Raw genomic sequence first — 72,089 nt, forward strand, 5'->3', positions numbered from 1 at the left:
ACCTAGCATAACGACTTGCCCTCCAGATTATAACATTTTCCTTATATTAATCTAATATATATTATTATAAATGGGAAAGTTTGGATGTTAAGATGTTTAGATGTTTGGATGTTTGGATGTTTGGATGTTTGGATGTTTGGATGTTTGTCCAGACGTTTGTCTTTGTGACTCAATAACGCAAGAACGGCTGGACCGATTTGGATGAAATTTTGTACACATATAGCCAATAGTCTAGAAGGATCTACTAGCTATATATTTTTCAAAAGGGGCGTGGTCCCCGCCTCCTAGGAACAGTTATAATTTAATTATTATATTTTTTCGTCTTTGCGACTGAATCACGCCAGAATGGCTACACGGATTTTGATGAAATTTGGGACACAGACAGTAGTCTACTAGCGAAATTTTTTTCAAACATGGAAAGAGGGGTGGGGGTCCCACGACCCTTCGAGAAATTATTTTTCATAATTTTTACACATTACAACTTTACGTATACTGGCCTTCACCAATATCACAGACTCAAGGGGCAAATAAGTCGAGGGCTTACAAAGTAAGCAGTGACACCCTCCGCCCGCCCTCCCCTTTATCTCCCCCTCTGGTGTAAAATCCATAAATTGTTATAACTCAATCTAAATTTTCTCCTAAATCAATAGTTTTTGGTATCTGGTACATACAGAACGAGATCTAGACAATTTTGGAGGAACGATCAGTGGTCCTCTCCTCTACTCCCGCCATCCGCCCTCCATCAATTGTTTTTATTAGCACGCTTTTATTAGCTTTACCTGTATGTTTCTATCTAACTTTTTATTCGCTCCAATGCGCCTGCTGCCTTATTAACATGGTTTTATAATTAGCTTCACCTTATTTGTAATCCCGTAAGGGTCATATCGAGACCCTTCCGGGATCATTTCTGGATGGTTTTCGGGATCGGTCCGGGATTACGCCGGGGTAATTTCGGGACTTTTTCGGGACTATTTCGGGATCATTTTGGGACCCTTCCGGGATCATTTCTGTATAGTTTACGGGATCCGTCCGGGATCCCGTCGGGGTTATTTTGGAACATTTTCGGGACTATTCCGGAATCATTTCGGGACTATTTCGCGATCATTTGGCGACCCTTCCGGCATCATTTCTGGATGGTTTTCGGGATCCGTGCGGGATCTCGTCGGGGTCATATGGGGACTTTTTCGGGATCATTTGAGGGCTCTTCCGGCATCATTTCTGGATGGTTTTCGGAATCCGTCCGGGATATCGTCGGGGTCATTTGGGGACTTTTTCGGGATCATTTGGGGGCTCTTCCGGCATCATTTCTGGATGGTTTTCGGGATCCGTCCGGGATCTCGTCGGGGTCATTTGGGGCTTTTTCGGGATCATTTTGGGGCTGATCCGGCATCATTTCTGGATGGTTTTCGGGATCCGTCCGGGATCCCGTCGGGGTCATTTCGGGACTTTTTCGCGACTAATACGGGATCATTTGGGAACCCTTTCGGCATCATTTCTGGATGGTTTTCGGGATCCGTCCGGGATCCCGTCAGGGTCATTTCGGGACTTTTTCGCGACTAATACGGGATCATTTGGGAACCCTTTCGGCATCATTTCTGGATGGTTTTCGGGATCCGTCCGGGATCCCATTAGGGTAATTTCGGGACTATTAGGGGATCATTTGGGAACCTTTCCGGCATCATTTCTGGATAATTTTCGGGATCCGTCCGGGATGCCGACGAGGTCATTTTGGGACTATTTCGGGATCATTTGGGATACCTACCGGCATCATTTCTGGATGGTTTTTGGGATTCGTCCGGGATCCCGTCGTGGTCCTTTCGGGACTTTTTTTCGACTAATACGGGATCATTTGCGGACCCTTTCGGCATCATTTCTGGATAGTTGTCGGGATCCTGTCACGGTCATTTCGGGACTATTAGGGGATCATTTGAGGACCTTTCCGGCATCATTTCTGTACTGTTTTCGGAATCCTTTCGGGATCCCGTCAGGGTCATTTTGGGACTTTTTTGGGGCTAATACGGGATCATTTGGGGATCCTCTAGGGGTCGTTTCGTGACTTTTTCTGTTTTATTTCGGGATCATTTGGGGACCCTTCCGGCATAATTTCTTGATGGTTTGCCGGATCCATCAGGGTCATTTCGGGACCATTTTGGGATCATTTGGGGACCCTTCCGAGATCATTTCTGGATCCGTCCGGGATGCCGTAGGAGCCATTTCGGGATTTTTTGTTACTTTTCCGGGATAGTTTTTGGACCCTTCCGGGATCATTTCTGGATCTGTGCGGGATCCCATCTGGGTCATTTCCGGACTATTTCGGGATCATTTTGGGATCCTTCCGGAATCATTTCTGTATGGTTTTCGCGATCCGTCGTTTATTCCCTCGGAGCCATTTCGGAACCTTTTCTGGAGTATGTCGGGGTCATTTGGGGACTTTTTCGGGATCATTTGGGGCTCTTCCGGCATCATTTCTGGATGGTTTTCGGGATCCGTGAGGGATCTCGTCGGGGTCATTTGGGGACTTTTTCAGGATCATTTGGGGGCTCTTCCGGCATCATTTCTGGATGGTTTTCGGGATCCGTCCGGGATATCGTCGGGGTCATTTGGGGACTTTTTCGGGATCATTTGGGGGCTCTTCCGGCATCATTTCTGGATGGTTTTCGGGATCCGTCCGGGATCCCATCAGGGTAATTTCGGGACTATTAGGGGATCATTTGTGGACCTTTCCGGCATCATTTCTGGATAATTTTCGGTATCCGTCCGGGATGCCGACGAGGGCATTTCGGGATTATTTCGGGATCATTTGGGATATCTACCGGCATCACTTCTGGATGGTTTTTGGGATTCGTCCGGGATCCCGTCGGGGTCATTTCGGGACTTTTTCTCGACTAATACGGGATCATTTGCGGACCCTTTCGGCATCATTTCTGGATAGTTGTCGGGATCCGTTCGGGATCCCGTCACGGTCATTTCGGAACTATTAGGGGATCATTTGAGGACCTTTCCGGCATCATTTCTGGATAGTTTTTGGAATCCTTTCGGGATCACGTCAGGGTCATTTCGTGGCTTTTTCGGGATCATTTAAGGATGGCTTTCAGGATTTGTCCGGGAACCCGTCAGGGTAATTTCTGGACTTTTCCGAGACTATTTCGGGAACATTTTGGGACCTTCCCAAGATCATTTCTGGATGGATTTTGGGATTTGTCCGGGATGCCCTCAGGGTCATTTTGGGACTATTAGGTGAGCATTTGAGGACCGTTCCGGCATCACTTCTGGATGGTTTTCGGTATCCGTTCAGATTCCCGTCGGAATAATTGCGGGACTTTTTCGGTATCATTGGGGTCCCTTCCAAAATCATTTCTGGATGGTTTTTGGGATTCGTCCGGCATCCCGTCGGGGTCATTTCGGGACTTTTTCTCGACTAATACGGGATCATTTGCGGGCCCTTTCGGTATCATTTCTGGATAGTTGTCGGGATCCGTTCGGGATCCCGTCAGGGTCTTTTCGGAACTATTGGGAGATCATTTGAGGACCTTTCCGGCATCATTTCTGGTTAGTTTTCGGGATCCTTTCCGGGTCCCATCAGGGTCATTTCGGGACTTTTTCGGCATCATTTAAGATTGGTTTTCAGGATTCGTCCGGTATCCGTCAGGGTAATTTCTGGACTTTTCCCAGACTATTTCGGGATAATTTTGGGACCCTCCCAAGATCATTTCTGGATGGATTTCGGGATCTGTCCGGGATGCCGTCAGGGTCATTTTGGGACTATTAGGTGATCATTTGAGGACCTTTTCGGCATCACTTCTGGATGGTTTTCGGTATCCGCTCAGGATCCCGTCGGAATTATTGCGGGACTTTTTCGGGATCATTTGGTGTCCCTTCCGGCATCATTTCTGGCTGGTTTTTGGGATTCGTCCGGCATCCCGTCGGGTTCATTTCGGGACTTTTTCTCGACTAATACGGGATCATTTGCGGGCCCTTTCGGCATCATTTCTAGATAGTTGTCGGGATCCGTTCGGGATCCCGTCAGGGTCTTTTCGGAACTATTAGGTGATCATTTGAGGACATTTCCGGCATCATTTCTGGATAGTTTTCGGGATCCTTTCGGGGTCCAGTCAGGGTCATTTCGGGACTTTTTCGGGATCATTTAGAGATGGCTTTCAGGATTCGTCCGGGAACCCGTCAGGGTAATTTCTGAACTTTTCCGAGACTATTTCGGGATAATTTTGGGACCTTCCCAAGATCATTTCTGGATGGATTTTGGGATCAGTCCGGGATGCCGTCAGGGTCATTTTGGTATTAGGTGATCATTTGAGGACCTTTCCGGCATCACTTCTGGATGGTTATCGGTATCCGATCAGGATCCCCTCGGAATCATTGCGGGACTTTTTCGGGATCATTTGGGGTCCCTCCCAAGATCATTTCTGGATGGATTTCGGGATCTGTCCGGGATCCCGTCAGGGTCATTTAGGGGTGCGCTCGAGATCCCGTCAGGGTCATTTCGGGACTTCTTCGGGAATATATCGGGATCATTTCTGGATGGTTTATGGGATCCGTCCATGACCCCTTAAGGGTCATTTCGGGACTATTAGGTGATTATTTGAGGACCTTTCCGGCGTCACTTCTGGATGATTTTCGGTATCCGTTCGGGATCCCGTCGGAATCAATGCGGGACTTTTACGGAATCATTTGGGATTCCTTCCGGCATCATTTCTGGATGGTTTTCGGGATTTGTCCGGGATCCCGTCGGGGTTATTTCGGGACCTTTTCGGGGCTAATACGGGATCATTTGGGGATCCTCTAGGGGTCGTTTCGTGACTTTTTCTGTTTTATTTCGGGATCATTTTGGGACCCTTTCGGCATAATATCTTGATGGTTTGCCGGATCCATCAGGGTCATTTCGGGACCATTTTGGGATCATTTGGGGACCCTTCCGAGATCATTTCTGGATCCTTCCGGGATGCCGTAGGAGCCATTTCGGGATTTTTTGTTACTTTTCCGGGATAGTTTTTGCACCCTTCCGGGATCATTTCTGGATCTGTGCGGGATCCCATCTGGGTCAATTCCGGACTATTTCGGGATCATTTTGGAATCCTTCCGGAATCATTTCTGTATGGTTTTCGCGATCCATCGTGGATCCCCTCGGAGCCATTTCGGAACTTTTTCTGGAGTTAGTCGGGATAATTTAGGGACCCTTCCTGGATATTTTCTGGATGGTTTCTGAGATCCGTCCGGGAGCCCGTCAGGGTAATTTGTGGACTTTTCCGAAAGTATTTCGGAATCATTTTGGGCCAAAATTATTCCTGGATGGATTTAGGGATCTGTCCGGGATCCCGGCAGGGTAGTTAGGGGGCCGTTTGAGATCCCGTCAGGGACATTTCGGGACTTCTTCGGGACTATTTCGGGATCACTTCTGGATGGTTTTCGGGATCCGCCCGGAATTCCGTCGGGGTTATTTCACGACTTTTTCGGAATCATTTTGGGTACCTTCCTTCATCATTTCTAGATAGTTTTGGGGATCCGTCCGGGATCCCGTCGGGGTCATTTAGGGACTTTTTCGGCGACAATACAGGATCATTTTTGGACCCTTCCGGCATCACTTCTGGATGGATTTCGGGATCTGTACGGGAACCCATCAGGGTAATTTCGGGACTTTTTCGGGACTATTTCGGGATCATTTGGGACCATTTAGGGGTCATTCCATGACTTTGTCTGTATTATTTCGGGATCATTTGAGGACCCTTCCGGCATCAATTCTTGATCGTTTGCCGGATCCATCAGGGTCATTTCGGGACCATGTTGGGATCATTTCTGGATCCGTCCAGGATACCGCAAGATTCATTTTGAGATTTTTTTGTTACTTTTTCGGGATAGTTTTGAAACCCTTCCGGGATCACATTTGGATCCGTGCGGGATTCCATCGGGGTTATTTTCGGCCTATTTCGGAATCATTTTGGGACCCTTCCGGAATCATTTCTTTATGGTTTTCGCTATCCGTTGTGGATCCCTCGGGGTCATTTCGGAACTTTTTCGGAGCTTTTTCTGGACTATGTCGGGATAATTTAGGAACCCTTCCTGGATGGTTTTGAGATCCGTCCGGGAGCCCGTCAGGGTAATTTCGGAACTTTTTCGGGACTATTTCGGGATCAATTTGGTACCCTTCAGGGATCATTTCTGTGTGGTTCTCTGGATAAGTCTAGAATCGTGTCGTTGTCATTTCGGGTTTTTGGGACTACTTCGGGAACTTTTGGAAACACTTCCGGGGCGTTTCTGGATGGTTTTCGGGATCCGTCCGCGATAGCGTCGGGGTCATTTCGTGGCTTTTTCTGGATAATTTCGTTATCATTTTGGGATCCTATCAGATTATCAGCTCATAAAGTTCTTTTTTTTACTCAATTACAAAAATAAAATGCATTAGACAGAAAAAAATTTTAAACAGATAACTTTATAAGTAGGCTAACGTGAATAGCCCACATATTTCATTTTCTCCTTGCGGACGGGGCCGCGGGTAAAGGCTAGTATATATTATAAATGGCAAAGTTTGGATGTGAAGATGTTTGGATGTTTGGATGTTTAGATGTTTGGATGTTTGGATGTTTGGATGTTTGTCCAGACGTTTGTCTTTGTGACTCAATCACGCAAGAACGGCTGGACCGATTTGGATGAAATTTTGCACACATATAGCCAATAGTCTAGAAGGATCTACTAGCTATATATTTTTCAAAAGGGGCGTGGCCTCCGCCCCCTAGGAAAAGTTATAATTTAATTATTATATTTTTTCGTCTTTGCGACTAAATCACGCCAGAATGGCTACACAGATTTTGATGAAATTTGGGACACAGACAGTAGTCTACTAGCGAAATTTTGTTCGAACATGGAAAGAGGGGTGGGTCCCACGACCCCTTCGAGAAATTATTTTTCAAAAATTTTTACACATTATAACTTTACGTATACTGGCCTTCACCAATATCACAGACTCAAGGGGTCAAATAAGTCGAGGGCTTACAAAGTAAGCAGTGACACCCTCCGCCCGCCCCCTTTATCTCCCCCTCTGGTGTAAAATCTATAAATTGTTATAACTCAATATAAATTTTCTCCTAAATCAATAGTTTTTGATATCTGGTACATACAGAACGAAATCTAGACAATTTTGGAGGAACGATCAGTGGTCCTCTCCTCTACTCCCGCCATCCGCCATCCATCAATTGTTTTTATTAGAACGCTTTTATTAGCTTTACCTGTATGTTTCTATGTAACTTTTTATTCGCTCCAATGCGCCTGCTGCCTTATTAACATGGTTTTATAATTTGCTTCACCTTATTTGTAATCTCGTAAGGGTCATATCGAGACCCTTCCGGGATGATTTCTGTATGGTTTTCGGGATCGGTCCGGGATTACGCCGGGGTCATTTGGGGACTTTTTCGGGATCATTTGGGGGCTCTTCCGGCATCATTTCTGGATGGTTTTCGGGATCCGTCCAGGATCTCGTCGGGTCATTTGGGAACTTTTTCGGGATCATTTGGGGGCTCTTCCGGCATCATTTCTGGATGGTTTTCGGGATCCGTCCGGGATCTCGCCGGGGTCATTTGGGGACTTTTTCGGGATCATTTGGGGGCTCTTCCGGCACCATTTCTGGATGGTTTTCGGGATCCGTCCGGGATCTCGTCGGGGTCATTTGGGGACTTTTTCGGGATCATTTGGGGGCTCTTCCGGCATCATTTCTGGATGGTTTTCGGGATCCGTCCAGGATCTCGTCGGGTCATTTGGGGACTTTTTCGGGATCATTTGGGGCTCTTCCGACATCATTTCTGGATGGTTTTCGGGATCCGTCCGGGATCTCGCCGGGGTCATTTGGGGACTTTTTCGGGATCATTTTGGGGCTCTTCCGGCATCATTTCTGTATTGTTTTCGGGATCCTTCCGGGATCCCGTCGTGGTAATTTCGGGACTTTTTCTCGACTAATACGGGATCATTTGGGGACCCTTTCGACATCATTTCTGGATAGTTTTCGGTATCCGTCCGGGATCCGGACGGGGTCATTTCGGGACTATTTCGGGATCATTTGGGGTACCTACCGGCATAATTTCTGGATGGTTTTCGGTCTCCGTCCGGGATCTCGTCGGGGTTATTTGGGGACCTTTTCGGGACATTTGGGGCTCTTCCGGCATCATTTCTGGATGGCTTTCGGGATCCGTCCAGGATGCCGTCGGGGTCATTTCGGGACTTTTTCGCGACTAATACGGGATCATTTGGGAACCCTTTCGGCATCATTTCTGGATGGTTTTCGGGATCCGTCCGGGATCCCATCAGGGAAATTTCGGGACTATTAGGGGATCATTTGTGGACCTTTCCGGCATCATTTCTGGATAATTTTCATTATCCGTCCGGGATTCCCACGAGGTCATTTCGGGATTATTTTGGGATCATTTGGGATACCTACCGGCATCATTTCTGGATGGTTATTGAGATTCGTCCGGGATCCCGTCGGGGTTATTTCGGGACTTTTTCTCGACTAATACGAGATCATTTGCGGACCCTTTCGGCATCATTTCTGGATAGTTGTCGGGATCCCGTCATGGTCATTTCGGGACTATTAGGGGATCATTTGAGGACCTTTCCGGCATCATTTCTGGATAGTTTTCGGAATCCTTTCGGGATCCCGTCAGGGTCATTTCGGGGCTTTTTCGGGATCATTTAAGGATGGATTTCGGGATTTGTCCGAGATGCCGTCAGGGTCATTTTCGGACTATTAGGTGAGCATTTGAAGACCTTTCAGGCATCAATTCCTAATGGTTTTCGGTATCCGTTCAGGATCCCGTCGGAATAATTGCGGGACTTTTTCGGGATCATTGTGGTCCCTTCCGACATCATTTCTGAATGGTTTTTGGGATTCGTCCGGCATCCCGTCGGGGTCATTTCGTGACTTTTTCTCAACTAATACGGGATCATTTACGGGCCCTTTCGGTATCATTTCTGGATAGTTGTCGGGATCCGTTCGGGATCCCGCCAGGGTCTTTTCGGAACTATTGGGAGATCATTTGAGGACCTTTCCGGCATCATTTCTGGTTAGTTTTCGGGATCCTTTCCGGATCCCATCAGGGTCATTTCGGGACTTTTTCGGCATCATTTAAGACTGGTTTTCAGGATTCGTCTGGGATCCCGTCAGGGTAATTTCTGAACTTTTCCGAGGCTATTTCGGGATAATTTTGGGACCCTGCCAAGATCATTTCTAGATGGATTTCGGGATCTGTCCGGGATGCCGTCAGGGTAATTTTGGGGCTATTAGGTGATCATTTGAGGACCTTTCTGGCATCACTTCTGGATGGTTTTCGGTATCCGTTCAGGATCCCGTCGGAATAATTGCGGGACTTTTTCGGGATCATTTGGTATCCCTTCCCGCATCATTTCTGGATGGTTTTTGGGATTCGTCCGGCATCCCGTCGGGGTCATTTCGGGACTTTTTCTCGACTAATACGGGATCATTTGCGGGCTCTTTCGGCATCATTTCTAGATAGTTGTCGGGATCCGTTCGGGATCCCATCAGGGTCTTTTCGGAACTATTAGGAGATCATTTGAGGACCTTTCCGGCATCATTTCTGGATAGTTTTCGGGATCTTTTCGGGGTCCAGTCAGGGTCATTTCGGGACTTTTTCGGGATCATTTAGAGATGGCTTTCAGGATTCGTCCGGGAACCCGTCAGGGTAATTTCTGAACTTTTCCGAAACTATTTCGGGATAATTTTGGGACCTTTCCAAGATCATTTCTGGATGGATTTCGGGATTTGTCCGGGATCCCGTCGGGGTTATTTCGGGAGCTTTTCGGGGCTAATACGGCATCATTTGGGGATCCTTCCGGAATCATTTCTGTATGGTTTTCGCGATCCGTCGTGGATCCCCTCGGAGCCATTTCGGAACTTTTTCTGGAGTATGTCGGGATAATTTAGGGACCCTTCCTGGATATTTTCTGGATGGTTTTTGAGATCCACCCGTGAGCCCGTCAGGGTCATTTCGGAACCTTTTCGGGATCATTTTGGAACACCTTCAGGGATCATTTCTGTGTGGTTCTCTGTATACGTCTAGAATCGTGTCGCTGTCATTTTGAGTTTTTTTGGGACTATTCGGGGAACTTTTGGAGACCCTTTCGGGGCATTTCTGGATGGTTTTCGGGATCCGTCCGCGATAGCGTGGGGGTCATTTCGTTGCTTTTTCTGGATAATTTCGGGATCATTTGGGATCCTATCAGGTTATCAGCTCATTTAGTTCTTTTGTTTTACTCAATTACAAAAATAAAATGCATTAGACAGAAAACAAAATTTTAAACAGATAATAAGCAGGCTAACGCGAATAGCCCATATATTTAAATTTCTCCTTGCGGACGGGGCCGCGGGTAAAGGCTAGTATAATCATAAATAGATGATATATTATCTACAGTATATAAGTTTAATATAAGTATAATATAAGTTTCTGTAATAAATTCAGGTGGTTACATACACCGCTTTAACGCAATAAATATGTCTAATAGAATCAAATGGTAAACTTGTAGCTGTGATGCAGAGCATAAACTAACCCTTGTACCAAAAACAATAAAATATCTCAATAGCATTATTCAAAGTTTCAAACTTTTAACTCCACTTTCTATATTGACGTCTTGTAAATTTTGATCTGGCTCTTTCAGCATTTTTAACAATTTACCTGCGATATTCTTATGTTTATTGGCTATAGCAACTTGTAATAATGTATTCCCTTGATTATTACGAGCATTTGTTATAGCTAAGAACTCATCAGGTTTTACTGTTCCTAGCTTGCTGATAGATTCAACATTACTATTTTTTATATCTCTAAACAATTCTTCAATTAATGTCAGTAGGTTAGTAACTGTTTGGTCCTTAGATAAATCAATAGGTATTTTACCTTCTTTGTTCTCAATGTTATAAATTGCACCATGTTTTAATAAAGTTTTTACAACTTCCAACGAGCCACCTTTAGCTGCAACATGAAGTGATGTAGTGCCAATAGAAGTAGTTTTGGCATTAACAAAGTCATTTAATTTATCACGACTGGGTAATTTCGGGATCATTTGGTAACCCTTTAAGGGTCATTTCATGACTTTTTCTGTATTATTTCGGGATCATTTGGAGACTTTCCGAGGCCATTTCTGGATCCTTCCGGGATGCCGTAGGAGTCATTTCGAAATTTTTTTGTTACTTTTTCGGGATAGTTATGGGACCCTTCCAGGATCATTTCTGGATCCGTGCGGGATCCCATCGGGGTCATTTCCGGACTGTTTCGGGCTCATTTTGGGACCCTTCCGGAATCATTTCTGTATGGTTTTCGCGATCCGTCGTGGATCCCCTCGGGGTCATTTCGGAACTTTTTCTTGACTATGTCGGGATAATTTGGGAACCCTTCCTGGATATTTTCTGGATGGTTTTCGAGATCCGTCCGGGAGTCCGTCAGAGTCATTTCGGAAATTTTTCGGGACTATTTCGGGATCATTTTGGAACCCCTTCAGGGATCATTTATGTGTGGTTCTCTGGATACGTCTAGAATCGTGTCGTTGTCATTTCGGGGTTTTTTGGGACTATTCCGTGAAATTTTGGAGACCCTTCCGGGGCATTTCTGGATGGTTTTCGGGATCCGTCCGCGATAGCGTATTTAGTTCTTTTTTTACTCAATTACAAAAATAAAATGCATTAGACAGAAAACAAAATTTTAAACAGATAACTTGATATGTGAATAGCCCATATATTTAAATTTATCCTTGCGGACGGGGCCGCGGGTAAAGGCTAGTCTAATCTAATATATATTATAAATGGCAAAGTTTGGATGTTTGGATGTTTGGATGTTTAGATGTTTAGATGTTTGGATGTTTGGATGTTTGGATGTTTGGATGTTTGGATGTTTGTCCAGACGTTTGTCTTTGTGACTCAATCACGCAAGAACGGCTGGACCGATTTGGATGAAATTTTGCACACATATAGCCAATAGTCTAGAAGGATCTACTAGCTATATATTTTTCAAAAGGGGTGTGGTCTTCGCCCCCTAGGAACAGTTATAATTTAATTATGATATTTTTTCGTCTTTGCGACTGAATCACGCCAGAATGGCTACACGGATTTTGATGAAATTTGGGACACAGACAGTAGTCTACTAGCGAAATTTTTTTCGAACATGGAAAGAGGGGCGGAGGTCCCACGACCCCTTCGAGAAATTATTTTTCAATAATTTTTACACATTATAACTTTACGTATTCTGGCCTTCACCAACATCACAGACTCAAGGGGTCAAATAAGTCGAGGGCTTACAAAGTAAGTAGTGACACCCTCCGCCCGCCCCCTTTATCTACCCCTCTGGTGTAAAATCTATAAATTGTTATAACTTAATATAAATTTTTTCCTAAATCAATAGTTTTTGGTATCTGGTACATACAGAACGAGATCTAGACAATTTTGGAGGAACGATCAGTGGTCCTCTCCTCTACTCCCGCCATCCGCCCTCCATCAACTGTTTTTATTAGCACGCTTTTATTAGCTTTACCTGTATGTTTCTATGTAACTTTTTATTCGCTTCAATGCGTCTGCTGCCTTATTAACATGGTTTTATAATTAGCTTCACCTTATTTGTAATCCCGTAAGGGTCATATCGAGACCCTTCCGCGATCATTTCTGGATGGTTTTCGGGATCAGTCCGGGATTACGCCGGGGTAATTTCGGGACTTTTTCGGTACTATTTCGGGATCATTTTGGGACCCTTCCGGGATCATTTCTGTATAGTTTTCGGGATCCGTCCGGGATCCCGTCGGGGTTATTTAGGGACATTTTCGGGACTATTCCGGAATCATTGCGGGACTATTTCGCAGTCATTTGGGGACCCTTCCGGCATAATTTCTGGATGGTTTTCGGGATCCGTCCGGGATCCCGTCGGGGTACTTTCGTGATCATTTGCGTACCTTCGAGAGATAAATTCTTGATGGTTTCGGGGATCATTACGGGCCTTTTTCGGGGTTATTTTGGGTCCCTTTAGGCATCATTTCTGGATGTTCCTCGGGATTCGTCCGGCATCCCGTCGGGGTCATTTCGGGACTTTTTCGCGACTAATACGGGATCATTCGGCATCATTTCTGGGTGGTTTTCGGGATCAGTTCGGGATCTAGTCGGGGTCATTTGGGGACTTTTTCGGGATCATTTCTGGATGGTTTTCGGGATCCGTCCGGGATCTCGTCGGGGTCATTTGGGGACTTTTTCGGGATCATTTGGGGGCTCTTCCGGCATCATTTCTGGATGGTTTTCGGGATCCGTCCGGGATCTCGTCGGGGTCATTTGGGGACTTTTTCGGGATCATTTTGGGGCTCTTCCGGCATCATTTCTGGATGGTTTTCGGGATCCGTCCGGAATGCCGACGAGGTCATTTCGGGACTATTTCGGGATCATTTGGGATACCTACCGGCATCATTTCTGGATGGTTTTTGGGATTCGTCTGGGATCCCGTCTTGGTCCTTTCGGGACTTTTTTTTCGACTAATACGGGATCATTTGCGGACCCTTTCGGCATCATTTCTGGGTGGTTGTCGGGATCCCGTCACGGTCATTTCGGGACTATTAGGGGATCATTTGGGAACCTTTCCGTTATCATTTCTGGTTAATTTTCGGGATCCGTCCGGAATGCAGACGAGGTCATTTCGGGACTATTTCGGGATCATTTGGGATACCTACCGGCATCATTTCTGGATGGTTTTTGGGATTCGTCCGGGATCCCGTCTTGGTCCTTTCGGGACTTTTTTTTCGACTAATACGGGATCATTTGCGGACCCTTTCGGCATCATTTCTGGGTGGTTGTCGGGATCCCGTCACGGTCATTTCGGGACTATTAGGGGATCATTTGAGGACCTTTGCGGCATAATTTCTGGATTGTTTTCGGAATCCTTTCGGGATCCCGTGAGGGTCATTTTGGGACTTTTTCGGGGCTAATACGGGATCATTTGGGGATCCTCTAGGGGTCGTTTCTTGACTTTTTCTGTTTTATTTCGGGATCATTTGGTGACCCTTCCGGCATAATTTCTTGATGGTTTGCCGGATCCATCAGGGTCATTTCGGGACCATTTTGGGATCATTTGGGGACCCTTCCGAGATCATTTCTGGATCCTTCCGGGATGCCGTAGGAGCCATTTCGGGATTTTTTGTTACTTTTCCGGGATAGTTTTTGGACCCTTCCGGGATCATTTCTGGATCTGTGCGGGATCCCATCTGGGTCATTTCCGAACTATTTCGGGATCATTTTGGGATCCTTCCGGAATCATTTCTGTATGGTTTTCGCGATCCGTCGTTGATTCCCTCGGAGCCATTTCCGATCTTTTTCTGGAGTATGTCGGGGTCAGTTGGGGACATTTTCGGGATCATTTGGGGGCTCTTCCGGCATCATTTCTGTATGGTTTTCGGGATCCGTCCGGGATCCCGTCGGGGTCATTTCGGGACTTTTTCTCGACTAATACGGGATCATTTGGGGACCCTTTCGACATCATTTCTGAATAGTTTTCGGGATCCGTCCGGTATCCGGACGGGTCATTTCGGGACTATTTCGGAATCATTTGGGGTACCTACCGGCATCATTTCTGGATGGTTTTCGGTATCCGTGCGGGATCTCGTCGGGGTCATTTGGGGACCTTTTCGGGATCATTTGGGACTCTTCCGGCATCATTTCTGGATGGTTTTCGGGATCCGTCCGGGGACATTTCGGGACTTTTTCGCGACTAATACGGGATCATTTGGGAACCCTTTCGGCATCATTTCTGGATGGTTTTCGGGATCCGTCCGGGATCCCGTCAGGGTAATTTCGGGACTATTAGGGAATCATTTGTGGACTTTTCCGGCATCATTTCTGGATAATTTTCGGTATCCGTCCGGGATGCCGACGAGGTCATTTCGGGATTATTTCGGGATAATTTGGGATACCTACCGGCATCATTTCTGGATGGTTTTTGGGATTCGTCCGGGATCCCGTCGGGGTTATTTCGGGACTTTTCTCTACTAATACGGGATCATTTGCGGGCCCTTTCGGCATCATTTCTGGATAGTTGTCGGGATCCGTTCGGGATCCCCTCACCGTCATTTCGGGACTATTAGGGGATAATTTGAGGACCTTTCCGGCATCATTTCTGGATAGTTTTCGGAATCCTTTCGGGATCCCGTCAGGGTCATTTCGGGGCTTTTTCGGGATCATTTAAGGATGGCTTTCGGGATTCGTCCGGGAACCCGTCAGGGTAATTTCGGGACTTTTCCGAGACTATTTCGGGATCATTTTGGACCTTCCCAAGATCATTTCTGGATGGATTTCGGGATTTGTCCGGGATGCCGTCAGGGTCATTTTAGGACTATTAGGTGAGCATTTGAGGACCTTTCCGGCATCACTTCTGGATGGTTTTCGGTATCCGTTCAGGATCCCGTCGGAATAATTGCGGGACCTTTTCGGGATCATTTGGGGTCCCTCCCAAGATCATTTCTTGATGAATTTAGGGATCCGACATCATTTCTGGATGGTTTTTGGGATTCGTCCGGCATCCCGTCGGGGTCATTTCGGGACTTTTTCTCGACTAATACGGGATCATTTGCGGGCCCTTTCGGTATCATTTCTGGAGTTGTCGGGATCCGTTCGGGATCCCGTCAGGATCTTTTCGGAACTATTGGGAGATCATTTGAGCACCTTTCCGGCATCATTTCTGGTTAGTTTTCGGGATCCTTTCCGGGTCCCATCAGGGTCATTTCGGGACTTTTTCGGCATCATTTAAGATTGGTTTTCAGGATTCGTCCGGGATCCCGTCAGGGTAATTTCTGGACTTTTCCGAGACTATTTCGGGATAATTTTGGGACCCTCCCAAGATCATTTCTGGATGGATTTCAGGATCTGTCCGGGATGCCGTCAGGGTCATTTTGGGACTATTAGGTGATCATTTGAGGACCTTTCCGGCATCACTTCTGGATGGTTTTCGGTATCCGTTCAGGATCCCGTCGGAATCATTGCGGGACTTTTTCGGGATCATTTGGGGTCCCTCCCAAGATCATTTCTTGATGGATTTAGGGATCTGTCCCTGATCCCGTCAGGGTCATTTAGGGTTGCGTTCGAGATCCCGTCAGGGTCATTTCGGGACTTCTTCGGGTCTATATCGGGATCATTTCTGGATGGTTTATGGGATCCGTCCATGACCCCTTAAGGGTAATTTCGGGACTATTAGGTGATCATTTGAGGACCTTTCCGGCATCACTTCTGGATGATTTTCGGTATCCGTTCGGGATCCCGTCGGAATCAATGCGGGACTTTTTCGGAATCATTTGGGATTCCTTCCGGCATCATTTCTGGATGGTTTTCGGGATTTGTCCGGGAGCCCGTCGGGGTTATTTCGGGACCTTTTCGGGGATAATGCGAGATCATTTGGGGATCCTCTAGGGGTCGTTTCGTGACTTTTTCTGTATTATTTCGGGATCATTTTGGGACCCTTTCGGCATAATTTCTTGATGGTTTGCCGGATCCATCAGGGTCATTTCGGGACTATTTTGGGATCATTTGGGGACCCTTCCGAGATTATTCCTGGATCCGTCCGGGATGCCGTAGGAGCCATTTCGGGATTTTATGTTACTTTTCCGGGATAGTTTTGCACCCTTCCGGGATCATTTCTGGATCTGTGCGGATCCCATCTTGGTCATTTCCGGACTATTTCGGGATCATTTTGGGATCCTTCCGGAATCATTTCTGTATGGTTTTCGCGATCTGTCGTGGATCCCCTCGGAGCCATTTCGGAACTTTTTCTGGAGTATGTCGGGATAATTTAGGGACCCTTCCCGGATATTTTCTGGATGGTTTTTGAGATCCACCCGGGAGCCCGTCAGGGTAATTTCGGAACGTTTTCGGGATCATTTTGGAACACCTTTAGGGATCATTTCTGTGTGGGTCTCTGGATACGTCTAGAATCGTGTCGCTGTCATTTCGGGTTTTTGGGTCTATTCGGGGAACTTTTGGAGACGCTTTTGGGGCATTTCTGGATGGTTTTCGGGATCCGTCCGCGATAGCGTGGGGGTCATTTCGTAGCTTTTTCTGGATAATTTCGGGATCATTTGGGATCCTATCGGGTTATCAGCTCATTTAGTTCTTTTTTTTACTCAATTACAAAAATAAAATGCATTAGACAGAAAACAAAATTTTAAACAGATAATAAGCAGGCTAACGCGAATAGCCCATATATTTAAATTTCTCCTTGCGGACGGGGCCGCGGGTAAAGGCTAGTATATATTATAAATGGCAAGGTTTGGATGTTTAGATGTTTGTCCAGACGTTTGTCTTTGTGACTCAATCACGCAAGAACGGCTGGACCGATTTGGATGAAATTTGCACACATATAGCCAATAGTCTAGAAGGATCTACTAGCTATATATTTTTCATAAGGGGCGTGGTCTCCGCCCCCTAGGAACAGTTATCATTTAATTATTATATTTTTTCGTCTTTGCGACTGAATCACGCCAGAATGGCTACACGGATTTTGATGAAATTTGGGACACAGACAGTAGTCTACTAGCGAAATTTTTTTCGAACATGGAAAGATGGGTGGGGGTCCCACGACCCCTTCGAGCAAATATTTTTTAATAATTTTTACACATTATAACTTTACGTATACTGGCCTTCACCAATATCACAGACTCAAGGGGGCAAATAAGTCGAGGGCTTACAAAGTAAGCAGTTATACCCTCCGCCCGCTCCCTTTATCTCCCCCTCTGGTGTAAAATCTATAAATTGTTATAACTCAATATAAATTTTCTCCTAAATCAATAGTTTTTGGTATCTGACAGATCGAGATCTAGGCAATTTTGAAGGAACGATCGGTGGTCCTCTCATCTACTCCCGCCATCCGCCCTCCATCAGTTGTTTTTATTAGCACGCTTTTATTAGCTTTACCTGTATGTTTCTATGTAACTTTTTATTCGCTCCAATGCGCCTGCTGCCTTATTAACATGGTTTTATAATTAGCTTCACCTTATTTGTAATCCCGTAAGGGTCATATCGAGACCCTTCCGGGATCATATCTGGATGGTGTTCGGGATCTGTCCGGGATTACGCCGGGGTAATTTCGGGACTATTACGGGATCATTTTGGGATCCTTCCGGGATCATTTCTGTATAGTTTTCGGGATCCGCCCGGGATCCCGTCGAGGTTATTTTGGGACATTTTCGGGACTATTCCGGAATCATTTCGGGACTATTTCGCGATCATTTCGGGACCCTTCCGGCATTGGTTTTCGGGATCCGTAAGGGATCCCGTCGGTGTACTTTCGGGATCATTTGCGTACCTTCGAGAGATAAATTCTTGATGGTTTCCGGGATCATTACGGGACTTTTTCGGGGTTTTTTTGGGTCCCTTTAAGCATCATTTCTGGATGGTCCTCGGGATTCGTCCGGCATCCCGTCGGGATCATTTCGGGACTTTTTCGCGACTAATACGGGATCATTCGGCATCATTTCTGTATGATTTTCGGGATCCGTCGGGGATCTCGTCGGGGTCATTTGGGGACTTTTTCGGGATCATTTTGGGGCTCTTCCATCATCATTCATGGATGGTTTTCGGGATCCGTCCGGGATCTCGTCGGGGTCATTTGGGGACTTTTTCGGGATCATTTGGGGGCTCTTCCGGCATCATTTCTGAATGGTTTTCGGGATCCGTCCGGGATCTCGTCGGGGTCATTTGGGGACTTTTTCGGGATCATTTGGGGGCTCTTCCGGCATCATTTCTGGATGTTTTTCGGGATCCGTCCGGGATCTCGTCGGGGTCATTTGGAGACTTTTTCGGTATCATTTTGGGGCTCTTCCGGCATCATTTCTGGATGATTTCCGGTATCCGTCCGGGATCCCGTCGGGGTCATTTCGGGACTTTTTTGCGACTAATACGGGATCATTTGGGAACCCTTTCGGCATCATTTCTGGATGGTTTTCGGGATCCGTCCGGGATCCCATCAGGGTAGTTTCGGGGCTATTAGGCGATCATTTGGGGACCTTTCCGGCATCATTTCTATTAATTTTCGGGATCCGTCCGGGATGCCGACGAGGTCATTTCGGGACTATTTCGGGATCATTTGGGAACCCTTTCGGCATCATTTCTGGATGGTTTTCGGGATCCGTCCGGGATCCCATCAGGGTAATTTCGGGACTATTAGGGGATCATTTGGGGACCTTTCCGGCATCATTTCTATTAATTTTCGGGATCCGTCCGGGATGCCGACGAGGTCATTTCAGGATCATTTGGGATACCTACCGGCATCATTTCTGGATGGTTTTTGGGATTCGTCCGGAATCCCGTCGGGGTCATTTCGGGACTTTTTCTGGACTAATACGGGATCATTTGCGGACCCTTTCTGCATCATTTCTGGATAGTTGTCGGGATCCCGTCACGGTCATTTCGGGACTATTAGGGGATCATTTGAGGACCTTTCCGGCATCATTTCTGGATTGTTTTCGGAATCCTTTCGGGATCCCGTCAGGGTCATTTTGGGACCTTTCCGGGATCATTTAAGTATGGCTTTTAGGATTCGTCCGGGAAACCGTCAGGGTAATTTCTAGACTTTTCCGAGACTATTTCGGGATCATTTTGGGACCTTCCCAAGATCATTTCGGGATGGATTTCGGGATAGGTCCGGGATGCCGTCAGGGGCATTTTGGGACTATTAGGTGATCATTTGAGGACTTTTCCGGCATCACTTCTGGATGGTTTTCGGTATCCGTTCAGGATCCCGTCGGAATAATTGCGGAACTTTTGGCATTATTTCTGGATGGTTTTCGGGATTTGTCCGGCATCCCGTCAGGGTCATTTAGGGATTCGTTCGAAATCCCGTTAGGGTCATTTCGGGACTATATCGCGATCATTTCTAGATGATTTACGAGGTCCGTCCCGGATCCCTTAAGGATCATTTCGGGACTATTAGGTGATCATTTGAGGACCTTTCAGGCATCACTTCTGGATGATTTTCGGTATCCGTTCGGGATCCCGTCGGAATCATTGCGGGACTTTTTCGGAATCATTTGGGATCCCTTCCGGCATTATTTCTGGATGGTTTTCGGGATTTGTCCGCGATCCCGTCGGGGTTATTTCGGGACCTTTTAGGGGCTATTACGGGATCATTTGGGGATCCTCTAGGGGTCGTTACGTGACTTTTTCTGTTTTATTTCGGGATCATTTGGGGATCCTTCCGGCATAATTTCTTGATGGTTTGCCGGAAACATGAGGGCCATTTCGGGACCATTTTGGGATCATTTGGGGACCCTTCCAAGATCATTTCTGGATCCGTCCGGGATGCCGTAGGAGCCATTTCGGGATTTTTTGTTACTTTTCCGGGATAGTTTTTGGACCCTTCCGGGATCATTTCTGGATCTGTGCGAGATCCCATCTGGGTCATTTCCAGACTATTTCGGGATCCTTCCGGAATCATTTCTGTATGGTTTTCGCGATCCGTCGTTGATTCCCTCGGAGCCATTTCGGAACTTTTTCTGGAGTATGTCGGGGTCATTTGGGCTTTCGGGACTATTAGGGGATCATTTGGGGACCTTTCCGGCATCATTTCTATTAATTTTCGGGATCCGTCCGGGATGCCGACGAGGTCATTTCAGGATCATTTGGGATACCTACCGGCATCATTTCTGGATGGTTTTTGGGATTCGTCCGGAATCCCGTCGGGGTCATTTCGGGACTTTTTCTGGACTAATACGGGATCATTTGCGGACCCTTTCTGCATCATTTCTGGATAGTTGTCGGGATCCCGTCACGGTCATTTCGGGACTATTAGGGGATCATTTGAGGGCTCTTCCGGCATCATTTCTGGATGTTTTCGGGATCCGTGTGGGATACCGTCGGGTTCATTTCGGGACCTTTTCGGGATCATTTGGGGCTCTTCCGGCATCATTTCTGGATGGTTTTCGGGATCCGTCCGGGATCTCGTCGGGGTCATTTGGGGACCTTTTCGGGATCATTTGGGGCTCTTCCGGCATCATTTCTGGATGGTTTTTGGGATTCGTCCGGGATCCCGTCGAGGTCATTTCGGAACTTTTTCGCGACTAATACGGGATCATTTGGGAACCCTTTCGGCATCATTTCTGGATGGTTTTCGGGATCCTTCCGGGATCCCATCAGGGTAATTTCGGGACTATTAGGGGATCATTTGTGGACCTTTCCGGCATCATTTCTGGATAATTTTCGGTATCCGTCCGGGATGCCGACGAGGTCATTTCGGGATTATTTCGGGATCATTTGGGATACCTACCGGCATCATTTCTGGATGATTTTTGGGATTCGTCCGGGATCCCGTCGGGGTCATTTCGGGACTTTTTCTCGACTAATACGGGATCATTTGCGGACCCTTTCGGCATCATTTCTGGATAGTTGTCGGGATCCGTTCGGGATCCCGTCACGGTCATTTCGGGACTATTAGGGGATCATTTGAGGACCTCTCCGGCATCATTTCTGGATAGTTTTCGGAATCCTTTCGGGATCCTGTCAGGGTCATTTCGGGGCTTTCTCGGGATCATGGATGGCTTTCAGGATTCGTCCGGGAACCCGTCAGGGTAATTTCTGGACTTTTCCGAGACTATTTCGGGATCATTTTGGGACCTTCCCAAGATCATTTCTGGATGGATTTCGGGATTTGTCCGGGATGCCGTCAGGGTCATTTTGGGACTATTAGGTGATCATTTGAGGACCTTTCCGGCATCATTTCTGGATAGTTTTCGGGATCCTTTCGGGGTCCCGTCAGGGTCATTTCGGGACTTTTTCGGGATCGTTTAGAGATGGCTTTCAGGATTCGTCCGGGAACCCGTCAGGGTAATTTCTGGACTTTTCCGAGACTATTTCGGGATCATTTTGGGACCTTCCCAAGATCATTTCTGTATGGATTTCGGGATCAGTCCGGGATGCCGTCAGGGTCATTTTGGTATTAGGTGATCATTTGAGGACCTTTCCGGCATCACTTGTGGATGGTTTTCGGTATCCGATCAGGATCCCGTCGGAATCATTGCTCGACTTTCATTTGAGGACCTTTCCGGCATCATTTCTGAATAGTTTTCGGGATCCTTTCCGGGTCCCATCAGGTCATTTCGGGACTTTTTCGGCATCATTTAAGATTGGTTTTCAGGATTCGTCCGGGATCCCGTCAAGGTAATTTCTGGACTTTTCCGAGACTATTTCGGGATAATTTTGGGACCCTCCCAAGAGTATTTCTGGATGGATTTCGGTATCTGTCCGGGATGCCGTCAGGATCATTTTGGGACTATTAGGTGATCATTTGAGGACCTTTCCGGCATCGCTTCTGGATGGTTTTCGGTATCCGTTCAGGATCCCGTCGGAATAATTGCGGGACTTTTTCGGGATCATTTGGTGTCCCTTCTGGCATCATTTCTAGATGGTTTTTGGGATTCGTCCGGCATCCCGTCGGGGTCATTTCGGGACTTTTTCTCGACTAATACGGGATCATTTGCGGGCCCTTTCGGCATCATTTCTAGATAGTTGTCGGGATCCGTTCGGGATAATTCTGGACTTTCTGGAATTTCTGGACTTTTCCGATACTATTTCGGGATCATTTTGGAACCTACCCAAGATCATTTCTGGATGGATTTCGGGATCAGTCCGGGATGCCGTCAGGGTCATTTTGGTTTTAGGTGATCATTTGCGGAACTTTCCGGCATCACTTTTGGATGGTTTTCGGTATCCGATCAGGATTCCGTCGGAATCATTGCGCGACTTTTTCGGGATCATATGGGGTCCCTCCCAAGATCATTTCTGGATGGATTTCGGAATCTGTCCGCGATCCCGTTAGGGTCATTTAGGGATGCGTTCGAGATCCCGTCAGGGTCATTTCGGGACTTCTTTGGGACTATATCGGGATAATTTCTGGATGGTTTTGGGATCCGTCCATGACCCCTTAAGGGTCATTTCGGGACTATTAGGTGATCATTTGAGGACCTTTCCGGCATCACTTCTGGATGATTTTCGGTATCCGTTCGGGATCCCGTCGGAATCAATGCGGGACTTTTTCGGAATCATTTGGGATCCCTTCCGGCATCATTTCTGGATGGTTTTCGGGATTTGTCCGGGATCCCGTGGGGGTTATTTCGGGACCTTTTCGGGGCTAATACGGGATCATTTGGGGATCCTCTAGGGGTCGTTTCGTGACTTTTTCTGTATTATTTCGGGATAATTTTGGGACCCTTTCAGCATAATTTCTTGATGGTTTGCTGGATCCATCAGGGTCATTTCGGGATCATTTGGGGACCCTTCCGAGATCATTTCTGGATCCGTCCGGGATGCCGTAGGAGCCATTTCGGGATTTTTTGTTACTCTTCCGGGTTAGTTATTGCACCCTTCCGGGATCATTTCTGGATCTGTGCGGGATCCCATCTGGGTCATTTCCGGACTATTTCGGGATCATTTTGGGATCCTTCCGGAATCATTTCTGTATGGTTTTCGCGATCCGTCGTGGATCCCCTCGAAGCCATTTCGGAACTTTTTCTGGAGTATGTCGGGATAATTTAGGGACCCTTCCTGGATATTTTCTAAATGGTTTTTGAGATCCGCCCGGGAGCCCGTCAGGGTCATTTCGGAACCTTTTCGGGATCATTTTGGAACACCTTCAGGGATCATTTCTGTGTGGTTCTCTGGATACGTCTAGAATCGTGTCCTGTCATTTCGGGTTTTTTTGAGGCTATTCGGGGAGCTTTTGGAGACCCTTTCGGGGCATTTCTGGATGTTTTTCGGGATCCGTCCGCGACAGCGTGGGGGTCTTTTCGTAGCTTTTTCTGGATAATTTCGGGATCATTTGGGATCCTATCAGGTTATCAGCTCATTTAGTTCTTTTTTTTACTCAATTACAAAAATAAAATGCATTAGACAGAAAACAAAATTTTAAACAGATAATAAGCAGGCTAACGCGATATATTTAAATTTCTCCTTGCGGACGGGGCCGCGGGTAAAGGCTAGTATATTATAAATGGGAAAGTTTGGATGTTTGTCCAGACGTTTGTCTTTGTGACTCAATCACGCAAGAACGGCTAGACCGATTTGGATGAAATTTTGCACACATATCGCCAATAGTCTAGAAGGATCTACTAGCTATATTTTTTTGAAAAGGGGGGAGGTGCCCGCCCCCTAGGAGCAGTTATAATTTAATTATTGTATTTTTTCGTCTTTGTGACTGAATCACGCCAAAACGGCTACACGGATTTTGATGAAATTTGGGACACAGACAATAGTCTACTAGTGAAATTTTTTTCGAGCATGGAAAGCGCCCCCTTTCGAACAATGACCCCTTCGAACAATTACTTTTTAATAATTTTTACATATTATAATTTTACCTTTACTGACCTTCACCAATATAGGTCAAATAAGTCGAGGGCTTACAAAATGAGCAGTGACACCCTCCGTCCCCCTCCCCTCCCCCTCTGTTGTTGTTGTTGTTGTAGCGATACGGTTGCTCCCCGAAGGTTTAGGGAGTGATCGATGTGATGGTCCTTTGCCGTTTACAGATCCGGTACGCTCCGGTAACACAGCATCATTAAGGTGCTGGCCCGACCATCTCGGGAACGATTTATATGGCCACATTAAACCTTCAGGCCAATCCGGTATTTTAGTCGCCTCTTACGACAGGCATACCTACCGCGGGTATATTCTAACCCCCTGACCCGCTGGGTTCCCCCCCTCTCTCCACCTCTGGTGTAAAATCTATAAATTGTTATAACTCAATATAAATTCTCTCCAAAATCAATAGTTTTTGGTATCTGGCACATACAGATCGAGATCTAAACAATTTTGGAAAAACGATCAGTGGTCCTCTCCTTCTCCTCCCGCCTTCCACCCTCCTTCAATTGTTTTTATTAGCACGCTTTTATTAGCTTTACCTGTATATTTCTATGTAACTCTTCATTCGCTCCAACGCGCCTGCTGCCTTATTAACATGGTTAGGGTCATATCGAAACCCTTCCGGGATCATTTCTGGATGGTTTTCGAGATCCGTCCGGGATCCCGCCGGGGTCATTTGGGGCCTTTTTCGGAACTATTTCGGGATCGTTTTGGGACCCTTCCGGGATCATTTCTGTATAGTTTTCGGGATCCGTCCGGGATCCCGTCGGGTTATTTTGGGACATTTTCGGGACTATTCCGGGATAATTACGGGACCAATTCGCGATCATTTGGGGACCCTTCCGGCATCATTTCTGGATGGGTTTCGGGATCCGTCCGGCATCCCGTCGGGGTATTTTCGGGATCATATGCGTACCTTTGAGAGATAAATGATGTATATTGGAACGATTTTCCGTCATCCCTTGTCAAATTTGGTTTTGAGACAAACCGGTTTCGGCGTTGTGCCATCATCAGTGTCGATTTTCGTTCTGATCTGTTGTTGTCATTTGTCCTGTATTTATAGTTCGTAGGTATATGAGCAGGTATTGTCAAATTGATGCTTGTGTATATTTAGTTATGTGTATGTGCTGTGTGTTCGTTCAGAACCGAGGGTGGTTTACTAATCGATTTGTGTGGCTGACTGGGGTAGGTAGAAATCTGTGATTTTAGTCGTTTGACCTTCTTTGTCGGTTTGAGAGATAAATTCTTGATGGTTTCCGGGATCACTACGGGACCTTTCGGGGTCATTTTGGGTCCCTTCCGTAATCATTTCTAGATGGTTTTCGGGATCCGTCCGGGATACCGTCGAGGTCATTTCGGGACTTTTTCTCGACTAACACGGGATCTTTTGGGCACCCTTTCGGCATCATTTCTGGATGGTTCTCGGGGTCCGTCCGGGATCCCGTCAGGGTTATGTCGGGACTATTAGGGGATCATTTGAGGACCTTTCCGGCACCATTTGTGGATAGTTTTCGGGATCCGTCCGAGATCACGACGGGGTTATTTCCGGATCATTTGGGGTACCTAGCGGCATCATTTCTGGATGGTTTTCGGTATCCGTCCGGGATCCCGTCGGGGTCACTTCGGGACTTTTTCGGGATCATTTAAGCATGGTTTTCAGGATTCGTCCGGGATCCCATCAGGGTAATTTGTGGACTTTTCCGAAACTATTTCGGGATCATTTTGGGCCAAGATCATTCCTGGATGGATTTCGGTATCAGTCCGGGATCCCGTGGGGGTCAGTTAGGGATCCGTTTGAGGTCCCGTCAGGGACATTTCTGGATGGTTCTCGGGGTCCGTCCGGAATCCCGTCGGGCTTATTTCGGGACTTTTTCTCGACTAATACGGGATCATTTGGGGACCCTTTCGGCATCATTTCTGGATGGTTATCGGGGTCCGTCCGGGATCCCGTCAGGGTCATGTCGGGACTATTAGGGGATCATTTGAGGACCTTTCCGGCACCATTTCTGGATAGTTTTCGGGATCCGTCCGAGATCGCGACGGGGTTATTTCGGGTACCTAGCGGCATCATTTCTGGATAGTTTTCGGTATCCGTCCAGGATCCCGTCGGGGTCATTTCGGGACTTTTTCGGGATCATTTGGGGTCCCTTCAGCCATCATTTATGGATGGTTTTCGGGATCCGTCCTGGATTCTGTCGGGGTCATTTTGGAACTAATTCGGGATCATTTGGGGTACCTTCAGGCATCATTTCTAGATGGTTTTCGGGATCCGTCCGGAATCCCGTCCGGCTTATTTCGGGACTTTTTCTCGACTAATACGGGATCATTTGGAGACCCTTTCGACATCATTTCTGGATGGTTTTCGGGATCCGTCCGGGATCCCGTCAGGGTTATTTCGGGACTATTAGGTGATCATTTGAGGACCTTTCCGGCATCATTTCTGGATGTTTTTCCGTATCCCGTCGGGGTCATTTCGGGACTTTTTCGGGATCATTTAAGCATGGTTTTCAGGATTCGTCCGGGATCCCATCCGGGTAATTTGTGGACTTTTCCGAAACTATTTCGGGATCATTTTGGGCCAAGATCATTCCTGGATGGATTTCGGGATCAGTCCGGGATCCCGTGGGGGTCAGTTAGGGATTCGTTTGAGGTCCCGTCAGGGACATTTCGGGACTTCTTAGGGACTATTTCGGGATCTTTTCCGGATGGTTTTCGTACACTATGGTTAACACAGTATTTCACGCCTTTGCACATAAGACTACTTCTGGCTAAAGCGTACTTAATACCTACGCTACTCCATGGTTGTGTGATTTACTCAAACTGTGACTATCTGTGCAAGAACAAACTAAATGTTGTTTACAACAACATTGCTAGATATGTTTATGGGTTGAAAAGATTTGACCACGTATCACAACATGCTGAAAGGTTGCTAAACATTTCTTTCGAAAATCTTTTAGAAGTCAAAACACTGTCCTTCCTCCATAAATTGATACACACGAAGGAACCTGACTATCTATATCGTAAGCTTATTTTTCTGCAATCATCAAGATCGGTGCTTCTTCTTAAGCACATTAGATACCGCACGCTAACCTCTGAGCGCCAATTCTTTGTTACTGCAATACGTATTTGGAACTCCCTACCTACAAGCCTTTGACTCTTAAGTAATGCTCTGCACTTCAAAAAAGAGCTAACATCATTTTTTAACGACTCTTAAACTGGATCTCAAATTGTTGTTGTTAAAATGTTCATTTCGAAGTACTTTTCCTATCTCTGTGTCTTCCTTCTTTATTTGTTAAATACTATTCGATCTATAACCAGCCAAAGGTTATCATCACTACTGCTGTCTTTTAATATTTATTAATTACTTTACTTTAGTTTTAAGATTTACATACATAAATATTTCACTATTATCCGTTATATTTAATTTAATTTGATTAATCTAATTTATTATTATAAATGTTCAATTTTTATAGCTCATGCTATTCATGACTAGCACTGTTAAATAATTTGTCAAAATTGTTGTGCTAGGAACAAATTTTCAAATAAATACTTACATACATACATACAAATAAATAAAAATGAACTAATGATAGCTTTATATGTGGAAACGTTTTTATTTTTATTAGTTGATACCGAGATGCATCAATTGTGCGAGTCCTTAAAAAGCACTAAGGACATAAAAATTCTAAAATATTTAAACGGAATATGTTTTCATATCTCCAAATGTTATGTATGCCAGAAATGAGAAAAAATTCCCACTACTTTAGCACCAGGTCTGAAAGGGTTAAGTTATAGAATTAAATAAATACCACATATGTATATTTAGAGTAATTCTCTTTTCAATAACATGTATTCAATTCAATTCAATTTATTTAATGCACATATAAGACATAGTCTTTTACAGTGTCATATTTGGAATGTTTACTTAATACTAGTACAAATTTATTACTTCTTTATATATTTAATATTAGTTACTAAAAGAGCGTAAATTCAAAAAGTGAGATGAAGTAAGGCAAAAGCATACATAGACATATCTCACGTATAATTTGTTATTATTTTGTACAACAATAAACATCCGCTTTGCGAGCAACGTCGCTTATTAAAGTTTTACTTAAAATAGACGGCTTTTACTACAGTAAAAACCACACCTAGCATAACGACTTGCCCTCCAGATTATAACATTTTCCTTATATTAATATAATCATAAATAGATGATATATTATCTACAGTATATAAGTTTAATATAAGTATAATATAAGTTTCTGTAATAAATTCAGGTGGTTACATACACCGCTTTAACGCAATAAATATGTCTAATAGAATCAAATGGTAAACTTGTAGCTGTGATGCAGAGCATAAACTAACCCTTGTACCAAAAACAATAAAATATCTCAATAGCATTATTCAAAGTTTCAAACTTTTAACTCCACTTTCTATATTGACGTCTTGTAAATTTTGATCTGGCTCTTTCAGCATTTTTAACAATTTACCTGCGATATTCTTATGTTTATTGGCTATAGCAACTTGTAATAATGTATTCCCTTGATTATTACGAGCATTTGTTATAGCTAAGAACTCATCAGGTTTTACTGTTCCTAGCTTGCTGATAGATTCAACATTACCATTTTTTATATCTCTAAACAATTCTTCAATTAATGTCAGTAGGTTAGTAACTGTTTGGTCCTTAGATAAATCAATAGGTATTTTACCTTCTTTGTTCTCAATGTTATAAATTGCACCATGTTTTAATAAAGTTTTTACAACTTCCAACGAGCCACCTTTAGCTGCAACATGAAGTGATGTAGTGCCAATAGAAGTAGTTTTGGCATTAACAAAGTCATTTAATTTATCACGACTGATATTTTGTAAGAGAACCTCAACAATTTCTTGGTAATATTTGGAAGTAGCAGTGTGCAATGGTGTATTACCTTTATTAGTAACCTGACTAACATTAGCTCCATTTGTTAGTAAGATGTTTACAATATCTATGTGTCCATTGCTAACAGCGTAATGCAACGGTGTTCTTCCATCAATATCTTTATCGTTGGCATCAGCTCCATCTTTTAACAGACGCTGAACAGTTCGTATATCACCTTTACTAGCAGCAATGTTGATATCTTTCTGCAGATGCTGCAGAACCTGTGATGCTTCGCTACCCTCAAGCTTAAATGTTAAATTAATCAGCTCTATCTTTTTTAAAATATCTAAAACACTCGGATGACTTGATCCAAAAATAGCTTTTCTTTGATCAAAACTTTCTCTGTAGACTTTAAGTGCGCTGATCAATTTGCCTTGAGCAAAAAGTACATTTGCTATGTTGTATTGAGTATTCAAGGTTTCTGGGTGATTTGGTTGTAAAGCTTTTTTCTGGATATTTAAAACCTCTTGAAAGGCTTTCAAGGCTTCATGATATTTTTTTTGACTGCAGAGTACCCCAGCAATGTTATGTAACGTTCTCAAGGTATCAGCATGATTAATACCTAAAATTATTTTCTTCTTCTCAAACACCTCTTTATAGATTTTTAAGGACTCTTCGTATTTACCTTGGTTAGCTAGTACCATTGCTATATTATTTTTGGCACTCACAGTGGCTGGATCATGTGTACCTAGTGTTTCTTTCCTCTTTTCAAAAACGGCCCTATTGATATTTAACGCTTCTTCAAATTTTCCCTGTTTATTCAATACTAATGCCATGTGAAACTGAGTATTTAAGGTCTCTGGATGATTTGACCCTAGTATTTCCTTTTGTCTCTGATAGACTTCTTGATAAATATTAAAAGCTTCTTCATCTTTGCCCTGTCTATGCAGCACTAAAGCGATTGTACTTCTTGTACTTAAAATATCCTTATCGTTTAAATCCAGTATTTCTTTTTGTTTCTGAAAAATCTCTTCAAGCATATTTAAAGCTTCTTGGTAAATTCCTTGCTTATATAGCACTTTGGCCATATATGTCTGAATATCTAAAGTACCAGGATTGTCCGGTCCTAGTATTTCTTTTCTTCTTTCAAATGCGCTTCTGAAAATACTTAAGGCTTTTTGGTAATTGCCTTGATTCAAGAGCTCTAAAGCTGTATCAATCTGAGCGGATATGTCATTTTGCGATATCTGCTTCAACTGCTTCACTTTTGAAAAGTTACTATGTACTGCAGCAACTACTAAAGTTTTGTTCTCTCCATTACGAGCACTCATCACTGCTTTTACTGTATCAATATCCTTTATCTTATTTAGGTCACTAATAACTTGAGCATTACCATCTTTAACCTTTTTAAATGATTCACTGACTAGTTTAAATAAGCTATTTATACTTTTATCCACAGTAAAATCTGATGGTGTTTTTCCAGTGTCAGAGACAGCATTGTATACTGCACCATAAGACAATAGGGCCTTTACAACGTTTAAGTGAGAGAACTTAGCAGCATAATGCAGAGGAGTAAACCCCTTGTTTCCAACCACATTAGGATTAGCTTTATTTTGTAATAGAATATTGACAACTCTATCATATCCCTTCCATGCAGCATAATATAATGGTGTCACACTATTAGCATTTTTGGCATTAACAAACGCTCCTGATTTAATGTAATTCTCAACCTCTGAAGAGCTATTACGTTTTACAGCCTCAAATAATTTCTCAGTTGATGCTAATAGATTGATAACGCCTTTATTGCTAGTCATTTCTAATGGTCTTCTACAAAGCTTGTCAATCGAGTTATAAACTGCACCATTTTTTAATAAAATTTCAATAAAGTCTTTGTAACCAAAATTAGCAGCAATATGTATAGGGGTCAAGCCATTAGTATCTTTAGCATTAACGTCAGCACCTTGTGCTATCAAATACTTTACAACTTCTAACCGACCTTCTATTGCAGCATAGTGTAGTAATGTCTGGTTAGCTGTACCAAGCTCATTAATACTCAATCCCTTGCTAAGGAAAAACTCAACGGTATCTTTATAACCTTCTCTAGCTGCAATGTGTATAGGCTTTGATCCAGAGGCATTTTTAGCATTAATATTAGACCCTGCATCTACTAGAAACTTTACCATTTCCAAGTTACTTTCCTGTGAAGCAATGTGCAGTATAGTCCAATCATTATTGTATTTACCATTCATATCTACTTTTTTATACTGCAGTAACATTTTAACCACATGCAAATGACCATGTGACACTGCTAATTCTAAAGATGTTCTACTCTTATTGTCTTTAACATTAATTTTTGCTCCATTACTTAATAGGACTTCAACAACATTATCATGGCCGCGTCCTGCAGCTATATGTAGCGGAGCACCTTCAACATTTACAATGTTAACATTAGCCCTATTTGCTATCAAAGTTTCAGCAATTTCCCCATGACCTTCTTGTGCTGCAAGATATAACGGTGTTGCACCATTAATACTCATAGCATCAACATTAGCTCCTTTTGTTATCAGATCATTTACTATCTCCTTATGACCTCTTTTAGCAGCCAAATGCAATAGTGTAGTATTTTCAGGACCTTTTGTGTTAACATTAGCTTTATTTCTTAGCAAAATCTCTACAATATCTCTGTAGCCAGCAAGAACTGCGAGGAATAAAGGTTGACCACCTTCTACATTAACACTAGCTCCATTTGCTATAAGAACTTCAATGATTTCCTTATGATTACATTTAATAGCAGCAAACAATGGTGTTAGGTTATTGCTCTTAACATTAACATTGGCTCCATTTGCTACCAGAATCTCAACGATTTCCTTATGGCCTGCTTCCACAGCTACATGTAATGGTGTACCGCCTGCAATACCTTCCGCGTTAACTTTAGCTTTATTTTTTATTAAAAGATTAACAACGTCTTTATGGTCTCCTGCAACAGCTGCATGTAACGGTGTAATACCATAATTAGCTCTAGCATTGACTTCAGCTTTATTTTTTATTAGGAAAACAACAGCATCTCCACGGCCATTTAGAGCAGCTGAATGTAATGGTGTCGTACCATCATTAGTTGTAGCATCGACTTCAGCTTTATTTTTTATCAAGATATCAATAACATCTTTGCTACCGTTCATAGCAGCTGCATGTAATGGTGTACTACCCGTAATGTCTTGAGCTGTAACTTCAGCTTTATTTCTTATTAGGAGTTCAATAATATCTTTGTGACCTTTCAGAGCAGCTACATGTAATGGTGTTAGATTATTATCTGCTTTATCATTGATTTCTATTCCATTTTTTATTAAAAGCTCAGCAACTGCTTTATGACCACTCTCTGCTGCATAGTGTAATGGCGTAGCATTATTTTTATCTTTAGCGCGAATGTTAACCCCATGCTCAAGAAGAGCAACAACTATCTTCAGGTGGCCACTCTGCACTGCAAAATGTAGTGGGGTTATACCTTCCACAGTGGTAATACTAGCATTTGCCTTATTTATCAGTAAAGCCTTAACAATTTTCTCATATCCATCTTTTGCTGCATAGTGCAAAGGTGTGTTATTATAGGTTTTGTCAACAACGTTAGCATTAGCTCCATGCTTCAATAAAATATTAGCTACCTTTTCATGACCATTTTCTATTGCATAGTGTAATGGTGTACAACCATCTATGACACTAGCATTAACATTTGCCCCTTTCAGAATTAAAGCGTTTACTATTTCCAGATGGCCATTTAACGCCGCTGCATGTAATGGTGTCCAATCTCTGTCATTTCTAGCATTAACGTCTGCCTTATTTTGAAGTAAGAAATTAACTAATTCCAGGTAGCCACATTCTGCAGCTGCATGCAATGGAGTAAAGCCACCTATGGCCTCATTACTATCAACATTCGTATCTTTTTCTAGTAGAACCTTAACAACATTAACATGATTATTTCCTATTGCATAATATAAAGGTGAATTACCACTCATATCTTGAGCAATAGTACTGGCTTTATTTTTTAATAAAACTTCAACAGTATCCTTGTGACCATTTTGGGCTGCAATGTGTAATGATGTTTTGCCATGATTATCTGTATCATCAACATATAAACCAGCTTCCCCTACAAAAAACTTCACAATATTTTTTCTTCCATGTGCAGCAGCGATATGTAGTGGGCTTTGACCATTAATATCTTTAACATTAACGTCTAAATTTCGATTAAGAACGAATTTTACAATTTCAAGACTAGGTCCCTTAGCAGCAAAATGCAATGTAGTCCATAAGTTAATACTTCTAGCATTGATGTCTGCTCCTTTTTTGAGATAACTCTTTACGTCTTCGAGATTCCCTTCTTCCAATGCGACAAACGTTCTTTCCTGATTAGTAATAGTAATAAGACCTTGATCGTATTTATCCTTCAATTTGGAAGGATCGTCTCTCACTAACTTGCCAACTTTTTTCTTACTTTTCATTATGTTTTCTGAAGTAAGTTTTATAGCGTTTAAAATAACTGCTATTGAGGGATCAGATAACAATACATCAACCAAGGCATTATCGTGTGCTAAGTGATTACGCAAACATTTTCCAGTTAGTAAAGGAGTATTCTCATCTAAGAAAAGTAAATTGTTTTCTAGGTAATTCTTTGAGCTGCCTAAGATTGACATTATATCCAGAACAAGCATTTCTACTACGGCTTGCAATTTCTTATTACTCTTATATGAAGGGAGTTTTTCAATTAATTTACCACTCAATGCGTTATTCCTTAAAATACTTTTCAGTTCAGATAGCTTCAGTGCAAGTTGGTTATTATATTTTTCTTCTGTTATATTGTAAGCATTTTTTTGTTTGTATGCAGGAATAAAAGAACCTTTCTCATTCAACTTTTCTCTTAATTGCTCAATCCATTTGATATCACCTGTTCCAAATTCAGCAATATAAAAAATTTCGCAAGTTAATCTATTTACTTCATCAATGTTGACTTCTTGTATTTTTGACTTAACACTATCAGAAATCTTCTTCGACAGCTCAGCAATCTCTTTAAGGCTGTGAGATTCTATTCGGGGAACAATATACTCTAATATTTTATTAACACGAAATTTCATTCCCCTAATAACGTTATGGTCAATCTTATTATCACTAAAGCAACTAATTAAACTCTTTAATAATGCAAACCCTGTAATATAATCAGTTCTGATATTTTCTGTTTGAGTTCCTGAACAATTAATTATGTTATTAATTTTATTAAACAGCTCTTGTTCGTGACTTGTCTTTTCCGTTACACTATTGCTTAGTTCTGCAATGAGCTTTTTAAGCTTTTCGTGTTCCATCGTGACAAAGTTTCCTGAGGTTATTTCATCTAATTTTGCGTTGCTAAACGCTTCGGTGACTTCTTTTATCTCATCTAAGTTCTCACTATTAATAATTTTTTTTAGAAGTATTCTAACAGTTTTAATTTTGTTGTCATAAAAAATACTAGTAATCACATCACCGACTTTCTTAGTGTCATTTTGAACACCAATAAAAAAATGAACATCTGTATTTTCCCCAATCTCTGTTCTTTTAGAGAGTGAATAGGCATGTGATAGTGAGTTACGTAAATCTATAATGACTTCTCTTGTGTTCTTTGGTAATGATAGTAGAAGAAGCTCGCTTGTAGTGCTAGATAGCTTGGGAGATTCTAGAGTGTTTTTCAAATATTCACCAATAACCTGTAAAACCCTCGTAATAATTAACTGTCCTTCCCTTACTTTAGGATTAGCTGATAATGCCAACTTTATATAATCACTTATTTTCTCTAAAGAATGAATATCCCTAATTTGTTGATAATCATTATATAACTCTTCAAATTGAGGATAGTTGCTAATGATCTCTGCAACAACTTTCTCACGTTTTAACTTTGGTAGATCAGCGATTTCACCAATATTTATACCGTCTATATTTTTTTCGGTTTCAAGTTGCTTTGCAAAATTTTCTAAGTACTTTAGTATCTTGCTTTTATTCAAAACGGTATGATAAAATAAATTGATTTCTTGTCGCTTTATGTGAGAAAAAATAAAGCTAACTAAACAAAATTCCATTTCTTCCCAAGGCAGTCTATCGTAGGTTGATTTCAACTGCCGCTTTAATATATGAATATTTTGTGCAATAAACTTTGCTATGAATAAAAACTTTTCATCTACTTTTTCTATGTTTGAATATTCTGCCTTTATCAAACTAACGTTTTGAAGTACTAACTCAATCCGTTCTCTGATGTTATTAAGATAACTCTTCACATTCTGTTTTTGTCCAGGAGCACTTGAAAAAAAACGGAGGTTTATCAACTTATTTTCAACAAAAATTTCTATCTCTGTTGATAATAATACGTTCTTTAGTTTTAATTCCTCATAAGCTCGTGAAAGAATTTCATCTAATTCCCTGAAATGAACAGCAAAATAATTACCTGGCCATTTATTAATGAGTGTATCAAGAAGCTCAACATTGCCTGAACGTATAGCATAATAAAACGAATTATGGTATGTTTCATCCTCATCATCTGGTAATATAGTAGATTCTCTGATGCCAACAGATAAATTACTGAGAATTTTACTATTACAGCCAAGTAGGTATTCTAAAATCTTTACCTTATTATGTTTACAAGCTAAGATAACTAAGTTAGTACACTTAACAGGGTTGTTAGAATTATCATAATAGTCTCGCAAAGTTACTTGATCTTCTGCATCACTTATGAAATCAATAAAGTTGCTTAATTTTTTTAAGCTATCGACATTACCATCTGATATTGCGTCTTCGAGTTCAGTTAAAATCAGGAGATAAAGTTCTTTAGCTTTTGCTTTTTTGCAGTAGAGTTTTTTATATTCTCTAATAAACTCCTCTTTTGATGTGTAAGAACGTGATAGAAACTGTTTATCTTCTTGATATAAACTGGTTTGCGGTTTAGATACATGCATAAGCTCTCTCTGAGATACACCAATATTACTACGGTTTGTTGCATTTACATCAGCACCATGTTTCATAGCAGAATGTAGTGGAGTTTCACTATACATGTTTCTTGCATTAACTTCAGCACCACCTAATGAACCTGTTTAGTAGTTTCTATGCTACTAGTAGTATGAAGTAACGTATCTCTATTCCGTTCTACTATAAGGTTAGCATTAGCACCTGCAGACACAAGAGCTAAGTTTCATTCATAGACTGCTTTTCTAATTCTTTGTTAATATTATTATTTAGCAAATTTTTAAAATCCTCGTAAATTTCACTATTTTGTATATTTCTTTGGATCTTTGCGCCCTCATTAGAGTTTCATTTAAGAGAGCTATAACTTCAAACTCTTTACTCGATTTTCTACGCTGACATCTTGTTAACTCTGATCTGGACTTTTTAATATTTCTTATAATCTATTCGTAAGGTTTGAGAGTTTATTGATTACTGCAACCTGGACTAATGACTTGTCTTGATCATTACGAGCGTTTGTCACAGCTACGCGCTTACCGGGTTTTATTTCTTTCAGCTTACTGATAATTTCAACATTACCAGTTTTTACATACTCAAACAGCTCTTCTACTAATTTCAATAGGTTAGTAATATTCTGGTCTCGAAAAAGATCAAATGGTGTTTTACCTTCTTTATCCTTGATTATAAATTGCACCAAAGATTTTACAGCATCGAAAAAGCTATTTTCAGGAGCAACGATGTAACTATTGTTTTAGCAGGTAATAGTCTAGTTGAGGGGTCGACTGCTAATACGCCACCAAAAATATCGGGAGGTGTCAAACGACGCGCCCTGGCATCAGTATTAATAATCCGAAGGCGGAAAAAAATTTTTAACTCGTTCAAAAGATATTAACGAAAAACCGAAAAAAGACCCGCGAGTACCTCCGAAACTGGGGGTGGGATCCATAGTATTTTTGCGCAGAACACCTTTCTTATAAAAAAAAATAACCCTGGACTACGCCATGCCAAGTCCGGGTGTGTGGTATTCGTGGCTACCGCTACGGTGATGCACAATTTTTTTGTGGGTACAACAACCACATGAAAATCGCCAACTTCAACTGCACATATCTCCGGACAGAGATACAATTTTTTCCGCCTTCGGATTATTCTTCACGAGATTAATACGCGTCTTTTGACACCTCTCTCGATATTTTTGGTAGCGTATTAGCAGTCGACCACTCAACTAGACTATTACCATAAAATCACTCAATTTATTGTGGCTTACAAGTTGTAACAACGCTTCAATAATTCCTTTATGACCTTTGGAAGCAGCAGTGTGTTTAGGCAATGCTTTCAATAGTGAATCAGCATATTTATTGTATCGGGTATTCCCCGAAGTTTAGCGTAAAATACTGATCATTGTGATCTCTTATCTGTCAACTGCCTGACAGGCTGTTCAATATGGCTACTTTTCAGCGTTTTGACAGGCTGTTCAATATGGCGGCGCCTATCTTCAGCGGGTGATAAGCTGGAGACATTGGTGCTTTATCGGTAACCGTATCGGTAACCTTATAACAGCTGATTCGACCAATCTTATGAGAATCAATGCAATCGATTATTGGTGCTGCTAAAGTCGTAACCGTATCGTAGACAACCAATTGGGTTTTGGTTTACCGTCGTAACGATAAACAGCTGATTACGTTAGGGATACGGATACAGCGATACGACATACGGCACCAATGACTCCAGCTATAAAGAGATACAGAATGAGACAGCGATAGTCAAATACGAATCAGGTGATCCAATCACTTTGGAATTTTGACGTTTATGCAGAAGAGATCACACTTTGTCATCATTCACAGTGCTATATAGTAAACAATGATACTGATCATGGTGACTGATAGACTGTGGTTGGGATCGCAAAATATCTAAAAATTTTGAAAGTCATCAATTTAGATTGTGGCATTGACAATATTTATTGCAAGTGCAGCGGCTCTGCGATCCATCAGTATTTGGTGATTTATTAATGATAGAAAAATTATAAATGAAATTACAACAGGAAAGGATATTTTTGAATAATTGTTTTGGTTTTTCCAAATGCTATCAACATATGTATACCCATCCAGAATTTTTTGAAATTTTTGATAAAAAAATATTTAAATATCATACTCCAAGATGTTTAAGAACACTTCCCAAGGCAGTTGGTTCTATGTACCGGAGCGACTCGGGATCTTTCCCGACCAAGGACTGTCATTTCAGTGTAGCCCCATTTAATTTGTTGCGTCCCTCCCACAAACTGTCATCCTCCCAGCAGCTCCTTGCAGCGGGACTGCTCCATATTCTCTTGCTCCGGGAAGGTATCGAACCCAATCCGGATCCGTCTCCTAACCCCGGTCCGGAGAAATGCTTTTGCTGCATCTGCCGGAAAAGAATATTTTTAGGACGGTCATACTCTTGTCAGTGTGTCTCGTGTAAGGGATGGTTGCATCGGATAGATTGTTCTGGGCTAGATCCCAAAACCAGCGGTCCACGTAACTTCTATAAATCTTTTGTGGCTCCTTGCTGTTCACGCCCTAGGACGTCCCATAGTCTGTGCATTAGAACCCCCCTAGAAATCATCAACATCTACATCCCTCCAGCCACCTGTTGCCCCAGTGGATACCGCCCTAATATTAGCGCCTTACTCACTGGCAACAATCGCATTATCTTAGGCGATTTCAATGCCCATTCTATGGCATTCAAACTTGCGGGCGGACAGTAGGGGTGACACGTTGGCGGATCAAATAGAAGAAACGCCGTTCTGCACAATAAACGGAGACGCCCCCACACGTATGGTAGGAAGCTGTCACAGTTCGTGTGATATTTCAATCGTGAGCACAGAACTCGTAAACTGCGTCAACTGGCAGCCGATGGTAACATTGGCATCCGACCACCTGCCTATACTTATTTCGCTCGAGCGTACCGCCGACTTCATCTTCACAGAAAAACGCACTTTCATAAACTTTAAAAAAGGAAAGTGGGACGAATACAAATCCTTTAGAGACAACCGCTTTTCTGCCCTCCCTATCCCGACTGAGCGTGCTTTCCGCAAGGTCATTGAATCCGCCTCGGCTCGATTCATTCCCGCCGGTAGAATTCCCGAAATTCGGCCCCACTTCCCGGCGGAGGCCCCAAATTTAGCGAGAGAACGTGACCTTATAAGACAGCTTGATCCCGGCGACCCCCAAATAAGGGATATGAACCAACGCATCAGATTGCTTGTGGATGAACACAAGCGGCCGAAATGGGAGGAGCACCTAAGCGGCTGTAACTTCTCTGCCGGTGTAGGTAAACTTTGGTCCACCGTAAAGTCCCTATGGCATCCGTCTAGGCACAATGACAAAGCTTCCATCGCCTTTGGCGATAAAGTGCTGTCGGATGCGAAAAAATGCGCGAGCGCTTTCTGCCGACAATATATAATGCATTCTACGGTCGACAAAAATAGACGGAGGGCCAACAGACACGCACATAAACATAAATTCAGCGCGTCACCATTTACCATCACCGCCAAAGAGGTTGAGGATGCCAGACGGCATAGCCATGCCGATGCTTAAAAGCTTATGGAAAGAAGGTTTCACATATTTAGCACATGTCTTCAACCTGTCCCTTTCCACCTTTGTCATAACCGAAAAATGGAAAATGGCCAAGGTAGTTCCGCTACTAAAGCCTGGAAAACCAGCTAACATAGGAGAGTCGCATCGCCCGATATCTCTCCTAACGCCAGTAGCAAAGACGCTTGAAGCCATTTTGCTCCCCTACTTCAAAGCAAATTTGCAGCTAGCCTATCATCAGCATGGCTTCAGAAAACTCCATAGCACCACCACCGCGCTAAATGCCATCATCACCCAGATAAATTGCGGTTTAAATCAAAACCCCCACCATAGAACAGTTCTCGTTGTGCTAGACCTATCAAAAGCTTTTGATACGGTCAACCATGGCACGCTACTGCAAGACGTGGAAGGGTCTACCCTTCCCCCATGTCTTAAAAGGTGGATCGCGAATTATCTGGGCGGTCGGCAGGCATCGGCGCAATTTAGAAATGAAACATCAAAACCAAGAAGAATTAAACAAGGGGTGCCACAGGGTGGTGTCCTATCCCCACTGTGACTATCATTTCTCACGCCGATGACTGCACAATAATGGCCACAGGCCCAGGCCCAAGCCCAAAGATCGACGAGCTTTGCAACAGAATAAACGACTACCTCCCTGATCTCTCCAGATTTTCGCCTCGCGAAACCTAGCATTATCACCGACTAAATCCTCTGCAACCTTATTTACAACATGGACGTCCCAAGTGTCGACCATTTTGAACATCCACGTCGATGGCACTACGCAATTGTTCCGAAAATCCAGAGCCGTAATAAAATCCTCAAATCCCTTGCTGGCAGTACTTGGGGAAAAGACAAAGAAACGCTCATTACCACACACAAAGCAATTGGCTAGCCGATTGCATGCTACGCGTCCCCTAATGGTCGCCAAGCCTAAAAATTACCCACTGGAAGAAGCTACAGGCCTGCCAAAATACTGCTCTCAGAATCGCCACGGGCGGTCTTCTTTTGTCCCCAGAACACCATCTACATAATGAGGCGAGAATACTCACCATCAGGGAGAGAAATGAGATGCTAACCAAACAATTCCTGTTGAATACCCAGAAACCTGGGCATCCCAACAGACATCTGATTGATGAGCCAACACCGCCTAGGGGCTTAAGGAGTCATCTCCGTAAGCATTTTGAGGAAATACGGCACCTGAGAACTCAGCCGTATGAAGCAAAAAAACACAAGCAGGTCCTTGGCGAACTAAAAAAACAGGCGTCGGACCTTTATGCCGGGAATTGCCGGTGAATCCAGTACTCAAAAAAGAGTACCCAAAAATTGCGGAAGAGGAACGCATACTCCCCAGGGAAGCGCGAGTCACTCTAGCTCAACTTCGTTCTGGATACTGTAACAGGTTAAACTCCTACCTATCCAGAATCAACCCCGACATACAAAATGTATGCCCCGCTTGCAATGTGTCCCCACATGACACCAACCATCTCTTTAATTGTAATGTGGAACCAAGGCCTCTAACACCCCTTTCATTATGGTCCACCCCTGTTGAAACAGCAAGTTTTCTTGGACTCCTGTTAGCGGATATTGATGACAATTTGTGATCGGCCACAGGTGATCGGGGCGAAAAACTGCTACAACAACAACAACATAAAGGACGTTCAAATTTGAAAGCATTTTCTGTTCGAAAATTAATGTATCGTCGGAAGAAAAATTTACCCTAAATGTGATTATTCTAAAATAATCATTTTTGATTCATAGTACGAAACGCTTTTTATTCATATTTGATATCATTGTAAAATTGAACTTTAATTGATTTAGAGTAATATTTGAATGCTTATCACAGTAATTTTCTGATCATATTCGTGAACATATTTCAATAGTTTTAGCTGAGTTTTTTGAATGCGATTGTCATGCGTTTATTCTTCACATCTCATTCAAAATAAGGTACTACATAATAATACTATTTCATCAGGGGAAGAAAGCATGCGGAAGTAAGTTATTTGAACCACAGGCAATTCGCAAAAGAAACTTGACCGATATACACCTGCGACTACAACATGAACTATAATCATTAACATATTACGAGCCGTATACAGGTATTTCAAGAGAGTTTCGCTTACGTGAGGATCAAATAGCTCACAACATTTGTTTTGTCCGACCAATCTCTATTTTCTGGGAAGCCGAATGTGGAGAAATGGTTGGGGAAATCTTCGGTTACGAGAAGCATTTACATTATTTCTTGTCTTACAGAATATCTTTTGTATAAATAATAAAAAAAAATTATTTTTTTTCTGAGCTACATGGTTGAAAAAATGTGTGCATGTGAAAAGAATAAGATTTTCAATGAAAAGTAAAATTTCAACAAGTATAAAATTTATTATTTAGTCAACAAATATAGTCAGAAAAGATTCAGAAAGTTGAAGTAAAAATGATTTTTAATTTTTGATCATCTAAAGTAAAGACATTTGATTCAAATATGACACCAAAATGTAATTGAAAAACTATATTCAGTTTTTGATCATCAAAGGTATGATTATTCTTTTTGTTGATTTTTATGAAATATTCAAATTTAATCATCAAAGGACTTCAAAAATGATTCCTTCTTTTGTTTAATTGAATGATAACTCATTACTAAGTCAGAAAGAATAATCAAATTGTATTGATAAGTAGGGAAATTCAAAATTTAATTTGTAAATACTGAGTGGTTAACATAATTTTAAATAATTGTTTCAGTTTGGCACCGATACTGTTCTAAATTTATATTAATGATATAGTTAACACTATTGAAGGTTGTGAAATTAAACTATTCGCTGATGATGCATTAATAATGATTAGTGAGAATAATATTAATTCTGCGCTTTCTAAAATACAACATGAACTGAATAACCTGTATAAATGGTTGTGCGGAAATAGACTGAAACTTAATATAAATAAAACGAAATTTATGATAATAACAAGGAGGAACGTTAATGAGGATATAATTGGTTTAAAAATAAATGATGAAAGCATACAAAAAGTTGACTGAATAAAATATTTGGGAATTATAATAGATAACAATTATTATAATAGATAAACAAGTTTGAAGAACATATAAACTACACAGTCAAGAAAGTTGCGAAAAAATTGGGGTTATGCAGAGAACATCCAAATATGTTCAAAAAAAGTACAAAATAATTATATATAAGTCCATTATAGAACCGCACTTTGTAAACTGCCCATCTATTCTATTCATTGTGTCAGACAAAGAAATAGATAAACTTCAAAAGATGCAAAAGAGATGTATGAGATTTATTCTTAAAAAACCTAGAGATACTCGTAGGGCTGATATGCTGAGAAGTTTGAACTGGTTAAGTGTCAAGCAAAAGATTTTTTGTTCACGCTATGAAGTTTATATTTAATATTAAAAGTGAAAATGTACCTGAATATCTAAGTAAAAACGTAGTATTAGTTAAGCAAACACATAACATTAATACAAGGAATAAACACAATTTCAAACTGCCTTTATTCAGAACTGAAATAGATCAGCAAAATATTTTTTATAAAGGTCTAAAAAGTTTCAATGAACTGCCTATAGATATAAAAAGTTGTAATGAAATCGTAGCTTTTAAAGCAAAACTTTATGCATATTTTAAAACCTTAGCAATAAGATAGTAAATTGTAATATAATTTAATTTATGAATTAGGCTTTTTTGCCGTAATAAATAAATGAAATGAAATGAAATAACTTTAGCATTATTGCAAGTTCAACACCTACATATATGTTGTAATATATGTTGTCAATACGGAACACCTGTGTTTTTTTTTTTACATCTATAGACGTTTACGCTTAAACTTTATATGGACTGATAAGCGTCAAACTTTAAATACACCTCTGAAATTGCTGCGAGTAAAATGTGTACCACTAAATTTCAAAACGCATTATGCTCAGATGTAACTGAAATAAGTGTCTGTGTTTCACCTCTACACTAATTCTATGTATCACGTCTTAAAATGGTGCGTGTCCACTATTCATCGCAACTTATTCAGCTATATGTTATACATTATCGCCACTTGTATCTCCGTTTTGGTACACCCTGTTCTGTGGCTAGTTATTTAACCACTGCCGCTAGATGGGTTTCTAACCAATATCTAAGCCAGGATAAGCGTTTTTGTACGCACGAAGGTAAACGTATACGCTTGTAAAAAACACGGCTACGTGGTGAAACACCTACAAACATAAATGAACATTCCATGTACTTTAGTTGTATTTCGTTGCTAACTACTACTATTAAAACACTAACTAGTTTACCGAATTGCATGGAAAGCAACAATAAAAAGTAATCGAGTTGAGTTGGCTAAGCGGTTTCAGTCGACTGCCTAGTCCCCTGCCTTCCACTCTATTCGCAACATAACCTCAAAATAAGCTGCCAAACTATATAAGGTGTATTTTTTTTTTCAAGCGAGTTTGAAGAAAACGCTTAAACTAGCTAAAGAGTTTCATTATGCCAAAACCATACAGATGGTGGAGGTTTATTAGCTAATTGTTACTTTTCTGCGCTGCTATGACATTTCTACTTCTAGCGCAGTATGTTTTTGACACTCAACCAGAGAATTACAAAAACAAAATACATGAAATGCGTGTGTTTGTTTGTATGTATGCCCTACCGCCACGCTGTTATTTTGTTATTTTTGTTTATCTGCACATTCGTATGTTCATTTCATTCGCTCGTTCACAATAGTGCCCTATTTTTGAATATGCACCACTATCAATCAGGTCGACAATTACCTAAGCGGTTTCAACTGAAAGCGCTTAGCCAACTCAACTCGATTACTTTTTAATGTTGCTTTCCATGCAATTCGGTAAGCTAGCTAGTGTTTTAATTGTACTAGTTAGCAACGAAATACAGCTATAGTAAACAATGCTGTTTAGCTAGTTGAAGCGCTTTTTCAAGCTCGTTTGCCAAACAAAAAAACAACTTTTGTTTCTGTTTATTCGATGGACAAATGTCAAAATCGTAATGCGCCTGTAGTTATGATCTGTCAAATAAAATAAAAGCAAAATTATTTATTATGAAGAAAACAGCTTAAGTACTGGCACTAGCCAGAAGTATAAAACGTTGAAATGAATTTCAACACGTAATTGTAGCTTTATAAACATGATACATGTGTTAAAAACTTAACTTCATAATGACCATAGAAGCGTTCATGGATCCAACCTTTTTGAAATTGGCCACAATTCTCAGATTTTGCGCTAGGGATTGTCTCAAATGAGCATCGGGTACGAGAATGCACTCGGGATTTTTTTCTACCTGATCCTTTCTGCAAGTTCCTTTTGTTATAAACGGATTTTGTGCAATTTTTGAAACGAGTCTTCCGAGCAGTTGTTTTGTAATCACGACCTTGGACCTATATGTAGGGTTCTTAAATTATATTAACTCAATTATTTTTATTTAACTTTATTATTATGTTACTTTGAACTTAGTAATTTTAATATGGGTAATAGTCTAGTTGAGGGGTCGACTGCTAATACGCTACCAAAAACTTCGAGAGAGGTGTCAAACGACGCGTCTTGACATCAGTGTTAATAATCCGAAGGCGGAAAATAAAAATGTTAACTCGTTCAAAATATATTAACGAAAACCCGAAAAAAGACCCGCGGTTATCTCCGAAACCGGGGGTGGGATCCATAGTATTTTTGCGCAGAACACCTTTCTGCGTTGGCGGCCTTCGGCCGCGCTTATAACAAATAACCCTGGGCTACGCCATTCCAAGTCCGGATGTGTGGTATAACCGTGGCTACCGCCACGGTGATGCACAAATTTTTTGTGGGTACAAACACAACAACAACCACTTGAAAATCGCCAACTTCAACTGCAAATATCTCCGGACAGAGATAACATTTTTCTTTTCCGCCTTCGGATTATCGTTCTCGAGATTAATACGCGACTTTTGACACCTCTCTCGATATTTTTGGTAGCTTATTAGCAGTCGACCCCTCAACTAGACTATTACCTTAATATGTTTTACAATATTTAAATTTTCAATATTGATTTTTCTATTTTCAAAAATTTTCATTATTATTAAATTTTTCATCATGAAAATATAACATTTTCTTTTAAATAATTTTTGTGTAGATATTAATTTTAATAAAAATAAAGCATCATACAATGTATACGATTAATTCAAATAGGTAGCAGAAAAGTAGAAGATAAACACAAAAACTTACGTTTCAAGCATTTTCTTCTAATTCGATACAGCGTCGACAACAAATTTCTATTCGCTTCAAAATTAGATACACAACCAAAATTTCGACAGATATTAGATGTCATAATACCAATTTCAAATTCGATTTTCGATGTTCTATAGCCAGCGAAGATCGAAAAATTTTCATAATAGGGGCATGGCTCAATTATATGGTTGGCTTGTCTCATCAGCTGATTTTATTTTTATCATTGCATGGTCGATGGGATTGTCAAAAGGAGATGGCAAACTCAAAATGAAACCAACACATTGACAACATTTTCTTACCACACACAAAAACTGCTATGTTTTATGTTTTCATTTCATTCCATTCGCCTAATACCAATACACAGATTTTGACAATTTGAACAGACATAATTTGTTGCTTTACAGATGAGCCAACCATATAGTTGAACCATGTATAGGGGCCTGTGTATCTAATAATCTGAAGCCGGAGTCATTGGTGCCATATGTCGTATCGCTCTATCCGTATCCCTAACGTAATCAGCTGTTTATCGTTACGACGGTTAACCAAAACCCAATTGGTTGGCTACGATACGGTTACGACCTTAGCGGCACCAATAATCGATTGCATTGATTCTCATAAGGTTGGTCGAATCAGCTGTTGTAAGGTTACCGATACGGTTACCGATAAAGCACCAATGTCTCCAGCTTATGTCGTATCGCTGTATCCGTATCCCTAACGTAATCTGCTGTTTACCGTTACGACGGTAAACCAAAACCCAATTGGTTGGCTACGATACGGTTACGACCTTAGCGGCACCAATAATCGATTGCATTGATTCTCATAAGGTTGGTCAAATCAGCTGTTATAAGGTTACCGATACGGTTACCGATAAAGCACCAATGTCTCCAGCTTGAAGCCGGAGATAAAGTTTCTTCAATCGAAAGATACCTTGACCACCGTAATCACCTTGAATGGGTAAAACCACGATAAAACAATAAAGAGGTATAACTGTTCTCTATTCTGGTCTGGCAGGAAATAACAAAATAAACAAAAGTTAAATATTAAAATTTGTTTCTGTTTGTGCAAACAATATATATGTATATGTGCATTTGAGAAACTTGAAATTTTTTCATTGCGTAAAAACGTCAAAAACGGTTATACACCTGTTGTTGTTGTTGTAGCGATAAGGTTGCTCCCCGAAGGCTTTGGGGAGTGTTATCGATGTAATGGTCTTTTGCCGGATACACATCCGGTACGCTCCGGTACCACAGCACCATTAAGGTGCTAGACCGACCATCTCGGGAACGATTTATGTGGCCACATTAAACCTTCAGGCCATCCCCTCCCTCCCCACCCCAAGTTCCATGAGGAGCTTGGGGTCGCCAGAGCCTCGTCTGTTAGTGAAACAGGATTCGCAGCGGATAGGTGAGGTTGACAATTGGGATTGGAGAAGCTATATATTGCGCTGGCAACCTGAAGGGTTGCGCTACACAGCCCCTTAAATCGTATTTTAGTCACCTCTTACCTACCGCGGGAATATTCTGACACCCTAACCCGCTGGGGTCGGAAGACCACCTCGTCAAAAACGTTGCAATGTAAAAGTTATTATGTGAGAAGACGGTGCAGTTCACCGTAAAATAATATGGCGGCGAGCACTAAATATTACGGCCATTATGGCGGTGAAAATTCGTTTATCAACATTTTTTCCCACTACTATACTCAAAGCGGTAAACACTTTGTCATATATTAAAATTATTTTATGAAAATAATTAGCAAGTATTGGAAAAATCACAAAAGAATCTCCGAGCGGCTTGTTGGAGGAAACCAAGCCTTTACCATTGAAAATTTTATCGACGGTGACAATTACGACGAATTTACATATGAATCTTGTAGGGTTACTTTGAAAGCGACATAAGTTAACAACGGGCGCTTCCCATATCCGGTTCTGCAGGGACCCTGGGAAATTTTTCAGTTTTTCGTCAATATCATTTGAACGACTTAAAATTTCCTTCTGACTATTGCTGTCGAGGTCAACACACGTCGTTTTACACCTTTACCTATATTTTTAGAAGCGTACTAGCGATCGGTCGGTGTTCTAGACTTTTACCACTTTTCGTTACGTCCTACCGCCAAACATTGATTCTGTTCACTTTCGGCTTTATTGTCAAAGCTAAAGTCGTACATAAACTTCAATCTGACGTCGATTTATTACCCCTTTTAAAATAAGTTTTGTGGCGAATACAAATGTGAAATAGTAATGTGGCCTGTTTTTTTTCAAGTTTAGTCCGAGTTTTACCCGGCTAGTTATGAAACAAACATATAAACTTCAAGCAAAAGCCAAATGTCAAACTTGGCACAAAACAAAAATTTACAAGTCATCGAATATTGGAAAATCTGCAGATATTTTTTGTCAGTATTTGAGAAATTTCTTTAAATAAGCATTCATATATTAATAAATCGGTTTGAAAATGGCGACTACACTTGAAGATAAATCAATTTGGGAAGATGGTGAAGAAACATTAGGAGAAGAAGTCCTCCGTATGCCCACCGATGAGATTGTGAGCCGAACGCGTCTAATGGACAATGAAATCAAAATTATGAAGAGTGAGGTTATGCGTATTACACACGAAATCCAGGCACAAAATGAAAAAATCAAGGATAATACGGAGAAAATTAAAGTCAGTAGCAAACTGAATTACTATTTGTAGAAAAATAATGAGATTAATGTCTTTTATTAGGTAAACAAAACTTTGCCGTATTTGGTTTCAAATGTAATTGAGTTGTTAGACGTGGATCCTCAAGAAGAAGAAGACGATGGAGCCGTCCTTGTATTGGACAACCAAAGAAAAGGCAAATGTGCGGTAATTAAGACCTCAACGCGTCAGGCTTATTTCCTACCAGTCATTGGGTTGGTTGATGCAGAAAAATTAAAACCGGGTGATTTGGTTGGTGTAAACAAAGACTCTTATTTGATTCTGGAAACATTACCTGCTGAGTATGACGCTCGTGTTAAAGCTATGGAGGTTGATGAAAGGCCGACAGAACAATATTCCGATATTGGAGGCTTGGACAAACAGATACAAGAGTTAATTGAGGCTGTGGTATTGCCAATGACACATAAAGAAAAATTCAAAACTTTGGGTATTCATCCACCAAAAGGTATTCAAATCGTTATAGTTAACGTTTAAGTAATACGTACTCATGATTTCTTTATTTATATATCAAAGGCGTTCTTTTGTACGGTCCACCTGGTACTGGTAAAACACTATTAGCGCGTGCTTGTGCTGCACAAACAAAATCTACTTTCTTAAAGTTGGCTGGTCCACAGTTGGTACAGATGTTTATTGGTGATGGTGCCAAGTTAGTACGCGATGCCTTTGCATTAGCTAAAGAGAAAGCGCCAGCTATAATTTTTATCGACGAATTGGATGCTATTGGTACAAAACGTTTTGATTCAGAAAAAGCGGGTGATCGTGAGGTACAACGTACTATGTTGGAATTATTGAATCAATTGGATGGTTTTAGCTCTACTGCAGATATCAAAGTAATTGCAGCAACAAATCGTGTTGATATACTCGATCCAGCTTTATTACGTTCAGGGCGTCTTGATCGTAAAATTGAATTCCCACATCCAAATGAGGAGGCACGTGCACGCATTATGCAAATACATTCGCGAAAAATGAATGTTAGCACAGATGTTAATTTCGAGGAGTTATCACGTTCCACCGATGATTTTAATGGCGCACAATGTAAAGCTGTGTGTGTAGAAGCTGGTATGATTGCGTTGCGTCGGAATGCAACATCTGTTACGCATGAAGACTTTATGGATGCTATCATGGAAGTACAAGCAAAGAAGAAAGCTAATCTTAACTACTACGCTTGAAAGTCGTCAGATGAAAATATCGCTTTTTCCCATTTCAACGGAGCTTTTAGGATTTCACTTATATATTTAATTTTTGTGAAAGCATCGGTAGACTTAAATATAATAAAAATTAAAATATAATTATAAAGATCCAAACGATTGTGCATTTGTATAAAACAAAATTTAATACATGCATAAATAAACAACTATTTATAAATACATATAAATTGCAATGCTTTTTATGTGTCTTTAATCGTTTTCTATATGCAACAATGAAATCTGCGGGCGTTAAAAAAACTGCGTCATAAGCAGTTGAGCTAGTACCAGACGAAGCGTACCGCAATCATAACCTCAGAAGGACTGTCGACAATAGCAACACTCAGCCGAACCATTAGGAGTGTTTTTGCGGTTATAACAAAACATAGAAATCAGGAATATAAATGAAACTGGAGATTTCAGCCTTTTGAATTAAAAGAGGCCCACAGCCTCATTCATATTCGGTCGGTCAAGTGCTATGCCGGTAAATCATTCACGACATTCATGACTCTTTTATGACACCAACCATATTTTCAATTGCAATATGGGACCAACGCCTCTCTCTTTAGTCCATCCTTATTAAAACAGCAAGTTTCCTTGTGCTTAGCTCCATTAAAACGATGCGATCATTCATAAATTGTCATTCAATATCCTCTAACGGGAGTCCAAGGAAACTTGTTCGGTGATTAAGGCACGATGTTGGTACGATGTTTTTACCCTAGCAACGTTCCAAGAAGTACCCTTCACGTTTTCATACTTATAAAAATCATGTACTAAAAGCTTGAAAGAAATATACATATGAAAAAACATAAGTTTTTCTAATTTGATCCCTCCATAAGCACATATTTTGTCAATTTGTGGGTATTATTTCCTGTTAAATTTACTTTATTTGGAATGACTCATCAATTCTTTCAGCGACCCAAAATGTTTTCCTCAACAAAATTAATGAATAAGCGTATGGTATAAAATAATTTATTTAAACAACTTTTATCAAAAAATTTTAAGGGTCCATCCGTTTGCACATACTATACATTTGACTGGGTATTGTAAAGCAGGTGTTTCGAAATTACTCATAATAAAGGAAAAATAGAAAAACCAAGTAATTCATATTCATCTTACATTACGCTGAGCAATGATTTTATAGGGAATTAGCTGTGGTAGAGTTAAAGCAACAAACAACATTAAATTAGTAACTGTTATATATACCTATATATCAACAAATTACACCTATAAAATTATTAATGTTTAAAATGGGGGGGTTGTTTTTGCTTATTCCAAAATTTTCAAAAAATTACATATGCTCAAACGCACTATTCCGGTGGTTGCTGTTCTTGCTGTTCGTCAGGTGATTGTTGTGGTTTAACTGATTGCTGTTGTTGTTCCGCGGGTTGTTGTGGATCAGCTAAGTCTTGTTGAAGATCACCTGGTTGATGCAGTTGCTGATCAGTTGGCTGCTGTTGTTGCTCCGCTGGTTGCTGTTGTTGCTCCGCTGGTTGCTGTTGTTCCACCGGTTGTTGTTGATATGGACGCCTTGTATACATAATAAATCCCAACAAAAGCGTTAATATTGTGATCATGTACAAATCCCAGTTAGCGGTAATATTTTCATCCATATAGAATATAAATTTATATGGTGACTAAAATAAAAATTTAAAGAAATATGCATTTAATAAATGTTTCCAATATTTAAGCAATAGATGCATACCTCCTTAATAGCTTCAATTTTTGTTAGTATTTGTAATTTTAGGAGCGCTATTGCCACCGGTACTTTAGCATCGGCATTCGTTTCAGCAGCTAGATCATATAAACGTTTTGCTAAGTGCCAGTCCTTTTTCATTCCCAGTCCCTGTTCGTGCATGTAGCCAAGATTGAACATGGCTTGCGCATTATATTGTTGCTCAGATGCTTTCCTTAAAAGTTTTTAAAATAATAAATCAAAACTTAAACTGTGTCTAGTGTGTTCGGGAAAATAAATTTTATATGGCATATTCATGGGAGTAACCTAGAGGAAACCACCCATCAGGTTTAATAATTTTAAAATACTTCTGAACCATTTGCGAAATAAACAAAAACTTTGTTATTTACTGTTGTTGTTGTAGTAGTGAAAAGGACACTCCACGAAGGTCTTGGGGAGTGTTATCGATGGTGATGGTCCTTTGCGGGATGCAGATCCGGTACGTTCCGGTAACAAGTACCATAAAGGTACTAGTCCCACCATTTCGGGAACTATTTGGTATGAACATATGAAACCTTCCATGCCATAACGCCCTCCTACCCCCAAGATCCATCAGAAGTTCGGGTCAGAGCCGCGGCTGTTAATGATGCAGGATTTGCCACGGGTAGGTGAGGGTTGGAGAAGCTATATTTTGCGCTTGCATCAATTTGGTATTTTAGTTGTCTATTAAGACAGGTAATACCTACAGCGGGTATATTTATAGGCCCCTAACCCGCTGGGGTTGTTATTTACTCGAACTAGGCGCTTAAAAAAAGTATTGATCTTTGTTGTAATTAGAGAAATTAAGAGAGAAATAGCTTTATAATAGCTTGGATCATTTTGGTTACGACTTGACTGTTAGCCGACTGCGGGGCTTGAAGTATATAATTCCTTATTGACTTTTTACTTTCAAAATTGCGTACATTTTTCTTCTAACACTCACCTATATAATGCTGCAGCCATTTCAAAATCTACATTCGTACCCCAACCATAATAGTAATAATCACCCAATTTCACTTGTGCTGATGAATAACCTTGAGCTGCCGCTCTTTTCCAATAATAGAATCCACGTATGAGTTCTTCATGTCGGTTATGGAATACACCAATTTCACCACGATCCAAAAGAAAAGCGGCATTACTTTGCGCAACTTCATATCCTAGTTCGGCTAACAATGCATATTGCATGAATGCTTCTTTAATGCGATAATTTTTATAATCATTGTAGGCGTGCATCATATTTGTACTCCACCGGCCACGCTCAGCAACATTTTTGAAGAATTCTACAGCTGCAGGACATGAACGCAACATGCCCATACCATAAGCGTGCATTATACCCAAGTTGTAGTAAGCCAAAACATGGCCTGATTGTGAAGCCAAGTTGAAATATTTAAGCGCTAATTTATAGTCGGTTTTAACGCCATTTCCCGCTACAAGAAAATATTGAAATCTTTAGAATATTTTGTAAAGCTATTAAATTTTGAAATACTTACTAAAGTACATATTGCCCAATTGAAGTTGCCCATCTACCCAACCTTGATCTGCTGCTTGGGTAAAATAGTTCAGCGCTTTAAGTGAATCCTTTGGCACACCAAGTCCTTTCAAATACATTAATCCCAAACCACTTTGTCCTACTGGATCACCTAATTCGGCGGCTTTTTTGAAATACTAAAAAAAAAAAAAGTCAAACTTTTAATAAACTTTCATACAAATGGAAAAGGAGGTTTTTATGAGTCAAATTATTGAGAGCGAAACTTTAATTCATATCCGATATAAAAAAGTGGTAGTAAATGGGAGCTATAGGGGTTGTTCCTTTTATATTCCACTATTTTTGCAGCTCATTTTTTCCTGCCAGCCGTCTATATCTATATAACATTTTACACTTACTTTTAATGCTGTCTCGTTGTCAGCTTTAATGAATTCGCTTCCCTCCAAGTAAAGTTTACCTAAAAATGCAAAACCAATTGCATTTCCAGCATTTGCCGCTTGTGTAAAATATTCCAATGCCTTCTGATGGTCTTGTTGAATTGCTTTGCCTCCTTGATAATACAGTTGGCCAAGACCCACCTGTGATTGGACGTCTCCTTTATCGGCCAGCAACTGATAGTAATCCACGATTTCCGTCTCTTGACTACCCGGGTTTTCAGATTCGTCTAATAGACGTACTCGGTGTACCATAGGCCCGTTAGAGAAAGTAACCTTTGCTGCTACTTTTTTTGCTACTTTCTTATAATACATTAATGCCGTCTCACATTTTGCCGGTACATTAATTCCGAATGAATAACGATAACCCAACGCCATTTGGGCAAAAGTATGTTCACCCAATGCGGCTAATGTTAGGTGAATTAAAGTCAGTGGCTGACTTACATTTTTACCGCCGACACCAACAGAATATAAGAATGCCAAACCCTAAGGGAGTAAAATAAGTGAAAATAGTATTGTTAAATAAATTGTTCACACCAAACGCCGATTTCATTAAAAGTATTCATCGCTTTTTTTCGGCTGTACTTGTTGAAATGGTATCTATTGAAAACGTACCATATTCGCTTCAGGCACTCCTTCTTTTGCTAGCTCATCAAATTCTGAAGCGGCAAATTCAAAATTCAATTCAGCATGGTGACCTAGTAGATGCGCCCAGGCTAATTCTGCACGTGCTTTAAAATGATTCATTTCTGCTGCACGAGTTATGAATCTGTAAGCTACAGCTTTATCACTGCGTGGCTTTGCAAGCATATCCATTGCTATTTCATAGAGCGATTGAGCTGTCATTAATATTACAAAATAAAAAAATTCTATTTAACTATTCTTCATATAGAAACTTAACGCTGTACCTTCAACATCTTTTGGCGTTGGATCAGCTACGTGTGTATCTTTGCGACGTGCTTCTATTTCTTCGATTTGTTCTTTTAACTTTTCTCGTACCAGTTTTTCGTTCCAAAGACGTTCAAATAATGCCTGTTGTAATATTTTGGTTCGCTGCCCAAATTCTGTTTCAAAAGCTGTTATCGCACTTACTGTTGTAGTACTTGGATTTGTTTGGTCCGTAGCAGAAGCCTCAGTGGTTGATGCATCTTCAGCGACGTAGTTAGCGGCTTTGCGGTCATTTCTTGCAGTGGTGCTGCTTTCATCTACTTCCGGTGTTGTACGTTCTGTATTTTCAGCTGTTGTTGTTGTAGCAGCTGTCGATGTTTCCGCTTGCCCAGTCGGGGCAGCTGTTGTTGTTCCCTGCTGTGTTGCTTCCTTGCCGGCGACATCTTTTTGCGTTGTGGGAATAGGACCTTGCAAATCGCCTGTTGCGATATGAACAATAAGAAGCGATGGCAGCAGCAATAAAGTAATAGATTTGTAGCGAATTTTCATATTTTTGGCTAAGGTTTACAACTCTATGTATATAGCGTGGCGTTTGGAAAATATTTCTAATATCTTTATATTTGTTTCAAATACTTGTGATTTTGGTAACGTTTATTTTTTAGTCTTTTGCATGTGAACAGATAATCATAACTGATGGGGTAGTTGATTATTATGTTATTTAAATGATGTCGTGTACAATGATGAATTTTCTGCCCTTTGTTGCATTATTTGTACTGGAATATTATGGTAGCGATACAAATTGTGTCCAATTCACACGTAAGACAATATTTTTTTACTGGCTGCGAAATGTCAAAATAAGCTGATTTACTTACTTCGAGTGCTGCCATACGTAAGAAATACTTCTGAGTGGGTGGTGGGGATATTTGGGTGGTTCAAAATTTAGTTGCATATTATGATGTTCACATGACTTCGCTGATTAGGTAACGTTTTTCAAAACGGTGCACCACCTAGTTTTTATCAAAAATTATCAAAGGTGGTATCAAAAGACATGTCTCGCCCTCCATTTTAAGAATCCGAATGCGGAGATCAAACATTTTATTTCTGTCGAAAGTTATTTACAAAAAACCGTAAAATGATCCCGACAGGGTCCCAAATATGGGGCCCGATCCATAGTTTTTTTTTGCATAGAACACCTTTCTGCGTTGGAGGCTTTCGATTTAAAAAAATAACCCAGAACTCCTTTCTGCATTAGTGTGTGTGTGTGTACAAAAAATCTGGCAAAAACAACAACCACATGAAAATTTGAACCAATTTTTTGTTTCCGATTCTAAAAACGGAGGTCGAGACACATTTTTTGATACCACCTTCGATAATTTTTGATAAAAATTAGGTGGTGCACCGTCTTGTAAAACGTTACCGCTGATTGTAGTCACTATCTCATTTGGGTAATAAATTACAGGGAGTTATGTCAAAAACGTGTCTTGACCTCTGTATCCATAAGCCGAAGCTGGAGTAACTCTTGACTTTAGCTCACAACTCCTGAAACTAAAAAGCTAAAAAAATACTGAAAAATCGGCCTCGATTATAAAAAATTACCCTGCGTTGGTCAACATCGGTTTGGGACTCAAAATTATTTCCGCGCAGTACGCCTTTCTACATACGAGTATGTTCAACAAAATTATCAAAATTCCCATAAAAATTGTCACCTTTTTTATATTACATATCTCTTGACATAACTAAAATTTACCTTTTACGCCTTCGGAGGTCAAGACCCGTCTTCTGACACCTTTCCCTACATTTTTAATGTTAATTCAGAGTCCATCCTATTTGCAGTTCGGTCTCGAATTACATATCAAACTAGGTCGAATTCCGTACAAATTTTCAGAGCGAACCATCTCATTTAGTCTTAATTCATTCTGAACTATATCGCAATCCTCATCCGATTACTTGTTTAATTTCTAAAAGAATGCAGTATGCTCATCAATAGGTAATAAGGCATCGAATCCCGAAGAGCGTTTGTAGTTCTGGGGTTACGGGATTTAAAAATGTCAATCACGGGATACCGGAATTTGTGGGGACCATCCAGGGAGTGTTGTTTTTAAATTTGGATTAAAAAAAAAGGTATGACGTATACGCAAATGAGTAGTTTAAAATACATATTTATTTCAGTCCAACTTAGTTTCGTTTACACATGCGCTAATCTACAATTAATCCGCAACAGACAACCTATGCGTTCACAAATGTTCCTTTTCTAGGAACTAGATTATTAGCCGTGATGATATTATTGTTACGAATATTAGCAAAACTAAGGAGTGCTGCCAGCTCTAAGCCGATCTAAGCAGTGACGTGAATGCACATCAATAATTCAATCATTATGTATCTACATAAACGAATCAATAATTGCGTCTACACATATGTACACATTCCGACGAGCAACATTTACATACAAGGCAGCGAGAGATGAGATGTCACACACCGATGAATTTACTTATACGCTTATGTGTGTGCGGGAGAGTGTAAACTACAAACACATGCATATACCTTATCTGAGTTGTCACAAGAGAGAGCAATAATTTGTGCACGTAGTTGTGGCTGGCGATTTTGTAGCCGAAACAACTAGTAACTTCTGGAAATCGAAGAGCCTAGAAGTATGCAGCGTAAACTATAAAAGCGGCGCCAGCGAGTAAGAAGGAATTCAGTTTGATTTGAATTGTCAAGCAGTTACGAGTAAGACGATATCTAGCGAGCAATAGCACTATTATTTTGAAAGTCAGTTTCCTTTAAGATATCAGTTTGGTTATTAAGCTATTCGTTGCACAGTTTGAGTGTTATTGTGAAGTACTTAATAAAGGCCATTTTTCCATCATTCAATATTGGAGTTATTTATTCAACAGTTTAGTGATTCGAACTTAGCAGAGGATTGCAAATAAGAGGATTTGCAGAAAATTCGTTACAATTGGTGTCAGAAGAGGAATTGTTGAATAAATTCTAGAGGACAACAAGGACATGGCAAAGTTAAGTGAATTGAAGATCCCGCAACTGAAGAAGGAGTTGGAGAGCCGTGGATTGAATACAAGCGGCGTTAAACTCGAACTTCAGGCACGGCTACGAGAAGCAATGGAAGCAGAAGGAATTGATGTGGAAGAGCATGTCTTTCATCTTGATGGCGAGGAGACAACAAAAATTGAAGAGAAGAACGAAACATCGCAGACGGTTACCAGTACAGACTTGAACATGATTTTAGCTGCAATATCTGCTCAAACATCGACAGTGTCATCTCAACTGGCAGAACAGCAGACATATATGGAATCGCAGGAGAACCGTATAACATCCAAGATGGAAGAACAGAAGACATATATGGCATCACAACTAGAATCGCAGGAGACACGTATAACATCCAAGATGGAAGAACAGAAGACATATTTGGCATCTCAACTGGAAGCGCAAGAGGCACGTATATCTGAAATGTCGGCACAAATTTCGGAACAGGTATCAGCGCAGCTCTTTGTGAAACTGGAAGAGCAGGATGCAAAAATTTTACAACTCGAGGACAAAATTGATGCCGAAATAGAAGCGTTAAAAGGTCGTATGGAGCAGTTACAACTAAACCGCCCAGCTGTTTCAGCGAGTAATCCAAAGGTAAAGACACCATCCTTTGACGGTTCTGTTCCTTTTCAGGTCTTTAAGCTACAGTTTGAGAAGACCGCAGCAGTGAACCAATGGAATGCTGAAGATAAAGTTGCAGCTCTGTTCGTGGCACTGAAAGGGCCTGCCGCGGAAATCTTACAGACCATCCCAGAGTACGAGCGGAACCACTACGAAACATTGATGAGCGCTTTAGAGAGACGTTACGGAAGCGAGCATAGGAAACAGATATTCCAAATTGAGTTGCAAAACCGCTACCAAAAAGCAAATGAAACATTGCAGGAGTTTGCTTCAGATATTGAAAGATTGGCTCATCTTGCAAATGCGGACGCACCCGTGGAATACACTGAAAGGGTAAAAATCCAGAGTTTCATAAATGGCATACGGGACGTGGAAACGAAGCGAGCTACATACGCAAACCCAAAGCTGACATTTTCTGAAACGGTATCACATGCATTGACTCAGGAAACGGCCTCACTATTGAGTAAACCAGCATACAAAGCTCATCGTGTAGAAGTGGAAAGACCAGATTGGGTAGACACTATTTTGGAAGCACTGAAGGGATCACAACAGAAAAATGCCGGAGTTATTAAATGTTTCAAGTGCGGCAACCCAGGTCATATTGCACGACATTGCAGCAGCGGTCCCAATAGCTCCAACAATGTGGGTGGTCGTAAACGCAGAGCAGAAGGTGATGAGCAAATATCCAAGACCACTCAATCGTTAAACTAAATCGAGTCAGCCGCAAGGGGCGACAGCTGGCTCCCGCAATTGAATATCTCTATCTCGCAGATTGTTATGGATACGCATTTACAAGGGAGCAGTAAGGAAGGCGGTCGGCATGATGTGTTGGTGCACAGTGGCTAGTCATTGTCGGCTGGGGCGGGTCCTTGCCAACCTTACTGTTCCTGCGCCATAAGCAGAAAAAAGTTCCTATCATGCCTATCAAACTAGCAGCTGTCAAAATCAAAATAAACTGACAGAAGCGCAGAGACCGACTCAAAACGCTTATAAATTCAAATCAAAACGACATCCGGTCGAACCGGATGCCACGGACAACCCGTTAACATTCCAAAATTTAAAAATTCAAAAATTCAAAAAAATTACCGCAAAAAAAAATTACCGAACCGGAGATGACCGGTTACTAACAGTTTAAATCAAACTCAAAAGAAACGCTGAAAAATTAAATAATAACAAAAAAAGCTGAAAAAAATTAAAAATAAAAAAGAAAAGGGCCGAATATACATAGGGGGCGCCGCGGGTGTTGTTGCGACGCCCGGTGCTTGTCCCACCCTCAAATAACCATGGCCACCGACGCACCTAAATCTCGGTGGCCCCTTACCTGTCTTACCTTATGCCTTCTAAATAATTGGCGACGCCAGCATTCCCATATCAATTACAAATTTATTTATAATTCATCATTTATAAAAAAAAAATTTATATGAAGATGTATATATATACTACTCGATCCTGAGTTTTATCTAAATTTGTTTTCTTCAAAATAAGGTATACGCATTAAGTTATAGAGAAAAATGTGATAAAATGCTTGTTTAAGAAGTACAAGAAATAATTTCGAACAAGAAATTTGTACATAAGTATCTATTTGATGGAGTTCATTTCGATCCAGGTATTAAGAAACATGAATAGTAAATATTAACTTTGTACAGCCAAAGTAATAATTCATTTTTGGGGCTTTAGACGTTTTTAAATGGTTCTAAAACAAGTTTGTTTGCAAGTTTATTGCAGCTTTTCAAATAAATGATCCTTCTTTTACTAGTGAAAGGTGTTTAATATCTTTAACTGCTATTCTTTTGTTCGCAGCTGTATGTACATATAACATTTTTTTTTTTTCTGGTTAAGTATAGTTTAATCTTTTACAGTATCGTTGTTTTTGGTTCAAAGGCTTTCGAATTTGCACTGGGTGGTATTTACATATATAGATACATCATATCAAAATTTGAGGAAAACGCAATTCAGAAAAATCTGCTGGTTAGGGCCTGCCTCTATGAATTAAGCTAACAATATATGTAATGTAATAACTTGTTTAATAATAGTATTTTACAATTTTTTATCATGGTGAATTTACGTACAAAAATACAAAAACCCAATGCACTAATTTTTGGTATTGTTTAAAGTTTTTTTTTTAAGTAGTATAAATGTATCAGCAGTGAAATACTTTAGGAAAATATAACTAAATTTGATAACATTGTTGCTGCTGTTGCTCTGGTTTACAGGTCATTTGCTGAAAAAAATGTGTAATTCATCTAAATGCTCTTTCGAATTTATTTCCATACTGCTGAATAGATTTTAATTTCATAGGTATGCTTGTACATAGCAAATAACGTGGAAACCAAGCGACGCACACTGGAGTAAAAAAAAATACCTTAAAAATAGTTGTAGTTATTTGGCTCAAAATTCCTATAGTAGATCGTAGATCGCATTACAGAATTTGCAGACTTCTTAACATTTACATTTTATATATTCATTTCTAGATATTCTTGCGTTCCACTCGAAAACGTCTACGCCAATATGCTGGAAGTTTTTTTAAAACCGGACATTCTTTTTTTTGTTGGGTATACTAAATTTGGTGTTCGCTTTCTTTCTTCTACATGTATGTAAATGCATATATTTAAGTTAATTATATATACAGATGTATGAACCGCGTTTAAATAGTTGTTTCTCTAAATGTTTCTTTTTTTTTTTTTAAACCAACATTATTTTATTTTAACAATTGCGCTAATGGTTTGAATTCTGACCGGACTTCCTACACATTCATAGGGTACATAAACGCACGACCCATAACCAAAAGGCAGGCATTATAGCCCAAATGTGTGTCCGCGCTTTTAAGCACAAAAAAAAAAGGAACTGACTCACCCAGTAGGCCGGCGTTGATGGTTGTTTCACTCTGGTCTGAGGGGATCGAGCGGACCTGGTGGCAAGGCAACTTCGTGTGGACCTTTACCTTCTGGATGACTTTGTGCTAAATTGGGCGTTCGCTGTATTACGCTGCAGCGTACTGCTGGCCCTGGAGGCGGATGGGGTGTTGGACGCTTTCCAAAGGTGGTGGTGTACTTCGCAAACGTAGAGAAAGAGGTCTATCTTCGAGTATCAAGGCTTCTCCTCACAATTAGTTAGTGCCGTCCGAATCCGAGTCGGAATCCCTAGAACTTTCCTCACTAGGTTTGACTTGGAAGCACTGACTTACTACTTCAGCTGGATATTTGGATATTCTTGTAAGGGTTAGTACCACTAGTTCCTCGGCATTTTGCTGATTGTTCTTTGGCCTTTTAAATGACCTTCTTCCTTGTTTCCCAAAAATTTTCCCACGTTTTTCTCGGTCAGTGCCGGAAACTCAACCAATTCTTTTTATTTTTCTTGGTTTCGAATAGCGTTTTAACATTTGATTTGTACGGATTTAAAAAAAGTATATAAATCGTTGATACGATACGACTTGGCACAAGCAAACACGTTATGGTCTCGCTCCGTTCATCAGCGTGGCAAATCCAAAAAAGGAAAAAGAAGGGGCCGAGCGAAAAACTTTTTGTCCGGAACTCGTGGTGGTTTTTTTCTTCTTTTTTCTTTTTCTTTTTTCCGTCTTCTAGTGATGGCCGGTCTGTCTGTTCCCTTCTTTTTCGATATTTTTCATCGCAACCCTTTCCACATCGCTAGGTGTGTTCCCGTGAACACGCTCCCAAGTGGGTCGTAGCCGTAGACCGTAGCAGCAGACCGTAACAAGATTGGAAGAAGATCGAGCAACCTTACTGTTGGAGGACATGTGGACGGAAAGGAACGGTTATTGACTGTAGATACGGGTGCATCTCATTCCATCATTCGAGCGGATTTAGTCAACAAAAAGATAAGACCATTGCTTGGAGCAAGATTACGTACAGCCACGGGAGAGGACACCCAGGTAATTGGAGAAGTAGAATGTGAAGTCGCAATTGGGAACGTCATGGTAGTACACAATTTTATAGTGGCAGAAATTGTTGATGAAATCATAATTGGAGTGGACTTCTTAATCGACCAGGGCATCAAGATCGACATGCAAAGCAAGACGATGCGATATAAAAACATGGATGTACCACTTAATTTCGGCTACGAGAGAGGCTACAGCAGTAAACGAGTGCTGGTGGAAGAGAGTCAGCAAATACCACCAAAATCCGAAGCAGTCATCTGGGCAAAGGTTGATGGAGATTGTGGGACAAACAAATTGTGGGTTGTCGAAGCAGCAAACAAATCAGCACTAAACATACTTGTAGGAAAAACCCTGGCTATGACAAAACAAGATGGACGTATTCCGGTAAGAGTACTCAATGAGTTCAAGTCACCACTCAAACTGACTAAAGGAGCTATTTTGGGAAGATGCCAAGAGGCTGAAGTGGTTATTAACTGTGAACAGCTCCAGGAACACGTTTCAGCTAGTAATACTGATCTTTCAAATGACATCACGGCATGGATGCAGGGACTAGAGGAAGCATATCAGAGTAAGGCAAAACAACTGCTCCTAAAGTACGCGAACATATTTGACCAGGATGATTCTAAACCAGGCCGCACCAACGTTGTGAAACATCAAATTGACACTGGAGATGCGAGACCGATCCGTCAAGCTCCACGTAGTGTTCCACTGGCGAAGCGGGAAGTTGTGAGTCAAATCATTCAAGAAATGAACGACAGCGGCGTCATCGAACCATCAGCTAGTCCATGGAGCTCACCGGTAGTACTTGTAAAAAAAAAGGATGGAAAAATGAGGTTTTGCGTGGACTACCGGAAGTTGAATGACGTAACGAAAAAGGATAGCTACCCATTGCCAAGAATTGACGACACTCTGGACTCGCTATCTGGTACGAAATGGTTTTCCACGCTGGACTTGAAAAGCGGCTACTGGCAAGTGGAGGTGAAGGAGGAAGATAAAGAGAAAACAGCCTTCAGTGTCGGTGATGGTCTTTGGCAATTTACAGTGATGCCTTTTGGACTTTGTAATGCACCAGCTACTTTTGAGAGACTCATGGACCAGGTACTGAAAGGACTACATTGGAAAACATGCTTGGTGTACCTGGACGACATCATCGTATTGGGCAAGAACTTTGATGAACATCTTAAGAACTTGGAGGAAGTTTTCCAGAGAATAGCTGGCGCTGGTCTGAAGTTAAGTCCCAAAAAGTGTGCGCTGTTTAAAAAGGAAGCCAATTATTTGGGTCACAAGGTAACGACAGAGGGCATCTGCACTGCGAACGAAAAAATAGAGGCTGTACAGGATTGGCCAAGACCACAGAATCTACATGAATTGAGAAGTTTTCTTGGGCTGTGCACATATTACCGCCGATTTGTACCAAATTTTTCCAGCGTAGCCCATAGCCTCCATGAGCTTACAAGAAAAAACAAAGCTTTTGAATGGAAGAAGGAGCAAGAAGTGGCTTTCCAAACATTGAAGGAGCGTTTGTGCACTGCCCCAATGTTAGCATATCCGATTCCAGGAGCAACATTTATTCTAGATACAGATGCAAGTGGATATGCTATAGGAGGCGTTTTATCACAACTGGTCGATGGACAGGAGAAGGTAGTTGCATATTACAGCCGTTCGATTGGAAAACCAGAGAGGAACTACTGTGTTACGCGGAGAGAGCTGTTGGCATTGGTAGAGTGCATTAAACATTTTCACAAATACCTCTACGGCCAGCGATTCCATGTCAGGACAGATCACGCAGCATTGAAATGGCTTCTGCAGTTCCGTAATCCGGAAGGACAATTGGCACGGTGGATCGAGCGACTTCAAAGCTATGACTTTTCCATTGAGCATCGAAAAGGTAGTACCCATGGAAATGCCGATGCAATGTCACGAAGGCCATGTAGTTTGGAATGCAAGCACTGTTCAAAGGCCGAGGCTAAAGAAGACATTATAGATGTCCGACTAATGACTATAACGTGTACGGATGAATGGGACAAGGAACAACTAAGAAAGTGTCAGCTAGAAGATACAGGTCTGTCACATGTTATGCAAGGGCTCGAACGAAACGAAAGACCAAGCAGAGAGGATATGTCAGCAGAGAGTCCCATTGCGAAGTCATATTGGGCACAGTGGAACAGTTTGGAATTGATATCCGGTTGCTTGCATCGAGTATGGGAGAGTGAGGATGGTCAGTGCAAGAAGAAACTTATAGTTGTTCCCAGAAAGAGGATTCCTGACGTGCTCAGCGAGTTGCACAATGGTCCAAGTGGAGGCCATCTTGGAATCATGAAGACACTCGAGAAAATTAAGCAGAGATTCTATTGGGTTGGTTGCCGTCAGTCGGTCACCGAGTGGATTGCCAATTGCGAGGTATGCAACAGAGCGAAAGGGCCCAAAACCCGAAGTCGTGGCCAGATGAAGCAGTATATTTCAGGTGCACCATTTGAAAGGATCGCCATGGATGTCGCAGGTCCATTTCCTACTAGCAACCGCGGAAACAAATACGTACTGGTGGTTATGGATTATTTCAGTAAATGGCCAGAGGTATACCCAATCCCAAACCAAGAAGCAGAAACAGTAGCAGAAGTGGTTAAAAACGAATGGGTTGCAAGGTATGGTGTACCAATGGAGTTACATTCTGACCAAGGCAGGAATTTTGAATCAGCTGTGTTCCAAGAACTGTGCAAGAAGTTGGGCATTCGAAAAACACGGACAACTGCATTGCATCCTCAGTCCGATGGTATGGTGGAACGTTTCAATAGAACATTGGAGGAGCATTTAAGGAAAGTAGTCGACAAGTACCATAAGGACTGGGATACACACATATCATTATTCTTGATGGCCTACCGATCGGCAGTACATGACACAACGGGCCAAACTCCCGCAAAGGTAATTTTTGGCAATGACCTTCGACTGCCAGCTGATTTGAAGTATGGGATAGATGCCGATGCGGAGAGGAATGTCAAGAAATCCACTGATGTCTTAGAAGAAGAGCTGAGAGAGATACACGATCTGGTAAGGCAACGAGCAAAGATTATGAGTGACAAGATGAAAGCGAGGTACGATAAAGCAATTAATTCGGAAGGGTTTCAGGAAGGAGATTTGGTGCTGCTATACAACCCACAACGAAAAAAAGGGTTGTCCCCGAAATTGCAGTGTAACTGGGAAGGCCCATACAAAGTTGTAAAACGGATCAACGATGTAGTGTACCGCATACAAACCACTACCAAACCACGAACCAAAATGAAAGTGGTTCATTTGGAGAGATTAGCAGCGTTTAGATCGAGAGATTTGTCTGATCGGGACGATCAGACTTAGGTGGAGGGCAGTGTTACGAATATTAGCAAAACTAAGGAGTGCTGCCAGCTCTAAGCCGATCTAAGCAGTGACGTGAATGCACATCAATAATTCAATCATTATGTATCTACATAAACGAATCAATAATTGCGTCTACACATATGTACACATTCCGACGAGCAACATTTACATACAAGGCAGCGAGAGATGAGATGTCACACACCGATGAATTTACTTATACGCTTATGTGTGTGCGGGAGACTGTAAACTACAAACACATGCATATACCTTATCTGAGTTGTCACAAGAGAGAGCAATAATTTGTGCACGTAGTTGTGGCTGGCGATTTTGTAGCCGAAACAACTAGTAACTTCTGGAAATCGAAGAGCCTAGAAGTATGCAGCGTAAACTATAAAAGCGGCGCCAGCGAGTAAGAAGGAATTCAGTTTGATTTGAATTGTCAAGGAGTTACGAGTAAGACGATATCTAGCGAGCAATAGCACTATTATTTTGAAAGTCAGTTTCCTTTAATATATCAGTTTGGTTATTAAGCTATTCGTTGCACAGTTTGAGTGTTATTGTGAAGTACTTAATAAAGGCCATTTTTCCATCATTCAATATTGGAGTTATTTATTCAACAGTTTAGTGATTCGAACTTAGCAGAGGATTGCAAATAAGAGGATTTGCAGAAAATTCGTTACATTATTATTGGTTGCCCTTTCTGTTAGTGGTAGTTTTCAGACAAACGAAGCTCTATACCAGCGATGGGCAAAACGGCTCGTATGAGGGTTTCGTTTTCCCACGATTGTTTACGGAACGTGCAGTAGTACGTTTTTCTACTACTACTTCCTCTAGCATATAGTTAAATGTTAGTGAAGGCGAAATGAATGTCAGTAATGCGCTGCTTAACATAAAGTCGACTTCAATCTATGGTTATTCCGTTTTTCCTATTTCTTGCCAAAATATGCATGTACTATTGCAACACAGTTTGGGAATTGGTTTTCGAGGTTGAGAGAGAATATTTTCATTTCATTTTTTACAAGCTAACCTAATATAAACGCACGCAAGACATTTTCTGTCAAAAATGTCTCATGCACATATGTACAACTTGTATGAGAGCAACCCAAATTGAATTTTCTGCGTGAAAACCTAACTCGATTTCCAATTTTTGTTCTGCGTGACATTTAGATTTTACGTTTGCACACATGCTTTACATTGTCGCAACGCATGCTTATTTGGGTTAGGACAAAAAACGCCGGTTGTTTGCGTGCGCTAAAAAAACGCAGTGCGGTTTTATTAGGTTGGCTTGATAGTGTTTCCGCAACCTTCTTGCGACGAATATCGTTTGAGACGAAGCGTACGATATCTCCAATGTATGTTTTTACTCCCCTAACACCCCAAAACACACAAACGTCTCACCTAGCACTCGCTGGCACTGAAACTGATTTAGGAGCCGAAAATAGGCCCATCCCTGCTCTATACCAATATGAAACTATGGCACGAGTGACGTGGCACCCACACACAACATGGCCAAACGTACCCTGTCGAAGTGTCACAGTATAGCTTGACGTTGTCATCGTACCTTATTGACTTGAGTTTCAGGGAAGTAGATCCACTTAATAACTGAGGTAGTTCGGGGTCGTTAGCTTGAGCGTCGGCGATATGTGCTAAATTCATAGCAGCAGGCATGGTGATAGCATATAATCTTGACAATGCGTCCGCGACTACATTGTCTGTCCCTTTGACATGCACGATTACTGTTGAAAATTGTGCTATGTAGCTTAAATGTCGCTGTTGGCGAGGCGATGCTTTCTCCAGCCGTTGCTTGAAAGCGTAAATCAAAGGATTGTGGTCGATTTTTATGACGAAAATACGTGCTTCGATCAGGTGCTTGAAATATCTAATAGCCTCGTAAATTGCTAGAAGTTCTCGATCATACGTACTGTAGTTCAATGGCCACGTCCGACGCATCACATACAAGCGCAAATTTAGCTCCCGGTACCGGGTATGTTAGTTGTGTAGCCTTGACCACACTCTGCTTGCAATCGTTGAACGCCCGGTCGAGTTCCGGTGTCCACCTCACCTCGCGTTTATCATTCTTTTTAACATCCTTCAGCAATTCAGTGAGTGGTGCTTGGACATGGGAGGAACGAGGTAAACACCTGCGGCAGTAGTTTACAATACCTAGAAGACGTCCTAACTCGTTGATCGTTCTCGGACGTTCATAGTTTGCAATTGCTGTAATTCGATCCGATGGGGGCTTAATTCCATCCTCATTGATAATGTAGCTGAGAAAACGTACTTCTGTCTGTGCAATTTGACACTTACTAATGTTGATACACAACCCATGTTTTTGAAGAATTTGTAAGGCTGTTCGTAGATGTTGCTCATGCTCGACCATCGTTTTTGACATTACAAGTATATCGTCTATATAGCAGTATAAAAAATTAACGCCGCGAAATATGTCCTCCATGAATCTTTGAAATGTCTGTGTGGCATTTTTAAGTTCGAAAGGCATAAACAAAAATTCTACCAGGCCAAATGGAGTGCAGACCGCTGTCTTCTGAATATCGTTTTCCGCCATGGGAATCTGATAGTACGCTTTAACTAGATCAAACGCAGAGAAAACTTTCATACCGTGTAATTTTTCAGTAAAATCACATAGGTGCGCAATTGGATATCGATCGGGTACGGTGATAGCATTTAGTTTGCGGTAGTCACCACACGCGCGCCAACCACCGTCTTTCTTCGCCACCATGTGCAGTGGACTTGCCCACGCACTCTTCGAAGGCCGACATATGCTTTGTGCAATTAAAAAGTTTATTTCGGATTTGGCAGTCGCTAATTTTTCGCCTGCCAAACGCCTGGGTCGCTCAGCAACCGGCGCACCTTGAGTCTCGATGCTATGCTGGACCTGATGTTTGGGCTGAGTAGATTTAATGACCGGTTTTGTTCCGTCTATAAATTCCCGGAAAAGTTCAGAGAGTTTAGTTGTGCTTTGTAGCGTTGAAAAAGAATTTTTTTCTGTCTTTGAGAGACATGCTGGTGTTTCCAACCCTGTAATTGCGACAATTAATTGCCGATTCTTGAGATCCACAAGTAATTGAAATCGCGTTAAAAAATCAGCCCCAATTATGGCGGCCTGAACATCTGCGACTATGAACGGCCACTTAAAATTACGACGAAGGCCCAGATCAAGATAGATTAAAATAGTACCGTACGCGTGTATTGTTGTTTGGTTCGCTACACATAAAAGTAGATTTTCTTGTTTAGAGTTTTGTTTAGCCAGCGAACGCGGAATTACCGAGACCACTGTTCCCGAATCGATGAGGAAACGTATATGCGATGTACTGTCAAATATGTGTAATCTGGTTTTCCAGATATTCTTCAACTGAGTTCCGCTGGAAGAAGTCTCACTGTCGCCCGTCAGCGCTTCAGAAGATAGTTGTGTTAGTTTAACGACGAGCGAGAGCAGTTTGGACGGCACTTTCTGGCCTCATCACCAAATTTTTGATGATAATAACAAAGCCCGTTACGTAAATTAGTAGCTTGTTGAGCCGACTGTTCCGAATTTGAAGACCGTTGGTTTTTACCACGACTGCGTGATCGGCTACAGGAACGACTAGCGGATTGCAAACGCTTGACTTCGTCTTGCAAGCTGTCTACTTTTTGAGTGAGAATTCGAACTGAATCACCCACGTATTTTGACACTCCGGTAGATGTTACTGCACTTACATTGCTCTATGCAGTCTTTGGTATTTGCGGCGTGATAGAAAACGTAGAGTTTGTTCCTACAGCTTCGAGCATCTTATCTGCTAATTTAGCAAGTTTGTCCAAATCGGTCTCTTCCCATACCGTAAGAAGTGGTCGTGTCCACTGTGGCATTTCGGACAGAAAACGGGTGAGAATGATACTTTCGCTGCCTGGGTCAGGGGCCAAGCGACGCATATGCGACAATATTTCGGATGGCTTTAGGCCTTGTGTGCCCCCGCCCTGCAACAACCTACGAAGTCTAGACTCTGGAGACTCTGCGAACCTCTCCAGCAAACGCTTTTTGAGAAGCTCGTATTTTTCAGAAGCCGGCGGACGAGCAACCAGTTCTTCAACAGCTAAAACAACTTCCTCTTCTAAATGTACAATAACCAAGTCAAATTTGTCTACATCTTCGTTAATGCCATGTAAACGGAAAGAACGCTCAACTTTTGCAAACCATAAGTGGGATTTGCCCGAGTAAATTTTGGTAACTGGATTGCTATGCGTTGTGTAGCAAGCCGAGAAGTATTCGACGATTCCGTTGCTCCCATACGTAGTGCTTCCAATTGGGATTGTAGCTCACGGACCTGCTCACTTAAATCCTGCGCCATAGCTGCGTCTACAGGTTCTTCGAAAACTAATTTCCTCCTTGATAAATTGCGTAAGTTATATTTCGATGTGTGCATAAATTCCTGCCAAAAAGTTTGATGAATTCAGGCACTCGACAATATATTCTCCAGTCATCACGTCGGAGTCACCACTTTGGGGAAAATATTCTTCTAATACTTTAATTAATGTGATTTATTAAGCAAAACGATACAAAGTTAATTATGTTAATTTCTATGAAAAAAGGCAAGTCTCTACAAGCGCGAAAGTTCCAGAAAAAGTGTTGTGACGCGCCGAGTCATCGATGACGATGCCAGATCGATATTACATACCAAATGTGGTGTTCCCACAAATATAATAAGAGCCACCAGTCTACTACGAGTGGCGAGTAACTCGCTGGAAATCAAAAAATTGATGCCGACTGTTTTCTAAGAGGGACATTTTTGAATTGTATCGCATTTATCCATGCGGTGCAGGCACCTTGTGCAACTGTGATTTTTGGAAAGTGATTTAATTTATTAATTAAATACAGTCGGAAAAATAAACACAAGTACCCCACAAAAATGTATAGGAGACATTTTATGCACATCTCGCCCAAAAAACCAGAGACTACCTCTAAGAAAATATCGAGAAAATGGCTGGGAGTAACAAGTGACGTCTCTTATCATAATTTATCCTCTTTGGTAAAAGCAAATTAGACATACATTTTTGATTTCCAGCGAGTTACTCGCCACTCGTAGCAGACTGGTGGCTCTTATTTATTTATCCTGTTTGGTAAAAGTACGTAGGCACTCACAGTTTCTTAAAGTAATTTTTAATAATATTGTAACGAATTTGCTTGCAATCCTCTTATTTGCCCTTTTGCTAGGTTCGTTTCGCTAAACTGTTGAATAAATAACTTCAATATTGAATAATGGAAAAATGGCCTTTATTAAAATACTTCACAATAACACTCAAACTGTGCAACGAATAGCTTAATACCCAAACTGATAGCTCAAATGAAACTCCACTATTCAAAATAATACTGCTATTGCTCGCTAGATATCGTCTTAGTAGTAACTGCTTGACAACTCAAATCAAACTCAAACTTCTCGCCTTTACTGTCGCGCCTTTTATACTTTTTGATTTCTAATTGCATACTTCTAGGCTTTTCCATTCCAGAACTTACTAGTTAATTTCGGCTACAAAATCGCCAGCCACAACTACGTGCACAAATTATTGCCCTCTCTTGTGACAACTCAGATAAGATATATGCATGTGTTTGTGCATTGCCGCTCCGCTGCTCGTATACGTACATATGTGTAGACGCAATTATTTATTCGTTTATGTAGATACATAATGATTGAATTATTGATGTAAATGTTTGTAGTTTACAGTCTCTCGAGTATGCATCTGTGTGTGACATCTCTCTCGGCTGCCTTATATATGTGTATACTTGATTTGATTATTGACGTAAATACTGCTTAGCATGGCCTTAGTGATGGTATAGCTTAGTGATACTAATATCCGTGACAATATTTAACACCCGACGGCGTATGAGTAACATGCAACGAAGAAGAAACGAAAAATTATTTCCAATGTAGGGAATTTAAGTCGACATTTAAGTATTTATTAATTTCTAATAATAAGACGTATATTAGAAATTATCGCTAAATCAAGAAGTATTCCTTTACCTAAAAAGATTAACAAATACAAAGTTTAGGCCGAGCTGCTCTTCCTCTGTCGCTATTTGCCTCCGACATCATGGACAAGACCATACATCTTTCGTATATCTTTTCTTTCGAACACTCCAAGGGTCACCTCAGCTACTGTCGCGGTTCCCAAACAAAAAATGGTCTCTTTCGAAATTTTGACTGTCAATAATGGAGTGGTTGCCAAGATGCTGACTTTTTGCTTGATCACAGCAAGTACTTCGTTTTGTCCTTATTCACCATCAAACCTATCTTTTATCTTTATTTTTCCAGTTTGGAGTAAGCAGAACTAACGGCGCGACTAATGTGATGATGTCAAATATTATTCCAGAGCATTTTAATTCTGCAGCTAGTACTATTTTCTCCAGCATCAAATTAACCTCGTTTAGTTTCCAACGGCTCGGACAGGTCCTTCCCAATTCTGACTAGAGCTGATGGTGTTACTCAACATCATTTTGCACACCCGCATAACTTTGTGGGGAAACCAAATTCAGAAATAACGGCATATAGGCAGCGCCTTTTCGTACTGGTCAGGGCGGATTTAAAATCGGTAATGTGTGTAAATTCTTATTTCGTAGGTTGTAGACATTTGGGAAGATTTAGGACGTTGTTATCTTTTAATTTGCTACTTTTATTTTTTCCTCTAAATTGGAGGGACGGGACCTACTTACATAAATACACATGTTATGCAGATGAGTGTTCGCTGAGAATATTTTGATGGCAGATATATGCTCGCAGTGTTTGCTAAACCACTACTGAGGAGTTTGCTTGGAAAAAT

General features: G+C 41.3%; 4 protein-coding genes across 12 annotated transcripts in view; 1 reads left to right on the forward strand and 3 right to left on the reverse strand.

Moving 5' to 3' along the window:
- Positions 1 to 27,961: 27,961 nt before the first annotated feature.
- Positions 27,962 to 37,595, reverse strand: LOC137237926 (uncharacterized). Of its 9 annotated transcripts, none has more exons than XM_067762297.1 (3): positions 37,462 to 37,595; positions 36,864 to 36,916; positions 27,962 to 36,803 (listed from the first exon to the last, which is right to left on the reverse strand). In XM_067762297.1, exon 3 carries the CDS (start codon positions 36,287 to 36,289, stop codon positions 28,772 to 28,774), a length of 7,518 nt encoding a protein of 2,505 aa, XP_067618398.1. In that variant the 5' UTR covers positions 36,290 to 36,803; positions 36,864 to 36,916; positions 37,462 to 37,595; the 3' UTR covers positions 27,962 to 28,771. The 9 variants fall into 9 exon arrangements, with proteins under 9 accessions (XP_067618398.1, XP_067618403.1, XP_067618400.1 ...); XM_067762302.1 differs by having other exon boundaries at positions 27,962 to 36,806; XM_067762299.1 differs by having other exon boundaries at positions 36,864 to 36,940; positions 37,462 to 37,592.
- Positions 37,596 to 48,290: 10,695 nt separating this feature from the next.
- Rpt5 (26S proteasome regulatory subunit Rpt5) lies at positions 48,291 to 50,042 on the forward strand. Its single transcript, XM_067762307.1, has 3 exons — positions 48,291 to 48,631; positions 48,692 to 49,112; positions 49,181 to 50,042. Exons 1-3 carry the CDS (start codon positions 48,422 to 48,424, stop codon positions 49,834 to 49,836), a joined length of 1,287 nt encoding a protein of 428 aa, XP_067618408.1. The 5' UTR covers positions 48,291 to 48,421; the 3' UTR covers positions 49,837 to 50,042.
- Positions 50,043 to 50,807: 765 nt separating this feature from the next.
- Hrd3 (HMG-coA reductase degradation 3) lies at positions 50,808 to 55,207 on the reverse strand. Its single transcript, XM_067762306.1, has 7 exons — positions 54,394 to 55,207; positions 54,101 to 54,324; positions 53,450 to 53,971; positions 53,056 to 53,230; positions 52,509 to 52,992; positions 51,557 to 51,761; positions 50,808 to 51,488 (listed from the first exon to the last, which is right to left on the reverse strand). Exons 1-7 carry the CDS (start codon positions 54,920 to 54,922, stop codon positions 51,162 to 51,164), a joined length of 2,466 nt encoding a protein of 821 aa, XP_067618407.1. The 5' UTR covers positions 54,923 to 55,207; the 3' UTR covers positions 50,808 to 51,161.
- Positions 55,208 to 70,693: 15,486 nt separating this feature from the next.
- The window catches only part of LOC137237932 (ATPase H(+)-transporting accessory protein 2-like), a 224,376-nt gene continuing 222,980 nt past the window's right edge, over positions 70,694 to 72,089 (reverse strand). Inside the window, exon 6 of the mRNA XM_067762317.1 lies at positions 70,694 to 71,119. The gene's annotated coding sequence lies outside the window, so the exon portion shown is untranslated. The remainder of the gene's footprint in view (positions 71,120 to 72,089) is intronic.

Source organism: Eurosta solidaginis, chromosome 1 (assembly GCF_040869045.1).
Source record: "Eurosta solidaginis isolate ZX-2024a chromosome 1, ASM4086904v1, whole genome shotgun sequence".
NCBI classification, from domain to species: domain Eukaryota; kingdom Metazoa; phylum Arthropoda; class Insecta; order Diptera; family Tephritidae; genus Eurosta; species Eurosta solidaginis.

Excerpts from the sequence above, each read along its gene's own strand:
- Hrd3 (XM_067762306.1), bottom strand. The coding sequence starts at position 54,922 with ATGAAAATTCGCTACAAATCTATTACTTTATTGCTGCTGCCATCGCTT. Across the intron at positions 53,231-53,449 it reads ACAACGAGACAGCATTAAAA|TATTTCAAAAAAGCCGCCGA; the intron begins GTAAGTGTAAAA and ends TTTTTTTTTTAG. Across the intron at positions 51,489-51,556 it reads AAATTGAAGCTATTAAGGAG|TCACCATATAAATTTATATT; the intron begins GTATGCATCTAT and ends TTTTTATTTTAG.
- Rpt5 (XM_067762307.1), top strand. The coding sequence starts at position 48,422 with ATGGCGACTACACTTGAAGATAAATCAATTTGGGAAGATGGTGAAGAA. Across the intron at positions 48,632-48,691 it reads ATAATACGGAGAAAATTAAA|GTAAACAAAACTTTGCCGTA; the intron begins GTCAGTAGCAAA and ends GTCTTTTATTAG. Across the intron at positions 49,113-49,180 it reads GGGTATTCATCCACCAAAAG|GCGTTCTTTTGTACGGTCCA; the intron begins GTATTCAAATCG and ends TATATATCAAAG.
- LOC137237926 (XM_067762297.1), bottom strand. The coding sequence starts at position 36,289 with ATGTATAGTGAAACTCCACTACATTCTGCTATGAAACATGGTGCTGAT.